This window comes from Quercus robur, chromosome 3 (genome assembly GCF_932294415.1).
Source record: "Quercus robur chromosome 3, dhQueRobu3.1, whole genome shotgun sequence".
Classification (NCBI taxonomy): domain Eukaryota; kingdom Viridiplantae; phylum Streptophyta; class Magnoliopsida; order Fagales; family Fagaceae; genus Quercus; species Quercus robur.
The window spans coordinates 65,016,386-65,077,333 of record NC_065536.1 but is presented as its reverse complement, the minus strand read 5'-3'; the positions used below and the strand labels follow the sequence as shown (position 1 = coordinate 65,077,333).

The 60,948-nt window shown below is 33.8% G+C and overlaps 3 protein-coding genes across 6 annotated transcripts; 2 read left to right on the top strand and 1 right to left on the bottom strand.

Annotated features, from left to right (window-relative positions):
• The first annotated feature begins 23,343 nt into the window (after window positions 1-23,343).
• Window positions 23,344-31,973, top strand: LOC126718926 (protein GAMETOPHYTE DEFECTIVE 1). Its single transcript, XM_050421332.1, has 6 exons — window positions 23,344-23,800; window positions 23,880-23,957; window positions 24,058-24,138; window positions 29,434-29,588; window positions 29,678-30,798; window positions 31,595-31,973. Exons 1-6 carry the CDS (start codon window positions 23,387-23,389, stop codon window positions 31,717-31,719), a joined length of 1,974 nt encoding a protein of 657 aa, XP_050277289.1. The 5' UTR covers window positions 23,344-23,386; the 3' UTR covers window positions 31,720-31,973.
• A 15,243-nt stretch (window positions 31,974-47,216) lies between these two features.
• Window positions 47,217-54,972, top strand: LOC126718924 (probable protein S-acyltransferase 22). Its single transcript, XM_050421329.1, has 9 exons — window positions 47,217-48,042; window positions 48,152-48,265; window positions 50,559-50,960; window positions 51,302-51,370; window positions 51,456-51,527; window positions 52,144-52,272; window positions 52,495-52,575; window positions 52,922-53,110; window positions 53,815-54,972. The coding sequence occupies exons 1-9, from the start codon at window positions 48,001-48,003 to the stop codon at window positions 54,592-54,594; spliced, it is 1,878 nt and encodes a 625-aa protein (XP_050277286.1). The 5' UTR covers window positions 47,217-48,000; the 3' UTR covers window positions 54,595-54,972.
• A 2,419-nt stretch (window positions 54,973-57,391) lies between these two features.
• LOC126718925 (uncharacterized) lies at window positions 57,392-60,693 on the bottom strand. Of its 4 annotated transcripts, none has more exons than XR_007653148.1 (3): window positions 59,555-60,693; window positions 57,928-57,986; window positions 57,392-57,837 (listed from the first exon to the last, which is right to left on the bottom strand). XR_007653148.1 is itself a non-coding variant. In XM_050421330.1 (2 exons), the coding sequence occupies exon 1, from the start codon at window positions 60,547-60,549 to the stop codon at window positions 59,566-59,568; it is 984 nt and encodes a 327-aa protein (XP_050277287.1). In that variant the 5' UTR covers window positions 60,550-60,693; the 3' UTR covers window positions 57,392-57,986; window positions 59,555-59,565. The 4 variants fall into 4 exon arrangements, 2 of the variants coding, with proteins under 2 accessions (XP_050277287.1, XP_050277288.1); XR_007653149.1 differs by having other exon boundaries at window positions 57,928-57,973; XM_050421330.1 differs by having other exon boundaries at window positions 57,392-57,986.
• Between the last annotated feature and the right edge of the window lie 255 nt (window positions 60,694-60,948).

Genomic DNA, 60,948 nt, shown 5'->3' with positions numbered 1-60,948 from the left:
TACACAATAAATATTTTAAGAATCATAAGCTTTCATTAGAGTTTAACTAAGAGAATAACAATATGACATATTTATTATTTTCCAAAATATTAAGGGAAAAATTGCTTGATTTTAAAGTTTAAGTAGTAATGCTATGTCCATAACATTTTTATAATAATTTCACAACAAATTTTATGTGGCAAGGTATTTTTGATGGATAAAAAAGTGATATCAGTAGTGAACTCAATTTAAAACCAATAACAACTTGTTATTTGGAATTTGTTCTAAAAATATTATGGATATAGCATTTCTCTCAAAAAAAAATTAAAAAAAAAAAAATTCTATTCGGAGCCTAAACATGAAGGTATTGTGAAAATGTTGTGATATTTTGTTGTATTCTTAGACTTCTTTTTTAGTATTGTCAAATTGAATGAGCCAAAATTCACGGTTTCATACACAATTTTCTTGTGTTGTCTTTTTTTTTTTTTTTTTAATGCATAATTTTAAAACCAGTAATAATTTTTCATCGAAGATTTGCTCTGAAAATAATGTGAATGTAAAAAATAAAATAATAATATCAAACTGAAACATACCACAGTTGGAAATAAAAAAATATTGCGAAAATGTTGTGACATGTTGTTGTGTTCCTAGGATTCTTTTTTGTGTGACATTTTGTTGTGTTCCTAGGCTTCTTCTTTTTTTGTTTAGTCAAATTTGGTAAGCCAAAATTCATTGTTTTAGACACAATTTTCTTCAATTGGCTTTTTATTTGTTTTGTTTTTTGTTTTTTTTAACTACACGGTTAAAAGTGATTAGCCCAATTTAAAATCAATAACAATTTACTAGCTAAGATTTATTATGAAAATGTTGTTGATATAGCATTACTCTAAAATAAAATAATAAAATATCAGACCAGAACCCACTATAGCTAGAAATAAAGATATTGTAAAAATATTGTGATATTTTGTTGTGTTCCTAGACTTCTTTTTTGGTTTAGTCTTGTTGAAACAAAAGTCATTGTTTTATGCATAGTTTTATTAGGTTGATTTTTTTTAACACATTGTTTCAATTTAAAAAAAAAAAAACAAAAAAACAAAAAAAAAAAACACGTTGTTTTACACACACACACACACACACAAATTGACGAAGTAGCATTTTCCTCCTTTATGTTTGGGGTAGTTTCATTCCCCCCTAAACTAGAGTTGAATAATTTCCTCCTTTGTATTTTGTAAATGAGCATATATACTCCTGTGGGGACTATGGCCCAAAATAATATATTGGGCCTTGGGCCTTATTTGAGGACACTAACAAGTCCGACGAGAGAAACACGACTTAGATTATCTACGTTACAAGCTTCATCAGTGAGGGACAAAGAGAAGAAGGTCCGAGGAGGAACTCCTCCTCGGACACGAAGAACCCAGGCCAAGTGTATACTCAAGCAGTTGAAGTACGTCCTCTAAACACGTGAAAGGGAAGAAAACTCAAAATATCTAAGGAAAAGCTATCACCACCACATTAAATGCATTACAGCTACTTTTCTAGCCGCATTAATGTGGAAAAGACCCCTGAACAGTGTTGTCTTGACTGTCGCAACTCATAGAAGACTAAAAGGGGTGTCTAATGGGATGGGTGCTCAAATGGGGGTCCAGGTGATCAACAAGTGTAAAGTCCATATGATCAGGAAAAGCCTATATAATGTTGAAAAACCCCCCATGAAAGGGGGACAACAAAAAAAAGAGAAGAGGAGAATATTGTAGCATGTAAAAGAACCCTAATGTGGTGATCTGTATTTCTAAGTAAAACTATAGTCTCCTCGGACAGAAGGTCCTTTGATCATAATAGCTTTTATTCTTGTTTGATTGTTTCTTAACCCCATGCAAGCCGTTGATCAACTCATCTAAACCTAGTTCTTTGACCCGTACTCTACAAAATTCATTATATTGGGCCTTTTGGACTAAGATTCCATACAGTTCGGGCTTGGGCTCCAAACTTTGTCCCTACAATTGGCGCCATCTATGAGAAGAACTCGTGTGTTAGTGAGTGCGACAGTTAAACATGGTAGGGCCAGGTCCACACCAAGAAAACCCACGCCAAATCGATCCCCAGCGGACAGAACTCATTAGGCCTCAGCGGCAAAGTAATCCTCCTGACCCTAAGCAAAATCGGGTCAATGAAAGGAATCGAGAGGGGAGTGTGCATACTACCCAAACAAGCCAAAGCCATTCCCAAGTAGGTAGTCGCATATCCCAAAGACAAAACAACCGTCAAGCCATGCAGCGAGAGATCAACGACTTGAAAAGGAGATTGCACCATGCACAGCAAAGGCAATCCCTTTCTAGTTCCGATATATCCTCTAATGAGGAGGAGGACGTCAGTTACAGGCGGAAATCAAGAACTCCCCTAAGCGAAACCTTTTCTTATGAAAAAGAGCAACGTCATGGACGGAGACATAAGAGCCCATCTGGTAAGGGCCTGGGTAATGATGCCATGAATAAAGCTCTGGATCAGATCTCTAAGTCACCCTTCACGCATAAGATAGAAGGGGCTAGACTACCTCGGCGTTTCCACCAACCTACGTTCGCCATTTATAATGGCCGAACGAACCCTGTGGAGCATGTGAGCCAATTTAACCAAAGAATTGCCATCCATTCTCGAAACGAGGCTTTGATGTGCAAAATTTTCCCGTCCAATCTAGGACCCATGGCGATGAGGTGGTTCAACAGCTTGAAAACGAACTCCATAGATTCCTACAAGCAGCTCACCCAAGCCTTTGGCTCTCGCTTCATTACGAACAGTAGGGTTCCTCGGCTTCTGAGTTCATTGTTGTCATTGTCTATATGCGAAGAGGAAACTTTAAAAGCATACTCAGATAGATATTGGGAAATGTATAACGAGATGGATGGTAACTACGACAACGTCGCCATCAGCACGTTTAAAAGTGGTCTCCCCACCGAGCATTGTTTAACGAGATCCTTAACTGGTAAGCCTGTTACCAGCGTTCAACTTATGGACCGGATTGACAAATACAAAAGGGTGGAAGATGACCAACTACAAGGGAAAGGAAATGAGAAGATCATCCCTCACAAGAGGAATGATTTCAGGTCGAAACAATACAACAATAACCATTCGAGAAGAGATCATGCGGGACAATCTGGATTAGCCAACACGCAAATGGTTAACGTCGTATTCAGAGAACTGGTACAATAGATTTTGGAGAAAGTCAAGAATGAGCCATTCTTCAAGTGGTCGAATAAGATGGCCGGAGACTCCTTAAAATGCAACCAGAGTCTATATTGTCAGTACCACCAAGACCACGGACATACCACTGAAAACTGCAGGAACCTATGGAACCACCTAGATCAGTTGGTCCGAGAAGGAAAATCGCGGCACCTTTTACATCCTTCCAGTGGTCATTTGGGTCAGGCGAACCAAGAACCCCTGAGAGACATATCTTTAAGACCTCCCATGAGTATGATAAATGTCATCCTTGCCACTCCGGGAAGAACTGGCTCTTTTTCCTCCAGTGTAATGCTATTATGGATATAGCATTTCTCACAAAAAATAAATAAATAAATATATATATATATATATTGGGTGGGGGGCCGGGGGGTTGGAGAGTTGCTTTAGATGGTTTGATCATGCTTTAGATGGTTTATTGTACTTGTGATATGATTTTGTATGAGATGTGTGTGTTGTTCTTTAAGATGGTTGTGGAGTTGAGAACATGGGATGCCAATTGTGAGGATCTATTGTGTGACTCCGTACTTGGACACTATGTTTGTGGGAATTTGCGTCCTTATCATGCCAATGCGCACGTGTGGGAGGAGATCACAAACAATCTTAATGCCCGCATGGGGAAGGCCTTTACCCTAAGGCAGGTAATTACGAGGTGGAAGCGTATTCGACAGAATTATTGCAGAGCAATGGGGGTCCGTACCAGATCTCTTCGGCCTAACGTTTCCCCCATGGCCTCTCCAGACCGATTGCCTGATGATCCGCCTTAGTAAGAGGCAGATGCGTAGTCAAACCAATTTAGTGCATGTCCCTTTTGATTTACTATTGACATATTTCGTTCCCATTATGTTCAGTAGCGTACTTTCTTATGGATTATCATGTACTTAACCATGCACTAACCTAGTTGTATTTGTGACCTCTTATTCAATTTACTAACTCATTGCTTCGATCTTCCATCTTTTGTATATCTAGTCACATTGTATATGTGGTAAACCTCAATGAAGGATTTATATATTACCACTGTTTCTTATATATGGATGGCTTGTTTCTTACATTCCGTGCATGCTTTTTCTTTTCTATGTTGATTTAACTGTGGAATATTTTTCATTTTTTGGACTCTTTAAACCTACATGGCACATGAATCCTACAATCCTATTAATCAATTCTTAAAATTATTATCTGTCATGAGCTTACCACGTGAGATATTTTAAAGAGATGGCACATGAATCACAAGAGACGGATGAGAAAAAGTGGCCTCCCCATGTAGAACATATTTTTATTGAGATCATGTTGGAGGAACAACTTAAGGGTAACATGCCAAATGGTGTGTTCAAGGGTCCTACGTAGGCATCAATTACAGCTAAACTTAACGAAAGGACCGGGAAAGACTTTGTCTTTAAGCAAGTTCAACAGAAGCACAATAGGCTCTAACTCAAACCACGCAAGTGGAGCCAATTGCTAAGACACACAGGGTTGGGGTGGGACGAGCAGGCCCAAACAGTGACTTGTTCTGACGAAGTGTGGCAGAATGTAATTGTGGTATGTTTACTGTTGTTTATTAATTATATAAGTTATTGCAATTATTTATTTCTGCAATTTCCCTCCAAGTTGGTAATATATGAATTGCTGTGTTTAGTGTGCTAATGTTTCGAAGGACATTGCAGAGCAATCGTGGTGTAGCTAATTTAAGGAAACAGGGATGCCCAGACTACCCATCACTATAGTAATTGTTTGCCCCTAGTACTGCGACTAGGAACCTGCAGATCTCCTCAAACACTCCTCCCCTGAATAGTGACGAGGAGCGTGCCCTAGAAGAAGAGTTTGCCAATGCCCATGCCAATGCCAATGCAAGTGCACCCACCCATCTGGACAATGACTATTACACCTCTAACTTTGACAGTTTCCCGCAAACTGTGGAGGATGCTGAGGTTGAGGAGGTAACCCAATGGGTGGGAAAACGTCCTGTGTAAGATGCAAGTGGCAAAGGTAAGAAGGTTTCAAAGAGGTCGGATAGGGTAAGTGAAATAACTATTGCCCTAAAGGAGTACACCGCAATGTCTGAACGTAGGTATAGTGGTAAACTTGGCAGGTCTAGCGGTTCATCCGACCAATTCGCTCAATCCGTTGTAGGGGGTGATCCTTGTTCACTTGCCAAGGTAATGGAGGTGTTGAATTCGTATGCAGATCTGAGTAACAAGGCCTATATCAAGATGTTAAAGGTTTTGCAGCAGAAGGATAATAGAGTAGTGTTTATGTGTATGCCGGAGCATAGGAGGAAGTCTTAGATTGAGGACATTCTAAACCCGGAGGAGGATTGAGGGAGAATTGTATTGCATTAAGTCTAAGCTATTTGGTTTTTATGCATTAAGGATAATAGGGTTGTGAACGTTTCCTTGTTTTTGTTTTGAATGGATAATACGAAGGTTTATGTTATTTATGAACTTAGGATGTTTGTATGGTTTATGTTATATTATGTGACGGATTTGGATTTTGGGTTCGTTGATTTTTAGGTGTTTATTATGGTGACTGTTGAATTAGGTGTTTATATTATACATTTATATTATGCGATGTACTTGTTTTATTTATTTTTTATTGTCTTATTATAATCTATGCTTGATGTTATTAGTATGACTATTTGATAGGTTTCTATTTCCTATGTTGATAGTCTCATCACTTTGTTGGATTACAGGCTGAGGTGTAGACTATTAAGAATAACATATTTACTTTTATATCTCTCTTTACATAACCTACCTGAATAGTGTATTTGTGCTAATGTGTAGGTGACTTATGGCGTCTGGAAATGACTGGTGGCAGGCGATCTAAGAGTATGACTTTGATGATGCATACTTCAACGACGTTGGTTCCAGCAATGACGATGATGCTAATGATGATGACTGAACTGATTCGAAGTTCAAACGTAAAGAAGAAGCAGAATTTAATTTAGTGAATCCTATAGTCGGGGAGATGTATGCGTACATGCAACGACATTATGATAAACAACCAATGCGAACAAGTGTGTTAACCGGCAAAGCTTATATGGACGAGGTCACTGAAGGTAATCCAGCTAAATGTTACGAGATGTTCCGCATGACACCTGAATTACAGTTACATTTAGTGGACGAGTTGGCTCAACATGGTTACTTGAGGGACGGACTTGGTGAGGTGAATGTCACTCAGGCCGTGGCCATGTTATTGTACATACTTGGACACAACACCCGTTTTAGACGTGTTGCAGACAGGTTTCAGCACTCAACAGAAACCGTGTGCCGACATTTTCTTAAGGCGTTGCGGGCTGTCCACCACTACGCAGAGCATTTAATTAAACCTAATCAAAATGTCACAGGCCTCCCTGAACATTTTCAAGTGAACAAGTACTGGCCATGGTTTGAGGTACAAAACATTCCCTTACTTAACTAACTTCGTATAACAGTAAAATAATATAATATTTGATATGTGCTTGCTAAGATTAATGAAAACTTTCATTTGTAGAGATGTATAGGAGCAATTGATGAAACGCACGTGAGTGCTCGACCTCCTAAAAATGAGACTCAAGCACACAAGGACCGCAAGAGCCTTATAACAACTAATGTGCTGTGTGTATGGACATACAGTTCACATTTGTCCATGGTGGGTGGGAGGGCAGTGCGATGACTCAAGGGTTTTCGAGGAACCGATTAGTGACCGGAAGCATGGATTCCCATGGCCACCAATAGGTACTATACATTACTATGACTTTAACTAAAATTATTTTATCCTGCATGTCTAAGTAGTATATTTATGAACAACTTAATTACGTGCTTGCTGGTTGTGTGTGTGTGTAGGGTCGTACTACTTGGTGGATTCGAGTCTACCAATTGGCACTAATTTTCTCCCCCCTCACAAGTCAACTAGGTACCATGCGCAGGAATTCTACTCAAGCGGTAGACGGATAACATCAAAGAAAGAGTTGTACAACTACAGGCACTAGTCCTTACAAATGGTTATTGAGCGGTCTTTTGGAGTGCTGAAGGCCCGTTTCCCTATTCTGAATTTAATGCCAAACTTAAAGCCAATTAGGCAGCAGTACATGGTTATTGTGTGTTGTGCTCTACACAATTTCATACGCATGAACAATCGGAGTGATGAATTGTTCAGAACAATAGGGGAGAGTGTTGGCGAAGGTAGTGCGACCAATAGCGAAGGCAGTGGCGATGATGGAGCATCAACAAGCTCAGCGACCTAAAGGCATGTGCTAGAAATGTCAAGTGCATCAAAGAGAGTGATGGGCCAATTTAGGGACAATATCACTGACACAACGTGGGATGATTATGTTGCCCATGGCAATGTGAGATGATTATATGTTGAAAATGGCAATTGACCATTTACTTTGCTGCAATGTAGATGCTATAGGTTTGTAGCTTAATTGTTTTGGCACTATAATATGTGACGGAAATATTATTTACGTAGGTGGATGTATAACTTAGTTCAACTTGTAACGCTACTACACTATTTTGGAATGACATGACAACGTGCAGATATGTTCTCCGCATAATTATGTAACGTAATTCAAATGTATCAATTATTATAAAATATATTTTTGGAAGGCATGGTATACCCACAGCATGTGTTCACATATATTTGATATGTGGTATAAAAAATATTGTTGGACAATCAGACATAAAAAAATATTGCCACTACTATGAGATGATATTGTATGGTGCTGTGGAATTTGAAGAGCGTAAAAGAGGGATAGATGAGGTCTACAATGAGGCTCTTACAATATATCACGTCACTTATGATTATGCTAATCACCGAAGAGATGCCAAATATTCTTTTTTTGGTACGTCGCCCAAAGAAAATTAGAACTGGTTAAAATTGTCTAGGTTCCACGTAGTGGAAATGACAAATGTATTATAAGTACATAATATGTTATATCTAGCTCCTCAAATTACCTAAAAAAAATTATAATTCACCAAAAAAAAAAAAACAAAAAAAAAATTAAATGCATAACTAAATATGAAAGATATTTACATTACACACGTGACTATCAATGGGTCATGGCAGACACAGTTGCGTATGGCCATGGCCCCCAAAAGCAGTAGAGAATACAAAATAAACCCCAAGTACAGTCCAAAACAAAAATAAAGCTAGCCTATACTTGTAGACCTTGTCTTCAGCAATCCGGAGTGTGAGCTTAGTTTTTTCAACCTTGCGCTTTGCTATCCTTAAGAGCTCCCGTGCTTCTACTTCCCTTGCATGAGCCTCATCCCTTTCATTTCTTGCAGCTACGGCCTCAACCTTATATTGGGTAAACCTTTCATGGACAAGTAGTGCTGTTGCATGGCCACGTGGGCATGTGTTATTGTCCAACCATTGAAGAACTTACATGCCTAATCGGTGTCCTACATACAACATTGAAGGCATATAAAAGATGGTCAGCAAAGATAGTAAGAAAATGACAAGTCAAATATGTAACGACAATAAAATCATGTAATACTAACCGGCGACCACTGCTGACATCCATAAAACCTCCTACCGAAATTACGGATTGATAGGGAGGTCCTTTCCATACACCTATCCATATCGCACATATGGCCGCTAGAAGTGGACTCATTAGTAGTGGCAGAAGACATTACAGACTGAAAATATGAAACTCATGCAATAAGTCCAATAAGGAAAATGGAACTCATCCAAAAAGCAACCTAACAGTTTATGATGTCAATCAAAGATACATGCTAAATGGAGTGAGAACATAACTACATGCTACTCCCTGTTTCTGAATAATAATTTTTACATTTTCTTAACCCCTTCAAATGAATCTAATACTGGTAAAAAAAAAAATTGAGTTATCAAGCTTAAAAAGTCATATCTTGCAATTAAAAACAATAAATTATACGAATAACTTCACTATTAAATCTGCTTGAGACACCTTGACAGGGTGTTAATGATTTATCAAGCATCAGTACAAATGAGAGATTGTTGAAGTTCTAGCTCAACAAGGACTGCATGTGCACTGAGCTAGTTGCAGACCTTTTGTTTTAATGTATTAATATTTAATACATCTTTTATGTGTTGGGATCCCACAAGTAGTATAGGAGGATAGTATTGGTTTCTTTAGTGACTCAGACCTTTTGTTTTTGTTTTCGTTTTCTATTCCACAGAGTTTAAACCAGCCAAACAAATGCAGTTAAAAATTGAATTGAAACCAGGCTGGCCGTGTGGTAATACAGGGCGCTATAACAATAATAAGCTTTGAATGTCTCTGTTCTAAGTTCAAGAATTAGAAACCTTAGGTGTAGTGTTGTTCGGAATTAGTGTGTGTCTTTTACTCAAAATCCCATTGTGGGTCTGAATTTATCAATCCCCATGTATGTGTGACCGGCCTTTTAAAACAAAACAAAAGCCTATGAACTCATGTTACATGTGTGAATAGGCTGTTTTTTTTTTTTTTTTTTTTTTTTTTTAACCAAGAAGTTTGACATATAAAAAAGATAATAAACTTGGAGTTTCAACAGTAAATACATATAGGAAAGGAAAGGAAAAAGCTCAATGCACATACTAATATGGAAAACAAACATGAGCTAGTTGCAGCTGGTTAATTTGTTGCTGTTCCAGTTCTATATCAGGTCTGTGTGTGTGTAGTGTGCACTTAGCTTAATGAAAACATGTTGCAACTATGTGTTATTTTCTTATCATGTTGGGTCAACAAATTGATTGTTTTAGCATCTTTATTCATCAGATAAGAACAAAATGGAGAAAAGGGGGGAATTTGTGTGAGCAGGTCAGAAACAATGAGATTGGTAAAGTTAACTGGTTTTAAATGCAGTTCCGAATGATTGGTAAACAGAAACTATTTGCAAGATCCTAAAATCCTAGACTTCTTAAGTTTCTATCATTACTCATCCAACTTATTTCCTCGTCTATAAATCTTAATTTGATGAAGTTACCTAATTCAATACCACAAATATCCAGTTTTGTCGACTCTTATCCATTTAAATGAAACATAACTCATTTAAGAATCAATATGTACTGAGAACTAGTTTCAAATAACAGACATATTGAAGCTGGAACCTGTTAGACATTACATCCTTCTAAATAATCAGTTAAGCATTTGTGTCTTAAATAACTTCTAATTATCAAACATATCCAAAATTCTGATTCTTGTTTCTAACCTTTTATAAAAAAATAAAAAAAAATTCTAGCATTCCTTTCTACAAAGCATATTCCTCAATTAGATCATTTCCCACAGTGAAATTTAATTGACATCATCCATTATCTTATCTTCTACTTATAATAAGTCTTTCACTTCAATGTATTTTGGAAAATCAAACTTGATGAGTCAAATTAAGAGAACCTGACTCACAGTCTCACAAGGCAGTGAAAATGCTGAAACATTTTTTTTGGGTTCCCCAATGCCATAGCACCCAAAGATAAGCAAGCTTGAAGGTCACTTGAGTTTTTTCAGAGAAAAAAATTGGCAACTGTAAATGAAATAATTAGCAATATAGCTACCCACCACAATTTCAAAGGCAACCATCGTCAAACACACTTGTAATCTACAACTCCCCCCCCCCCCTCAAATCACTCGTAAGCAACAATTGATGCATAAGAAAAAGCATATTACTCGTATTAAACAACAAATTTTTATTTAAACTTTTCCTATAGTTTCTCAGGAACCAAGCAAAAAAGAGAGCGAGAGAGAGCAGAAAAGAAAGACAGTGGGAAAATGGGTTATTTAGAGTAAAACCCATTTGCATACTTTCAAACCATTGAAGCAAACCAGCAATGGGTAAGCATAATAATATCATATAAACAAAAAAAAACAAAAAAACAAAAAAACATGTCCCTTTATTATTTTCTCACCAACCAAACAACGGGGAAAAACAAAGGCAAACAGAGTTCAAGCTAAAACTGTTCATTTTTCTCAAAACCCAAATGCAAATCACACAAATCAGATAAATAATCAAGGTGAGAGAGTACGTTCAAGGGATGAAGTAGCACCGTCTTGGGTCGGAGGAGATCGTCCGTGACAAAATGGGGAAATGGGTCACATTTCTTTATGCTCGTCGGCATCGCTAGGAAATGGGTCACGACGGAGGAGATCGCGCCGCCGTACACATTGAAGAGTTGGGTGTTGTTCACTGGTGACGGTCTTGACGAGGCGAGGGGGCTTGAGAAATTTTTATGGGTTTAGGTTTCTGCTTTGGGAGAGTGACAGGGCTGAAGGGGGAAGGGGAAATGAGAAAAGAGAAGGCTGATGGGATGAAAATGTTCCACGAGTAACAAAACATAAGTGCTCTGACCAAGTGACAGGTATGGGACCCATAAATAGTGTGAAAAATATTGAGTGATGGAAATTGGGTGATGGTGCCAAACGGATGTAAAAAATTGAGTGATGAGTGATGAGTTATGAGTGATGGAAATTGAATGACGGAAATTGAGTGATAAAATTTTTGCATCCAAACAGCCTCTAAACCTGCTTTATGCAAACGTATTTGGCATTAGCTTTTAATTTTTTTTAGCTTTTATGTACAACTTTTTAAAACCTCACATTTTCTTGCTTTTTCTTACTTTTTCAGGGTACAAATATACTTTAACATACTTTTAGTAAAAAGTTTTTAGTTAAAAAAACTAAATAAACCATTCTAAACAGACATATATATGTGTGTGTGTGTGTGTGTGAATATTTTTTTTTTTTTTTTTTGTTCCTGCTTTAACATTATACCCAAATAGGTTTTAATGTGCAGGACATCATTTTTTTTCTTTTTAAGAATGTGCAAGCCTTAGGATCTGTTTGGATACCGTTTATTTGCTGAAAACTGAAAACTTATTGCTAAATACACTGTAACAAAATAATTTTTAAATGTATGAATAGTACTGTGGAACCCAAAAATGCATGGGTATGCGCATGAACAATGCCGTGGGACCCCAAAAAAACACGAAACGCCAAACACCCAACGCATCAATGCTATCCAAACTCACACTTGATGTTACCCTTCTTTTATATGCCTAGTGTCATGTCAAATAAAAATACTCCCTCATTTTTGATTACTTCACTCATCACAATTAGCTATAAATTTATGTTTTTATGTCTGATAAAATAACTAAAATTTAAAGTAAAATAAAAATTAGATAGATAGCATATCATAACTAATGAAACATAAAATGAAATACTGTAAGACAGGATTAATATTTGTCATGACATGCCCATTTGTTTCACTTGTTATTACAATTTTTTTATTATTAACACTTGGCACCTTGAGAGATTGAGAACACTGAATGAGGCGGTGCTGTTTTCCTTCTCATGTATGTATTAGGTTTTTTAATTTTCAACTCCTATTCCGAAAGGCATGCAAACCTATATATATATATATATATATATATAAAGCACACATGCATACATATTTACCTCCTCACAAATAAGGTGGCCGTCACTCATAGCGAAGGTAATATATTGCTGCTTCTTCTTTTTATCCCCTCTTGGTTTTCCTCTGTATCTGCTTTTTGCTGCATGCAAGTAGGGCATGCACAAAGTACAATATATCATACTGTAGCTGCTGGGTTTTTTTTTTTTTCAATAACTGCTCCTCACGTATGTGCTTATATAGTATAGACTATACTATAGATCTAGACCTTATTTCATATATTTTATAATTCTGATCTTCTTGTGTTCCTGAGTGTAGGTGTTTCTTGAAGATTATTGCTGTCAGCAAGAGAATCCTAAACACGAATTAGTAATTGGCTAAGAGTAAGTAGGTACATATATATCTATATATAAATTTCTCTTCTTGGATTAGGTCATGTGTGGCTGGCTTTATAATTATTCTTTTTGTTTGTTAATTTTGTTTCATTCTTCTTTTTTCACCAATGTACCAGTTTAACCATGGCTGATTTAAACTTGAGATTGATGTTTTTATTGTTGTACTGATGCACCAATTTTGTTTGATTTGAAGATATCACCAGTTCCTTTAACTTGCTTTTCACCTTCACGTTGCTCATGCATTTAATAAATCTTCCTTGCTATCACATATTAAAGCTTTAATTATTATTATTATTATTTTCCCTCTCTGGTGCATGGAACATATATTTCAAGAGAAGTTCCTAAGTGAACTTTTTCTTACTAAGTAGTAAAAAAACACACCCCATTGCTTTTTCTTGTTTTTTTCTTCATGGCTTGTGTTGTCTTATTATTATTATTATTATTATTTATGGTAATAAAGTGTGTTGTCTAATTTGCACTTTTATTTTTTTATTTTTTTAAAAATATATAAATTAAGTAGTTGAAGAACTTCGTAAGGTCTAATATGAGAAACTACTAGCATGAGTCCCAGTCGCGTAAAAAAAAAAAAAAAAAAAAAAAAAAAAAAAAAAAAAAAAAACAGAACGCCTTAAATAGTTGGAATCGGCCCTTACGGACCCAAAGGATCCGGAGCCCATGTGGGCAGCCCACAAAATGGGAAAAACCCTAACTCTTATTAGGGATTGCATGATTGTAAATATATATATATATATATATATATGTTGCTTTTACGTGAAAAACACATAGCTCGTGCCTCCTAGAGTCCTAGGGTTTGAAAATAACTTAGGTTTGTTTTGTTTTGTTTTTTTATTACAGATTTCATTGAATTTCCAATAAAACAACTTGGAGCGATCCTATTTCACTATCTAAGAGGTATTTGGCTATTCTAGAACCGAAGTTTAAACTGAAACTCTTAGTCAGATACTTGGTGGCAACCATGCCTATATATTGTCTTCTTTAATTTACTTATGCATGTGTTTATTGTGAGTCTTTTTTTTTCTTTGCTTTTGGTACCACTTAGATAGTTAGATGGCCAAGCTCACAAATCCTGTTTAGGATTCCATATGAGTATTTTCATTATTTTCAAGCACTTTTAAATTTATTATATATTTGGAATTATTACATGGATTATGTTTGAATATGATTCTGTGTGGATATTTGATTAATTAGAAGATGTTTCGTAGCAAAGAATGATCAATTCTTCTATATTCTTTATGGGAGCTTTGGGTTGTGTGTCAGAACTTAGGAGCCCAATTTAATTTGTTCTAGCTAGCTAGATTGTACTAAAAAAAAAATAGTGCTTATACATAAAAGTGTAATTTTTTAAAAAATAACTCTGCTTTGCATTTTAAGATTTTGATATATTGTACCCTTTAATTGGAATGATGACGGATTCAACAAGCATAAATGGTCGCCAAATAACTTGGTTAGATGGCTGGAATGTGGAAAAGATATCACGAATCCTATACGATTATAGGGTCACATAGTGAGAGAGGAGATACATATACATCAGATTCATTAAATAATTATTGTTGAATGAGAATGTGTGCACTTATGTGATGACAAATATATAATATATTGTAGTAAATAAATCTCTCATATTCCTAATGAACCTATTCACATTGTTTCAGGTTATTTGTAGCTGTCCCCAATGGCCGATTATCCAATCAAAGAATGGTTTACCCAAGATCCAAAGCCATACCCAGTGATTATAGCTATAGGAGTGGTGCTAATCTTAGCAATCATCAAGCCATGGTGCATGGTTTTTGATTATTTCACTATATATGCTCCAGCTGAGTTCAAGCTTGCTGCCTTGGGCATCTTACTCATTGGGGGATTTCTTGCATGGCATATGGATAGCTTGCTTAGCTTCTTTTCGAGCTGTCCAACCAGTGGTGTCAATCGGGCAAGCCAATACCTTGACAAAGATTCTATCATGAAATTTGTGCTTTTCGTGGTTGTTTCTATTATGCTGGTTTTCATTGGACAACATCAGCAGAGCGTTCATAGTGATTGGTATTAGGTAATAGTTTTTTGATGAACAAAAAAAAAAGAAAAAAAAAACTATTATCTAATAGTATACTATTAACATTGCTCCTTTAGATAATAGTATACTATATTAACATTGCTCCTTTATTAATCAGGATAGGTTTTGTTAGATACTCTTTTAGTATTCTGTTGTCGTAATTAAGGCGCAAAGGCTCAATAAATTTTGGAATTGATGAAGTAGTTTTTCCTATATTATATATTTTAAATTTTTTACTTGATTAGCTATGTGTGATTACTAAAATCTGGTCATTAATTTAAGAAAGTAGATGATAATTCGTGGAAATACATTATTGGATTCCGAAAGATTACATGTTGAGTGTTTTTAGAGCTCTGTTTCTCACCAAAAAAGTAAAAATAAAATTGAGTGCTTTTAGTGATATTTGAAGTTGATGAGTGTTTTTAGTGCTTAAAGTTTAAAAAATAAACAATATTAGTCTTTCCATCTATTTCCATTAATTTTCTAGTATATGTGTGATGTGTCCAACGAAACAATAATGTGACATTTTTCTAATGATGTATAAATTTTTATTATTATTAAAATAAACAAGTTAAGCATCCACCTCATCCAAATCCTCCATAGCACATTAATTAGCACCCTTCAAAGCCTCCTGCAACTTCTCCAACTTCACAGCTATCTCCATCTCCACAGTCCTACTCATCTAAACCTCAATCTCTTGGCTTAAAAATGCAATCATTTTCTATTTTATCACTAGGCTAACCATGGGTGGAGGAATTTCTTTATTATGTGCACTAGAAAAGCTACCTTGCTAAGGTGTGTATATAGGCCAGCTAGAATCAACAAGGTGATAATTTCTAGTGCACATTGATGAAAGAAAACACACATGATGGTTAGTCTAGCTACTGAATTTCTAGTACTAAAAGAAAGCACACATGAAGCTCTCCTTGATGGAATAGAAACTAAATTGTTAGTTTTTAGTAGTAAACCTATAATCCACAAGAGGTTCATTGAATTCACAATGTGATATTTTTCTAGAATCGACCAAAGAAATAAATTTAAAAAAAAAAAAAAAAAAGTCTTAACCTTTATTAATAATAATCTCTATTGCCATCGGAGGCTATAATGCATTTAAATAGTAAAAGTAAAACTTAGAGTGGTTAGAAAAACCTTCAAAACCCTTATTTGACTAAACAACATTAAAAACAAAGAAATAATAACCCTAAACCTAAAATAATGAAAATTACATAAAAATACTAAAATTAATAAATTACAAAAATTAAAGAGTAGATTTTGTCCTACATCATTTAAGTGCTAATTAAGACTAGAGGATGGAGAGGATGGTCAATTCTATTTAGCATTTAGCAATATAAGTTGCTCATTTTGACTCCAATCCAATCTCAAAAATCTTAAACTTCTTTATTTTACAGTTTTTTGATTAGTTTGGTCCGAGTTTGATAACCATAATAGAGAGGTCAACAATTAAAACCGACTACATTGTCGGTACCCTTTATTTGAAAATTGGTATTAATATTTCATGATTTATTTACTTACAAAAAAAAATAAATAAATAATAGTAACATGAAACAAGGTCGTTTAGACCCAATAGAACAAGTGTAATTATGTCTATATATAAAAAGTGCATTACAGTAATTTTGTAAAGTGCATTTGGTTTGTTCAACTTGCATTACTTGTTCATCGGGCTTTTTTTTTTTTTTTCTTCGCCAGTTTTGTTTGTGCTTATTTGTCTTTCCTTTAAATTTTTATTATTTATATGTGCATATATAGTTACACCAACTAAACAAATTCTTACAATATTTTCACAATTATTTGACAATCTGCACTATTCATTGGCCTTTTTTTTTTTCTTTTTTCCACAGTACGTCAGTTTTGCTTGTGCTCTTTTTGTCTTTTCTTTTAAATATTTATATATGCATACATAGTTATACTGACACAACACATTCTTACAATATTTTTACAATTTTTGAGGTGTCAATTTTTTAAAGGTCAAAATAAAATAATAAAATAAGAAATTGAGAATTACTACCATCTAAAACTCAAAATACGTGAAGAAAATTTTTGAGATGTTAAAATTTAGTGAGAGTATTTTAGACATTACACAATAAATATTTTAAGAATCATAAGCTTTCATTAGAGTTTAACTAAGAGAATAACAATATAACATATTTATTATTTTTCAAAATATTTAGGGAAAAATTGCTTGATTTTAAAGTTTAAGTAGTAATGCTATGTCCATAACATTTTCATAATAATTTCACAACAAATTTTATGTGGCAAGGTATTTTTGATGGATAAAAAAGTGATATCAATAGTGAACTCAATTTAAAACCAATAACAACTTGTTATTTAGAATTTGTTCTAAAAATATTATGGATATAGCATTTCTCTCAAATAAAATAAAATAAAATATCTATTCGGAGCCTAAAAATGAAGGTATTGTGAAAATGTTGTGATATTTTATTGTATTCTTAGACTTCTTTTTAAGTATAATCAAATTGGGTGAGCTAAAATTCACGGTTTCATACACAATTTTCTTGTGTTGTCTTTTTTTTTTTTTAATGCATAATTTTAAAACTAGTAATAATTTTTCATCTAAGATTTGCTGTGAAAATAATGTGAACGTAAAATATAAAATATAAAATAATAATATCAAACTGAAACATAACATAGATGGAAATAAAAAAATATTGCGAAAATGTTGTGACATTTTATTGTGTTCCTAGGATTCTTTTTTGTGTGACATTTTGTTGTGTTCCTAGGCTTCTTCTTTTTTTGTTTAGTCAAATTTGGTAAGCCAAAATTCATTGTTTTAGGCATAATTTTCTTCAATTGGTTTTTTTTTTTTTTTTAAATACACGGTTAAAAGTGATTAGCCCAATTTAAAATCAATAGTAATTTACTAGCTAAGATTTATTATGAAAAATTTGTTGATATAGCATTACTCTAAAATAAAATAATAAAATATCAAACTAGAACCCACTATAGCTAGAAATAAAGGTATTGTAAAAATATCGTGATATTTTGTTGTGTTCCTAGACTTCTTTTTTGGTTTAGTCAATTTGTTGAAACAAAATTCATTGTTTTATGCATAGGTTTTTTAGGTTTGTTTTTTTTAACACATTGTTTCAAGTTATAAAAAATAAATAAAAAAGTTGTTTACACACACACACACAAATTGACGAAGTAGCATTTTCCTCCTTTATGTTTGGGGTAGTTTCATTCCCCCCTAAACTAGAGTTGAATAATTTCCTCCTTTGTATTTTGTAAATGAGCATATACTCCCATTGTTATTCTCTTAGTTAAACTCTAATGAAATCTTATAATTCCTAAAATATTCCATTATTCAATATCTAAAATACTCCTACTAAATTTTAATGTCTCAAAAAATTTCTTCATGTATTTTGAAAATTATGTGGTAGATTGGTAGTCATACTTGGAAAGTTAGAATGATGATATATGATGTTCTATTTGTTACCTAAAGAACACTAATTTATTAGGTTCAAATCCTCTAGACTTATAATTTTATCTAATAGAAACTTTGATGACAGATGTCTTTTGTTTTTTTGTTCTTTTTTTTTTTTTTAATTTCTTTTCCTACTTAAAAGGTGTTCATTAAAAATAAGTAAGCTAAACATCATAATTAGACTCATAAAATAAAATGATAAATAATGAAGTATGAATAACAAAATCTTCATTGTAGATGGTTACAAGTATTTAATTTGATAAAAATCTTCAAAAAAAATTGCAACATATATCATCATTCATTGCGAAAATTTAAATATTGTGGAAAGATAATGACATTCATTATTATTTTTTGTAGCATTTTTGGTGAGTAGATATAGTGGCAGCACCACGTTCAGTCTAGGGTGTTCCCAGGAACACCCTGACCTAAAAAAAAAATTTATTTGTTTACCCTTTAAAAAAAATTAGGAACACCCTCAAATAAAATAAAATAAAAATTATTTGTTCTACTTTCAAGCCAACAAAAAAAAAATGTAATAGAGCAAGCCCACCAGGGAAAAAAAGCCCAACATCAATCAATAAATCAAATTCACGGATTCTTAAAAAAAAAAAAAAAAAAAAAAAAAAAAAAAAAAAAAAAACCTAACCCAATATACTGAAAGCTCCAAAATGGCAGAACCAACGGATCGGAGAAGGAGGTCGCCAAATCGGGCCTCAAACTCGAGCTCTAGAATGGCAAAACACATCGGATCGGAGATCGGTCTTCCTCGCCTCAACGTGCTGCCCGACGGCGCTGCCCCTCAGCCTCAGGCCTCCCTACTCCCTCAACCTCAAAATATTTCATCTCCATCTCAGTCTCTCTCAGTCTCAGTCTCTCTTTCTTTATCTGAAGAAAGAAAGTCAAATGAAATTATGAAATGAGACTTTCTCTCTCTCTCTCTCTCTCTCTCTTTAAGACTTTATCTGATTCTCTATTTCTCACTGTGATTGTCTATTACTTTTGCTTAGCTTTATTTATAACTTTATTAATATTTTCCCTTGTTTTTGGCTTTATCCGTTGGTGTTGGTGAGATACAATTAATTGTCTTTTAGAGTTGGTGTCTTTTGGTGAGATATAATTAATTGGCTTTATCTGATTGGCTCTAGTCTTGTGATTGGGGGCCATGGGGCATTAGGGCTTGTTTGTTGAATTGGGGGGAGAATGGGGGCATGGGGCCGGGGTAAATGCACATGGGGTGTGTGGCTATGTGCTAGTGCAGTAGCATAACTAATATACAATTATTTAATTAACTAATAATTAATTGGGGGAAGCAACTAATAAACAATAATTAATAATTTAATTAACAAATATATTATAAAAGACAAAAAAAATTAAATTATGTTACTATGTTAGGCTAAACAACAATTAATAATTTTATAATTAATGAAACAACAATATAACAAATTTTAGTTTATAAAAAACAAACAATTAATGAAACAACTAAACAACAATAATTAATAATTTTATTAATATTTCAAATGAACTTATAGTTTATTGTTTATTCTTTTGCTAGAATTATGGACAAATATTTGATAAGAAAACCACGTACCTAAGATTCATCTCCTGTGCAAAATTCATCTTCATCTTCTAAGCGAATTCGTGTTGACTTTAACTTAGAAAATCTTCCTTCAGATCCTAGGCTACGAGAAAAGACATCATCTCATCATCCTAATAATCATGATGAAATAAGAAGATATTATTTACAAAAAGACCCTTGTCAACCTAGTTTCCAAAACCATGATGATTACCCTCTATCATATTTTTCTAGAAAGCCCCGTCAATTTAGATCTAAATAGTATGTAAATAGAAAGTGGTTGGAATATAATATAGACAAGGATGCAGTATTTTATTTATATTACTACCTATTTGGGCAAGATGTTGATAAGCAAGGAGGAAGTGAGACTTTTGTAACGAAGGGATTCAAACTTTGGAATCAGAAAGAGATGTTAAATTCCCATGTTTGAGGAGTTAATAGTGCTCATAACCAAGCTGTCAAGAAGAGTGAAGATCTAATGAAGGAAAAGTAACACATTCAAAGTGTTTTGGTTAAGCAATCAAATCAAGATAAAATTGAATATCGGGTTCAATTAAATGCAATAGTTGGTTGCATAAGATTCCTTTTACGCCGAGGATTAGCTTTTTGTGGTCACGATGAATCTCAAGGTTCAAGTGATAAAGGAAATTTCCTTGAGTTTCTATAATTTTTAGGGGATCACAATGAATCTATTAATGAAGTGTTGCAAAAAGCTCCGAAAAATTGCAAGCTTACCCACCATGATATTCAAAACGACATTATGAATGCAATAGCACGTGAAACATCCAAAGTCATCATCAAGGATCTTGACAATGAGTTCTTTTCAATATTAGTTGATGAGTCACATGATATCTCAATGAAAGAGCAAATGGTCATCGTTCTTCGTTATGTAAACAAAAAATGAATTATTATAGAACGGTTTCTTGGTATTGTACATGTAGCAAGTACCACCACTTTGTCACTAAAATATGCTATTGAATGTTTACTTTGTGAAAATAATTTGAGTTTATCGAAACTACGTGGGCAAGGTTATGACGGAACCAGTAATATGTAAGGTGATATCAATGGTCTCAAAACTTTAATTTTGAAAGAGAATAAGTCAGCATTTTATATCTATTGTTTTGCTCATCAACTTCAATTGACACTTGTTGCCGTTGCTAAAAATCACATTAACATTGCTGAATTTTTTTATGTGGTTAGTAATTTTGTAACTATTGTTGGAGGCTCTTGTAAGAGACGAGATGCTCTTCAAGATGCACAATTTGCCAAAACTAAAAAAGATTTAGAGAATGGTATACGTAGGAGTGGGAAAGGTTTGAATTAGGAGACAAATCTTAAACGTCCTGGTGATATACGTTGAGATCATATTATGGGACTATTCTCAACTTGATTTTGATGTTCTCTGTTGTTGTTGATGTACTTGAGATTATTGAAGAAAATGGCATTTCCGACTAAAAAGTTGAATCTCAATTTATTATGCGGTCAATTCTATGTTTTGAATTTGTTTTTGCTCTACATTTGATGAAAAACATTTTAGGGATCACAAATGAGTTGTCAATAGAATTGCAAAAAAAAAAAAAAAAAAAATTCAAGATATAGTAAATGCTATGGATCTTGTTAAAGTGTCTAAGTAATGATTGTAAGTGATGAGAGATGATAAATGGATATCTTAATTAACTAAAGTGTCTTCATTTTGTACCACACATGATATTCCTATCTTGAACATAAATGAAATATTTGTAGTTAGCGGGAGGCCGCGGCGCAACACCCAACAAAATACAAATTTACATCATTATCGTGTTGAGCTATTTTACACAGTCATAGATATGCAACTTCAAGAGTTTAACAACCATTTTTCAGAGGTAAATACCGATTTGCAACTTTGTATGGCTTGCTTGAATCCAAGTGATTCATTTGTGACTTTTGATAAGGAAAAATTGATACGTCTAACAAAGTTCTATCCATCTAATTTTCTTGGAACAAATATCTTGGCACTTGACTCTTAACTTCAGAATTATATTTTTGATATGTGCAACAATGACTTGTTTTTAGAGCTTCAAGGAGTTAGTGAACTTGCTGAAAAATTAATGAACACTAGGAAGCATAAGACTTATCCATTAGTCTATTTGCTTGTGAAGTTAGTTTTGACCCTTCTTGTTGCTACTGCAACAGTAAAAAGAAGTTTTTCAGTAATGAAATATATAAAGAATGAACTACGCAATCGAATGAGAGATCAATGGATGAATGATTGCTTGATTGCATATATTGAAAGAGATGTACCTTGTAACATTGAAAATGAGACTATCATGCAACGATTTCAAAATATTTGATAAATTAAACAACGATTTCAAAATATGAAAACTCGTAGAAGGCAATTGTAAACTTTATGTATTTGCTTGTTTTTTTATTGTTGTTGTTGTTATCAATATATGAATTTCTTTTTTTATTAAATTGTGTAATTTATACTTCTTAAGGAACACCCTGAAAAAAATTCCTGAAACCACCACTAAGTAAATATTACATTTAGTAAATAGATTCTAAGAAATTGTCATAGTAAATAGATATTCAAATAACTATTTTAAATTTAAGTACATATGATCATTCTTCTTCAACCAAAAAAAAAAATTTATATTAATTTTCTCACTAAAGGCAGCTCGTGCCTTGCACGTGCAACCTACACTAGTAACATGAGGTATTGTGCATAACATCATCCATCAGCCATTCAAAATAGTAAGTTAGGAACGTTTTCAAAGAATTAAGGAAACTAACATCTCGAGTTTTAGAAACTCGAGATCCATATTATAACTCGAGTCCAAAAGACTCGTTTTGGGAGTGTGAAAATGCCACATAGATCTCGAGTCTTTAAAACTCGATTTCCATGCAAAAAAATTTCACCTATAGTGGCGTTTTTAAGCCTTACAGTGACGTTTTAAAGTCCTATAGCGGCGTTTTCCTGCAAAAAAAAATTTTAAAGTACAGGTTTTGGGGGGTCCTATAGTGGCGTTTTTAATCCATATAGTGACGTTTTATATACCTATAGCGGCGTTTTTACTCAATTAATGGAGATCGAGTTTTTAAAACTCGATTTTCAGCCTGATTTTTTCATTAATCCACTTACAAATCGAGACTTAAAAACTCGAGTTTTATCTTGAAACTCGAGTTTTAAACACTCGAGATGCTAGTTTTCAAATTTGTTTTGAAATGTGACAATTAACTAAATTTTTTAATATTTATTGTTATTTAGAAAAAAAATTCCTAGTAACATATACAAACCTCAATTTATTTGTAAAGCCCTAAACCCTCTGTCAGTGACTGTGTCTCAGTTCTGTAACCATGGGTTTCTTCGACCTGAACATACCGTACCTCGATTCTTCACAATCCCACAAAACCACGCGCACAAAGCTCGTAGTCAAAGCCATGGAGCTGGGCTACACTGGGATCGCTTACAACCGTACGATCAAAGGCGTAATGTCCGATCACGACCGTTGCTCCATCTCTCCCCTCACTCTCTCCTCTCTCCTCAACCTCGTACCTTCTCTCTCTCTCTCCGTCAACCTCCACCGCGACCTCCTCGGCGTCCCACGCGCCACCCCTTTCCGCCAGTACACGCGTCTCACTGTTGTCGCCGAAAATCACTCCCAGAGCTTAGCTCTCAACTCCGGTAACCCTGTTTTGAAAACCTACGACTTGGTCGCTGTCAAGCCCATGGACCAGACCGTGTTCGATGATGCTTGTGATAAATCCGAGGTGAGTTCGTTCGTGGTTTCCTAAGTTTTGATTTGTGTTTTGTTTTGAGGTTTGGTTTTAATGTTTGTGTTGTTTTTAGGTAGATATAATTGCGATTGATTTTTCGGAGAGGTTGCCTTTTCGATTGAAGCAGGCTAAGGTTAAAGCTGCCATTGAGGTTTGTTTGTTTGTTTGTTCTTCAGTGATTTGAATTTTCGTTTTCTCTGTTTATTGGTTTTGTTCATAATAAATTTTTGTGGGCTTTTTTGGATTTCCAGCGTGGAGTTTATTTTGAGATCACGTATTCGGATCTTATCGTGGATGTACAAACAAGGAGGCAAATGATATCCAATGCTAAGGTGAGAATTGCTAAATTTCTCTGTTGATAATTTGTTGGGACATTTTGTTTGGGCTTAAATGTGGGGTTGGTTCCTAATGTTTAGTGCATGACCGAGTTTAGTCTCTGAAGTTCAAAGCTTTAACCTCCAGTCCCGATACCAAACTAAAAACTCACATGTCATCACTAAGTAGGGGCTAAAAGTGATCACTTTAAGCTTATTAGAGACTAAGATTGATCAGTTTAATTTTATTGGGACTAGAATCAATTACTTTAAGTTTTGTAAGGACTAAAAGCGATTGCTTTAAGTTTTGTAGGGACTAAAATCAGTTACTTTAAGTTTTTAAGGGCTAAAAGCGATTACTTTAAGTTTTGTAGGGACTAAAAGCAATGACTTTAAGTATGTTAGGGATTTGAAGCAATCAATTTAAGTTTATTAGGACTAGAAACGGTCACTGTAAACTTCAAGAACTAAAATCACGCATAAGTTGAAGTTTAGGGACAACAGGGCCTTTCGTATATCTCATTGTTATTTGATGCATAATAAGTTTCTCATCATTGGAGAGAGAGAGAGAAAGAGAGAGAGAGAGAGAGTTACCATAGTACATGGGAATTCATTTTGTATATCTCCTTCTTACGACAATACTTGATTTCTGCAAAGGACCACCCCATACGTTCTTCCTAACTTTTGTGTTTCATATTTGATTGCCTTTGAGGAAAACTTAGCGGCCCCTCACATTGTTATGGCACTCATTTTCCATTTTGGGAACATAGAAATCCTAATTGCTTTCATCACTCTTTGCAAGTAGACCTTGTTTTCATCTCTTTCAATAATAAGAGTTTTGTATTTCCAAAATTTTTATGTTAGTTTTCATATTTATTTTACACAAAAATGTTAAAGTAAGAGCATCTGTCTCAAAAAGAGACGTTTTTTAATATTTGTTATTGAACTAGTTTGGCATGTTTCTGATTAGGTGCCATAGTGTGTGTTATTCTTGGATGATGATGATGCATGTGTGTGCATTTTACAATAAAATTTGAGTTATTGATATGTGGGTGTACAGTAGCTTTGAAGAAAAACGTTATGGTTGAACACATATAGACAAATTCACAGCTAGGCATGATATGTTATATGATGAAGAGTATGATTTGCAAAGCGCAAAGAAATATTTATTTGCAAAGAAACATACAATTCTTGCTTAGATTCAGAACAGTCATAGCATTAGGCTGAAGGTCCTCATATATAACTTCATTTCTATGAGTCCATAGTGTGCAAAGGGTGGCTACAAAAGTGTTCATGATTTGGATAATGTCTTATTTAACCCTAGAAATTTTATCCAATTAGCTGGTGATCCAAGAGCAGATCAAAGGAGGTTCTAGGAACTCGGTAGGCAGAGTGAAATCTGAGCCAAACCATGCTGCACTGGCCACTTCACAGCCAAGGAAAAGATGATCAATGAACTCTTCATCTTTCAAGCATATGGATATAACTATATGTCTCTTTGCCAATTCACGTAACTAGAAGTCTATTAATTAAGACTTAGAGTTTCCTAATGAAAATAATTAATTTGAAGGGAAGTTTGAGTTTCCAGAGCAAGTGCCAAATACAGTTACTCTCTCCATTCATAAGCTGGTTCGTAGCAGCATATGAATTGCAGCTGTTATGACATTGCCAATATGCTTTCTTCACTTCAAAAGATCCTGACTTGGAGTGTGGCCCAAATTTATCTATCAGGATTTCCAATCTTAGAAATGGTTAAACTAAGAATCTTTTTAGCCACCTCCTGAACTGAGGTGCATAAAGCCTCCTGATCAAAGCTGAATTACACCTGGCCAAATATTGGTCTATCAGATTGCTTGCTCTTGAAATATTGATTGGGCCAGATCTAGTAGTTTTTGGCTTAAAGTTTGGCCAATAATGGTTATTTGGAATAGGTTTCCCATATCCAATTTGTTATATTGCATCTAGTTCCTACATGACAGAATACTCCTCCATGCCCACAAGGCATTATAAATCAGCTTGCAATTAAAGGGAGAAGAGTGTTTTATATATTTTGTGCCAAGATATAGCAAGAAGAGAGGGTAGGATTTTGAACCACAGGACAGATCTAATAGCTTGAGGCTTTGTCTTTCCTGTTATATGCAGTTAAGACATGTCTGGTATTTTGATAGACTTTTATGTTTTGTAGCAAATGATGCAATAGCATCCTAACAGCACTTCATGCATTCATTTATTCCTATTCATTTATTAACTAAACTTTGCATTTATGTCAAAGTATTACTTCATTATTGTATATTAAATAATAGATTCATTTCTTCCATATATTAATTTGAGAAAATTACACTTTTTCCAAATGCATCATCTACTCATTTGACATACAAAAATGAATTAAGGCACTTGCATTAATGCAGTGATTAGATAATAAATACATATGGATAAATGCATGCGCTAATTAATGTGTGATAATAAATTATGAATTTGACATAAATGCATGAGGCCATTACAAACATCTTTAAATAGCACTCTAAACTAGTAACAAGCATCATCTTCTACTTAATTAGTTTAAGAAAACCTCTTCTTTCCACCCAGTTTCATGGCAAACAAAACTTTTATGATAACCATTTTCATGGTTATCCTTCTTCTTCAACAAAACCTTAGCCCCATAACAGCATCAAGACCAACTGATTTTTATCCACCAACATTTTCCAAAGGCTCCTTAACCAAGCCAAAACCTCCGTCTACATGGTTCACTATAAATCATTATAAAATGGCCGAGATTGAAGACTTTCGCCCAACAACTCCTGGTCATAGCCCCGGTGCAGGACATGACCATCCACCAGTTGCAATACAATTGTAAACCTATCAGAAAATGATAATGTGCTGTTATTATGAAATAAGGATTTAAATTTTAGTTCATTGACAAATTGTCATATTGCTATCCCACACCCTAACATCACATCACATATAGCATCGAAGCCCTAACATACATCTAATCATCCATACATATCAAATCATATCTAAGGCCGCAAACAAACAAGATATCACAAGGGCAGAAACTTAAGCATGTTAAGATCAAGCAATCATGTTATCATATCCAAAGCAAAGCATTTGCAAATATACGTTCATGTTTATCAAAATAAGATTAAGATCATAACTTAAACAAATGCATGTCCATGTAAGTGCATATCTTACCTTGTTGCATCATAGCACCTAGGGCTGTAAACGAGCCGAGCTTTATCGAGTAGTGCATGTTCAAGCTTGACTTGTCAGAAAAAATAAAAAAAGCTTAAGCTTGGCTTGAGCTTGTGGCAAGCCTAAAAATAGTGTTTGAGTTTGAGCTCGAGCTCGAGCTCGTGGGAAAGCCAAAAAGCTTGAGCTTGGCTTGGTTTGGTTTGGCTTGATTAATTAGTCAAGCCAAACTCAAGTTCAATTTCAAGTTCAAACTCAAGCTCAAGTCAAGTTTTTGAGCTTGAGATCTAAAAAAATTACATTATTAAATGCTTAAATTTCTAAAATTAAGAAAAAAGAAAAAGAAAATAGTATACTCATTTTATCATGCATCTAGTTTTACTTATGATTAGCCATTATTCAAATTAATAATTTACATAATTAAATTCATTCGTTCATCATTCCTTGTCTACAGCTTCAGCAGTTGTTCAAAATACAATTTTTACATTCACGTTAGATGGCGAAGGACTAGAAAAATACATGTTTGTAACTATTATGAATGAGAAAATACTAACATGTTTCATAACTTTACTTCAAATGATTGATAGGGAAGGATCATATGTGGCCTACTTAATTATTTATTTATTTTTAAATGTAACTATAGTCTAAAGTGGTTCTTGATTAGTTCAAAGAGAAGGAAAAAATTAAGGTAATATCGGCAGTGGTCTCATATTGGTCATGTTATTATTAAAATATGTGTAATGAGTATATTTAGCTAATACATATAAACTTATAAATGAATCTATGCTTGAATTGTTGTGTATCAAGCTTAAGCTTGGCTTGAGCTTGTGATAAGCCTAAAAATAGTGTTTGAGCTTGAGCTTGAGCTCATGGGAAAGCCAAAAAGCTTGAGCTTGGTTTGATTAATTAGTCAAGCCAAACTCAAGTTTAATATCAAGCTCAAACTTGAGCTTAGGTCAAGTTTTTGAGCTTGAGATCTAAAAAAATTACATTATTAAATGCTTAAATCTCTAAAATTAAGAAAAAATAAACAGAAAATTGCATACTCATTTTATCATGCATCTAGTTTTACTTATGATTAGCCATTATTCAAATTAATAATTTACATAATTAAATTCATTCATTCATCATTTCTTGTCTACAGCTTCAGCAATTGTTCAAAATACAATTTTTACATTTACGTTAAATGGTGAAGGACTAGAAAAATACCTGTTTGTAACTATTATGAATGAGAAAATACTAACATGTTTCATAACTTTGTTTTAGATGATTGATAGGGAAGGATCATATGTGGCCTACTTAATTATTTATTTATTTTTAAATGTAGCTATAGTCTAAAGTGGTTTTTGATTTGTTTAAAGGGAAGGAAAAAATTAAAGTAATATAGATAGTGGTCTCATGTTAGTCATGTTATTATTAAGAAATGTAACTATAGTCTATGCTTGAATTGTTGTGTATCAAGCCTAATAGCTCAAGAGCTTGTTTGTGAACAATTTTTTTTTGTTAGGGCTCGGCTTGTTTATTAAACGAGCCTAAAACTAAGGCTCAAGCTTGGCTTATTTATAAACTAACAAACATGAACAAGCTTTTTATCAAGCCGAGCCTAAGTTGTTCATGATTGGCTTGATTCATTTACAACCCTGTCAACACCTATGCATTAATGCATGTTCATATCATATGCATGTCCATGGCAAACAATGGAAATATTAAAGAGAAACCCTAATTTAGCATGTGGAGAGCAAATAAACAAACAAACAGAGAAACAGAGAACTAAGAAACATAAAATCAGATAAAACAGAAGCATATTATACAAACAGAATAAAGAAACAAAAACAAAAAGGTTGAATTAGGGTTTCTAGGCTTGAGTATGCGTATGCATACATAGGGCCTGCGTACGCAGCCCAGCTGTATGCATACGCTTACTTCAAGTATGTGTACGCATGCGTAAATTAATCATGTTGGAAAAATTCTTCATGATTTTATAGGTTCCAAGGCCTGTGGATGAGTTTCTAAGATCTAAATGTACCTTATTTTCTTTTATAAACATTATGTGTTGATTTATTCTTGTATCTAAGTTATTGATGGATCTGCCAATTAATTAAGTTGGACTATTGGTCATATTTTCAGTTGCTGGTGGATTGGACTCGAGGAAAAAATCTCATTTTCTCAAGTGCTGCCCCTTCTGTAAATGAACTTAGAGGGCCGTATGATGTTGCAAATTTGTCATCATTGCTTGGGCTCTCTATGGAACGAGCTAAAGCGGCTATTTCCAAAAATTGTAGGTATGAACACTTTTTGAAACCTCACAGCATTCAGTGACACTTAGATGATGTTTATAAATGTCAGAAAATCTTTTCACCAATGTTTGCAGGACTCTTATAGCCAATGCTTTAAGGAAAAAACAATTTTTCAAGGATGCAATTAGAGTCGAAGCAATACCTTCAGGTGTACAATTAGATTTCAACAAAACTTTGGCTAGCGATTGGTTTAAATGGGATCCCATCTCTAGTGGTGAAGGTGATTTGCTATTAGAGGACATGGTGAAGTCTTTTTCTGCCTCCAGTAAAGTATCAAAAACCATTAAAGCCATTGATTTTGCTTCAGTTATTGAGAGCATGCCATCACATGGTTTTCAAGTAAAGCCTTTGATATCTCAAACTGAGGCTGTGCCCCAACCTCCAGATAATGGAACAATCTCTTTGTCTGCTCCTGAAATAGTTGAGGTACCTGCCACAGCTAGTGGACAACCTGAACAGCTTGGCAGTCTTGATCTTCCAAAATCAGATCAAAATTTAGCGTATGATACTGCATTAATACATCAAGCCTCTGGCTGTGAAAATTCTCAAAACTTATACCCACCAGGTGATACTGCAAAAGCTTTGACAAACTCTGAGGAAATTAAAACCCCTACAACCACCAACAAAGTAGAAAAGGATAATACAAATGGGTCAGATGTTAATCTTCCCTTGGATGTAGCAGAAAAGCATGATTTGAAATTACAAAAATGTTTCTCTAGTTGTGAATCACAAATTGCTCTACCAAATGAAAATGTAATATTTCATGCATTGACTCGCAACTTGGAGTTAGATGTTCCTTGTGATGTTGATGCTAAACGAGAAATTTTGACACTGACCGAGGATGTTGGTCTTCCTGCTACTACAAATGAAGAGCCTAAGAATACAAAAAGTTTGGATGTAGTATTAGGTATTTCAATGGAGGTAGATACGACAAATCAAGAAAACACATGTTTGGCCTTAAATGGTCCGCCTTTGCCAGAGCATTTTTTGGAGGGAGAACAAATTAGGGAGCCAGGGAATGAGGTGGCTATTCTTGCTGATCCCATTCCTATTCCAGAGTCTCAAATTGAGATGACAATTGTAGATGATTCCCCAGTTGCAAATCATGAGTCAACAGAGGTCACAATGGAAGAGCAAAGGCATGGAGAAGCGGATACCTGTGTTCACGATCCAACCAGCAGTCAATCTATATCAGGTAACACTTTTAATTACTGTTTAGTATTGACCACATACCACCCATATTTATGCTTAGTTTTGCATTATGATAATTTTATGAATAGCAAACATATTTAAACCATGCCGTTCTTAAATTTAATCCGTTCTGAACTATTTTCTTTCGTTCTTTTTCTTTTAAACAAAACTCTAGAAGCATCTATTCTTTGGGAGATTTATTAATCTGCTAGCATAGCCATGGACAGTGATGATATTGTGAGTTTGTAAAACTTTCTTGTATATTGTGACTGCTTTGAATTTTTGGCATAACATTTTGAAAGAATTTTACTGAAGACTGTCATGGGCTGTCATTGCTGTTCTACCAACTTTGAAGCTTGTATAAGACTTTTTAAGTCACAGGTAGTAGATCCATTTTTAAAGAATGAGACCTATGTGCACAGCTATAATTTGGCATGAAATTGTGATTGTATTGTAAGCTGTACTGGTCTTGTTTCTTTAGGTTTTTCATGTCTCTTAATTATTTTTATTGCTCATAGGATGTCATTGCCAAGAGCCTTATAAGCATAGTTACATTGCCTGGTCTCCTTTGTAAGGAGAATCAGGATTCGAATCCCCACTTCCCCCACTTGTTGTAACAAATTGAATTATCAAAAACTTTGTAGGTTGTCACGGTCCTTGGTTGTTTGGCTGAGACTCATTATTGGGGTTTCTTGATGCTTGTATAAAATGCGCAATCTAGCTCTCTTTCAGTACTTTTTTTGGGGGTTTGTAAATCTAGCCATACCAATAATTTACTGATGAACTCTAACTGAGTGCAGGGAAATCAAGGCCAAAACGGAGAATATCTCACCGAGCAGCTTTATTTCCTTTCAAGCGTTTGTTGACTCCTGTAACTTTCAAGAAAAGAACTAACAAAATGAAAAGCAGGGTTCAGATGCCGTAACTGTGCAATGATTTTTTTATTTCTCTAATTATAATTGTTGATCGGCAGGCATGTGTAAAATAGTTGAGTGTTGTTTGGTACCAATGTTTTCTAGCCATCATTCTTAACCATTCATGCTAATGTTGGTAAATTCTGTCAACAACCTTTTATTGATATCCAATTTTTGATACTGGAAACAATTTTGGGCATGATTAGAAAGCAGATGAAAGTAGTGAAATTTCTCCAAAATATGCCATTGTTCTGGATTCAGTTAAGACTCAAAGTTGATTTGTGTATCACTTTGCACTCTACCGTTAGTTGGGCTGTTAACTTGAATGAAAAAGCATGTCACGTGTGACTCACGTAACCTCTACATACATGGCATCACATGAAAAGACCGAATTACTTGTAACGTCATGTAATTTTAAGAGTTAATTCTCCTAAAAAAGAGGAAATTTTACAATGATCTATGCTGCTGCTGCTGCTTCTTCTTCTTCTTTTAAAATTTAAATGGCATAAGAAGCATATGTGGGAGTCTTGGCAGTTTTTTTTTATTCTTTTTAAATGTCATTTGGGAAATATTTTTTTTTATTTGTAGTTTCAAAGCACTATTTTTTTTTTTTTTTATACAAGATAAAAATTCTACTCTACTCTAATCTAATCTAAATATATATGTGTGTGAAGCTCCCTCCTAGAAATTTAAACCCTAACCCTTGTCTTTCACACTCCATAAACACTAAATACTTATAAAGTAATCATCACACCAAAGATGTGCAGTTGTAAATTTCAACACACTTTGAAGCAATCTTTTTTCTGCTGCACTTTGTGATTTAATTTTAGGACAATTTATGTACAATACTTTAGGTGTTATTCCTTAAGTTTCCTTTTTAAAATTCTGTCACGTGGTTAGTTAACTAAAAAAATACACTTCTATCCTATGAAAAAAAAAAAAAAAAAGAAAGCCACGTGATAGTATTTTCAAAGATGAACTTAAGGAAAAGCACCGTTCTTTAAGTCTTGTCCGTAATTTTATCACTTGAGATTACATGCATGCGAATCGAATATTCTTGGGCCTAAAAAGCTGCTTTTTTGTTGGGCCATTTGGGAGGTACTGTTCCTTTCAATACAAAAGTCACTTTTTTTTTCTGACCAAAAAAAGTGTTTCTAAATTTTGTTGTCTATAAGAGGCAAGAATGATCTGTTTAGCCCATGCCTGTGATATAAATGAGGTTTCAGATTGGTCTGCCCACTCTTCTATGATCTTTAGGCTTTTGAAATGAGTAATTGGCATTAGAAAAAATCACACTTTCAGATTGCAAATGCTGAGAAATTTACAAATATTTAAACAATATTTCACGTACTTTTTCATTTACACATATTTTTTAAAAATACAAATACATTTACTAAAATAATATTACCAAACGAACTTGAGTTTTTGGCTCCAAAATCATCTGTGTATTTGAATTCTTTACTCATTTGAACCCACCAAAAAAAAGAAATACAGTGTAAACTTCCATATTGCTCAAAATAAATTAGGTATTAAATGTTGAGAAACTTAGTACGCAGCATGAGGCACTGTAAGCAAAGCTATTAGAAATGCTGGGGACCGTGGGGCACTTGAGAGTTTTAGGTATAATTAAATGCATCACATGTTTGTCTAAAGTAACATAATGAATGACACCCACCCATTCCTTCTTTTATATTTCCCATCATGTAAAAAAGTAAAGAGTGACCCAGGGCTTTTAATTTCTGATGACCCCACAGCACTACTTAATGAGTGAGACTCTGGGAGAGAGACACACAGAGCAATAACAAATTGTAATGAAACAGTACAATTGTACAATTCTAAATCGTAACATGTTTTCTACGTTGTAGTAAATATGCTCATGATTATTATAGTTTGAACTATAAATACCTATTTGATTCGCTTTTTTATTCAATATTTATAGTGGGTCAATCAAACTACAAAATTATATAGTGTTATAAGCCCCTCCAAACACATCCTGTGCATGCTCAGAAAATGGAAAAGAAGATTAAAGATAATCACTTGATTCATTGCAAGTTAGCAAAGATTTAGAGTTATTTGTGGGAAGTTAATAAATAAATAAATAAAAATCTAGCAACAGTGTAAAAGATTAATAAATTATTTTTGCTTTCTAAATTTTAGTGTGCGTTTGGCATTGGCTTAAAAAAGTCAGTTTTTTTCTACTATTCAGCTTCTTTTTGCTACAATTTATGGGTCCTATTGCTATTTATGGGTCTCACCATACTATTTCAGCTATTTCAGCTACCTTTTATCTTTATCTACAGTACTTTCAGTTAAAAGTTTTCTATTTCAGCTAATTTCTTGTGATCTTGAAAAAACATTCATTTCAGGTAGCATATTTTGCTCAGAAATTATTTTTTAAAAAATACAATGCTAAAAAGTTATTCATAAGCAAATCAATATTCAATAATATATATATATATATATATATAAATATAAAAGGAGAAATCTTTTGTTGGAGAGCACGAGGTTATGTCATGATACATTCCTTAAAATTTGCTTTATTTAGGATTTCACTTCAACAAAATTTGTATTTATATCAAAGTATTAGTTCATTGAATTAGACAATACTATAAATGCATATATTAATTATTTATAGTTGTGCATTAATTATTTACATTAAATGAATTTATAAGATTATTTTTATAAACTCTATATATGCAATAATTTTTAGTTGGAATAATAATAATTATTATTATTATGATTATTATTATTATTATTATTATTATTATTATTATTTAGAATATGACATTCTTCCTCATGTTTAGTTGTTTTGACAACAATTGACAAAAAATCCATAAAAATTAAATATTTGTAAATTCATCAAAATTAATCTTAACTGTTAAATTTTCCTAACTCCTTTCAGCGACATGTGATATATATTCTGTATTCTATGTAATTAGAAAAATTACTAATATGTTTATTTTGTTATAATAATTATTTTAAGCAAAATGAAATTTTAATATCATTTTCCTAAATTTAGATGAGAAACAATTGATTTTTCTTTTAATGTAATCACACACACTATGGTACACCTTTCCTTAGGTCAAGTGCTTATAAGGCAAGGGTGGGAGGCGTCTCTCCCCGATATGGGATTGAGCAAATCCGTGCGGGTGGGAGCAAGGGTCGACCCTGCCATCCCAAAGCGGACAATACCTGATTGGGGTTTGAGACTAAGTTTCCTCCCACACAATTGATTTGAAATATAGTATTCTTGCTCAAATTTAGTTGCTTTTGCAACAATTGAAATAAATTCCAAGAAAAAGTAGAAAAATAAATAAATTTAGTAACACACAATCATGAATGTAAAAAAAAAAAAAAAAAAAAAGGAATGATATTTGCATTTTTGAGTTGATACAAAACATGTCTATCTATATTAGTCACTATATGATGTAATTTTCAACTTATAAATACATATAAATAGTATGATCATATCACTACACTACTAAATCTTTCTATTTTGTCTATAAAATAACTAAAGATTACAATTTTTTATAAGGAAAATTATTGATTTTTTTCTTCATATATTGATAGTTAAGAGTGAGGAATTTGAATATAGATGTTTCTATTGAAAACACAATGAGGTGCCAATTAGTTAAACTACAAAATTAACTACAAAATTCTTTACAAAAATGATTAAAATATTGGAGGAAACTATTAACAAGTTGCACCTCACATTGATGTAAACTCAACTAGTAAGCAAAATAGGAGAGTAAGTGTGTGTTTGTATTCAGCTTCTGCGTTTCGGAGCTGCGTTTTGTTCTTTTTTTTTTTTTTTTTTTGGTTTTCACGCGTTTTGGAGTATTGCGTTTATTGTTCAATGAACAGTAACCGCAAATGTTGACTTTCTGCAGTGAACAGTGCATATATGCACTGTTCACGGACCCACAAATTTCATTTTTTATCAATTTTTTCATTAAAAATGAGTCCCACAGCACTATTCACACATTTAAAAATTATTTTGCTACAGTGTTTTCAGTTTTCAGTTTCAGCAAAATAAGTTTTATCCAAACACACCCTAAGTAATCCAAGGATCTTGGCAAAATTAGGCGAATTTCAAATAGAAAAAAATATGTATTATATAAGTATTATAGAGAACTTTTTTTTTTTTTCTTTTTTAAGAATAATAGAGAACTACATTTTATGAAAAAATTTATGGCTTAGTCAATGGCCCTTCGACCTCCATCATTGTTGATGAAAAATGTATGGAATTCTATCACTTAACCTTCATTTTGCAACCAAATTTAAAAAATAAATAATAATAATAATTTCACCTAGTCATAACTTATATGAACTATACGACAAAAGAGTTTATATATATATATATATATATTTTTAAATATTCTTCTTTTAGTATAACTGAGATTTTATTTTATTTTATTTTATAATTTAATAATTACAAGGGGAATAAGGATTTAAGTAGTGGATGTCAAGAAAATACTAAAAGGTGTCACCCAAGCAAACTACAAGTCTCTTGCCAATATGATTGGAATTCAATTTTATGTATCTTGTATCTTTTCTTGATAAATACCAATATGAGTTGTATAAAATAACATGTGACAAATTTTGAAACTAACCAAAATTTTGAAACTAATTCTTGATTATTATGTTCATGATGTAACTTTATTGATCAAGTTCAATGTATTAACTATACCTGATTGACAGTTATTTGCATTCTTCCATCCTTAACTCACGTGTTTATGTTTTGTTATGAAGAAAACTAAACTCAACCCAATCTACCTAGTTTTAGTCAACACCAAACCAAAACCTAGTGGGATCAGCTAAACCTCTAAAATACAACATAGCACGCAAGACAACTTGACTAAAACTCTGAAAGTTGCGGTCGAAAGTCTCCAATATATGCATTATTTGCATTGTTGTTACTATGCAAGGGAATTCTTAGACCACATATCTCTTGAAAGTGATTCCCATTTATGACAAACTCACAAAGACTTGTTTGGTAAAGGCCGGTAATAACTCGGTTTGGCTTCCGTCTGGTGCACGACATAGACACAACACGTATCAAACTCGTATACCGACATACTATCTAGTACATAGAAGTCTTGGACAAAGGTTCAAAAAAGAAAAGTCTTGGACAAAAATCTTGCATACAAAATAAAGATTCTAATGTGGAAAAAAAAAAAAAATCTTTTTCGTATTTCTATTCCTCCAATTGCCATCTACTGCTTGTTTCTCACTTTTAGATCAACCAATTGTCAGTTAGGAAATTAATCGAAAATAGACATAAAAGTTTAAAAGGTGTAATCTCACTTTCGGTTTCACTTTCACATCCAAGAACTAATAACATTAATTTTGTATATTAAATGTTGTTCTAGAAATTGGATAAACTCAATGATTTGTGGCTTCCTTGTTCTTCAGTCTTTCTTTCTTTCTTTTCTCCCAATTAAAGCAACTTGTTTAAATTATGAGCCTTTTGGCCATGTTGACTTTTGCGTTAAAATCATGTCCTCCTCTTTCTCTAATTCTGGGTCCACCTTATCAGATTATATGGGTGTGAACCAAATTTAGATTAGGTATAAAATGAGAAAAAAGAAAAAAAAAAGTATAAAGCAAATTACCTATAGAAACAATTTTAGAAATCAATCAATCAAGTTTTTGATCCCTCAAGTTTGACATGAAGAAAGAAACAAGAGCCCGAAATATGGACACGTTAACATTGATCACAAAAAGGACTTCTTACAATACAGCAATATGTGTAAGAATTTAATGAATACAGACAAACAATAAAAGTAAAATGTTAGGTTTTAAGCATGTGTACTTCAAACATCACGAGCAAAACTGAACATTATTTACAACCCATAGTACATGCAAGTCTTTCGTCTGTTTAGAAAAAAAAAAAAGTTTTATTTTTTATTTTTTATTTTTTTAACAGACGACGGTGTCGGTGTATGCAGTCCTTCCATTTTATTCGCACTAAGTTATTACAAGGAAGAATTTCACGAGAGTGACCTTAAGATTAGGGCTGTCCATCCAATTCGACAAACCGACCCACCAGAAGATTCTGACCGGATCCGACTCGAAAACCAGCTGACCCGATCAAGTCACCGGTCGGCGGCGGGTCATTTGTTCCAAAAAACTGACTTCGGCGGGTCGGTCTCGGTTTTCCTCCCAAAACCCGATCCGACCGATGTACTAAGAATTTCAAGCAAAAAAATTCCAGAATCCGGCAGAAATTTCCACAATCCGGCGGGATTTTCCAGATTCCGACAAGATTTTCCAGATTCCGGCCTCAAATTTCCATATTTCGACTTCAAATTTTTAGATTCTGGCAACAAATTTTCATATTTCAGCGACTTATCAAGTAGATCTATTGATATTTCGTCCAAATCTAGTGAAATCTCACTGGATCTAGCGAGATCTCACTAGATCCAGTTAGATCTCCGCTGGATTTGTCGTTTTTTCGCCTGAAATCAACTATTTTGACTGGATTTTTCACCGTGGACGGTTCCGACCGAAACGACCGTGTTCCCGGCGTAAAACCGACCAAGCTGATCCGACTCCCTCGCCGGTCGGCAGCGGATTAGGATTTTTTCAACCCGATTCTATCGGGTCAGTCTCAAGTTAGGCACAAACCCAACCCGAACCGACCCTTGGACACCCCTACTTAAGATACTATCAAAAGGTTTCAAACTTAAGATTTTATAAATATCATGAAATTTTAGGAACCACTAATCCAACCTCTTGGGGTTTGGATTTAGGGTTCTAAATTTCTAATGTAACACTAAGTGTTAAAAAAAACTTAGTCTTAAACTTAGAATTTATAGTAAACATTTACTCATCATAGTTTAGGCTTAAAACTCTATTTTTTCTACCTCACATCATATTGGGGCACAAGCTCAATAGAAGCAATATGTATCAGGATTCACTATTGAATATCACCGCAACATATTATTGAGATATCAAAATATTAACTGAATCACATTCAACCTACTTTAAGAAGACAAGAGTTTTATAACTTAATGACATTAACTTATCTCATTTATAAGAAGTACCATTATTCAAATTCTCCCTCCCAATTTGTTGTAACAATTTACTTAAAAAATATACATAAAAACAGTCTTAAGAAAACAAAGATCTAGTTAAGCGAAGCTCAATTCTTACACTTTGTTCAAAGTTCTTCAGGTACATACTACAGCCCAAAAGAGATATATGTATATTTGTAACTCCATCTCTTAGTTTAATACATGGTGTGTTTTCTTGAGCACAAATGTAGCATTAGGATTTAAGAATCCAATAATATATAGTTTATGACATGTTCGGACTGAGAGCGCTGGAAAAGAGAGCAAAGAAAAGTAGAGTAGAGTTGGTCGAAACTTCTCTTTGCTCTCCTCTATCGAGATGGACCATTAGTGAATTTGTCCAATCTTATTTACGAGAACAACTTAAAATTGGAATCCCCATACATTGGAATAAGAAAATTAGCACAGCATTAGATTGAAAAATTAGTGTTTATGATTGGGTGAATGTGTGATTGGGTGAATGTGTCATTGGCGAACAAGGGCATTGAGTATAGGTCACGGGTATCAATATTGTGCCGCCAAAGAGTCATAAAAGAAAAGGGAAAAGAAAGAGGGCGTTCACGGGTCAAATCTCTTTTCTGGTGCGAAAGTGATATATTATAAACTATCCTTTATAACAAGACAGCCCAAAAAACAAAACATTAAAACTATATAATATAACTATACAATTTCTAGCTTCATTTTTAAGAAACTAAAGAGCATTCACGCTTCAAATGCCAAATGGCAAATGCAGGGACGGACCCAATAAGGGGCAGGGGGGCCATGCCCCCCCCCCCCCCCCCCCATTTCTTTGAAAAATTTAAGTAGTACATGTATATTGAATGACTCATATTTTAGAGTTTACAGTTGGTCCAAATTCCAAAAGAAACTAATCATCTAACTTTTTCTTTGGACTCGTGGCCCCTCCATAGTCTAAATACAACACAACAAAAAATCCACAAATCACCAATATCATAATTCAATAATTCATAACCAAAAAAATTTCATAGGAAAAAAAAATCCCTTACGGGGGTGACAATAATTTATATGACTTTTTAATTGATTTATAAATTATAGGAAAGTCAATTACAATATTTAAATTTTTTTCAAAAGATAAAATGCAAATTCTTTTAGAAGTCAATATTGATCATGTAGCATTGCCAACTCTTAATATTAATATCCCAATTTTTTAAAATCCTCAAACAAAATTTTGAAAACTTCATTAGTGTGATTTTCAGTTGCATCCAAAAGTATGAGTTTATCATATTGGTGAGTTGGTCAACGTGATAAAATCAACATATTAATTCCAATTACCCAAAATCTGGAGATTCGAAGTCCTCTTCTTTTTTTATTCTTCTTCTTCGAAAAGGTTAGAATATCATATTGTAACTTTCAACTTTTTCGGTTCATATTATTTCCTTCTTGACTTACATATTTATGGTGATAAAGTGCAATTGTTATGCCTACCATGCTTTTTTTTTTTTAATAAACCATGTTACTTGAAATTTTTTTGGTTCATGCTTTGGCCCCCCCTAGGTTCAAATCCTAGTTCCGTCCCTAGGCAAATGTAAGCATTTTTTAGCATTTAAGCCCAAAATCTCCATTCCATCAGAAATTGTAAAAGTCAAGTATTGTAAAAAAATTTGCAATACTGTTACAGTGCAATTCTACATGTAGAATTGCACTGTAGCTGAATGGTAGACTCTCATATTATTATTTAATTCTCTTTCTCTCCTACTTTTTATTAAATGCACCATAGCTAATGTGTTGTACTGTAGATGATGGTGATTTTAGGATATATTATTTTATTGTATAAAAATATTATTTTAATGTGTTGTATTGTAAAATAAAAGTTGGGATGCTAGAGTATTGTAAAATGATATTATATAATTGATAAAGTAGTTATTTTGGATAGTAAAGTAAAATAGGATAACATTTTGGGGTGTGAATGCCCTAAACAAATATATATATCAAATTTTAAGTTTTTTTTTTTTTTTTTTTTTGATAAAACTATCATTTTCTTTCTAGTCCCGAATCTTGGTTGTTCAAAGTTCAAAACCTACCGCAAATCAAAGAATTGGTTATTGTTGAAATTTGATACTACTTCTTCACCCACCCATATTTTATTCATCCCAATGTGTTTTCTTCTCTTCTGTTCCATTATGCAAACGTAATATTCCTCCTCTACTTAATTATTTAATTTGCAAAAGTAACAATTTTTTAAGCAATACGGATTGATTGTGACTTTATCCTTATTATTATAGCATTCATATTTCATATGCTGCTTATTGTTTATGAGAACAAACTTTAGAGTTTCAAACTTTTATTCTGACCGCCATTTAGAGTTTGATTTGTTTTTTAGCCCCTTTTTTTTTTTTTTTTTTTTTTTTTTACTAATTCGATAGTTGGGGACAAGAAAATTTGGACATGGACAATTCTATTGAAATTACCATGAAGTGTCAGTTGAGTTATAAGACTCATAAGTCATAACATTTGTTAGGTTATATAATTTAGTTTTGTTTTAACGCCTAAGTTGTGCTTTTGTTTAAATCAATCCTCCCAAGTCTCACATCTAGCTCATTTTAATTTTTTTTTTCAATCTTATATATATATATATATATAGAGAGAGAGAGAGAGAGAGAGAGAGAGAGACTTAGGTACAATGGTGTTGTTTCTTAGGTTTTCCTTTTAACATTCTGTCATATGAATTTTTTTTCATAGGATGGAAGTGTATTTTTTAGTTAAGTAGCAACATGACTGAATTTTAAGAGGAAAATCTAAGGAGCAGCACCTAAGATACTGTATCTAAGTTTTGTCTATACACACACACATATCAATAGTTGGGGTGAAGTGATTTAAATCATAGATGCCTTTGTTTTGAAAGCACCATGAGGTACCAATCAATTAAGCTACAATAAACTTAGCATATTAATTTTTTTTCAATCAAACTTGATTTTTAGGGTCTAAGTCTTTTCATGAGCATAAAAGTTAAACTTTTTTTTTTTTTTTTTGGCTGAATGAGCATAAAAGTTAAACTTGTTTTGCTTATTTTTTACTAATTGATAGCCTGTGTTTTAAGTGCTATGTATTAAGTTTCTTAATTAAATTCAAATACTTGGTGGTATTAATCAATAAATTATATATAAACAGTATTAAGAACTTAATATATTCTTCCTAAAATTTTACAATATTTTTATCTCAAACAAAAAATTGACAATATTTTATGTAAAATGCTACAAAATGTATTTGTTTGAAGTGATGTCTTATGTAATGTATGCACGTAACTCGCATGCTGGCAGAAACATGGGCATAGGTCCTATAGGAAAGTGACATTTCAATTTCTACGTAAAATCATTAAGTTTATTTGAAATTTGAGGCATCAATCCTCTAAACTATTAGCTTCCAATGTGAACTCCATTACTTTCTCAATTTTGTCTCTTAATTTCCACGAGCCCGTGGTTTGAGATCGAAGAAAAAATAAATAAATAAGAGAATAAAAATGAAACAATGTGGAAAATTAGAGACAATGATTCTTGTTGTCTATTCACATTGTGTGTCTGTGGAAATATGAAAGTGGATTTTTTTTCCCTTTGTTTTTTTTTTTTTCATTTTCTTAAATCATGAGACTATTACTTGCATTTTAGATAATAACCTTGTGTTTTGGAGAGAGTAATTTGAAATTTTTTAACAGTAAGAGACTAAGAGGACGACATAATCAACATAATTGACTCAATAGATTAATGAGCCGATTGCTCAAATTTTAAATTTAATGAGTTATTAGTCATTACAATAACCTAATAGTCTATGACTATGATAGGAAGAAAAAAAAAATACAGTCTATATCATAGCAAAAGGTGGGTTAGGGGCTTAGGGTTTTTATTTTCTTTAACTTGTCAATAAATAAATTTAAAGAATCTTTATGTGGGGCTTCCTCATTTAATGTATTTTGAAAAATTAAAGGTAAGAGATTCGATTGGATAAGTCTAACTTATATTTATAAAATAAAACTAAAATGAAATCGTATGACTTCATTCATTGTCACGTAAATATACACACACATGTATAATAGGATTTGAAATATTTGTGAGCCTGTTTGGTAATGTTGTTCTAATAACGTGATTTGTATTTTTTTGAAAATACGTATAAGTGAAAAAAGTGTATAAAAATACGTATAATGTTGTTTAAACACTGAAAACTGTTGTTTAAACATCGATAACAAACGGGATTATTATTCTTTTATCATCATGCAAAAATATCATTGTGTTTCTTTTTTAGTGTAGTATATATGGGATTAAACTCATGTCTCTTATTTAACGACCATAAATGCCACATTGGTATTTTGTTTTTGAAATTTCACATTTTTGAAAATTATAATTATAATATGTATTAATCAGGTTTTTTTAATTTTGAAAAGCTTTAAAAATACTAAATTATTAAATATCAGTTAAAAATAATTAGGACTTTGTTGTGCTATTAGACTAAAAACAACTCAATATTAAACGAATTATATTTAAATTATGTTTAGCATTTTTTAAATAAGCGTCTATTTTGGTATTCCATAATTTTCGGTAACTTCTTTGCATAATGTTTATCCAAAAATATAGTTTTTATGCTAAATGTGTGACAAAAAAAAAAACTAAAAGTAGTCTAATTAAAAATAATATAAAAACTAGGACAAAAATTAAAAAGTTATGGAAAATGGACAATAAACATGATGAAATGCGCTTTCATCATTTAAGTTTATAATTGCTTTTAAATAATATCATAACTATGAAATTTTGCAATTTATATCTCCGAGTGTCACAATATATATATATATATATATTTTTTTTAATACAAGATAAAAATTCTACTCTAATATAATTTAAGTGTATATATTTGCGAAGCTTCCTCCTAGAGATTTGAATCATAGCCCTTGCCCCCCACACTCCACAAACACTTATACTTGTAAAGTAATCATCGCACCAAACATCCATTATAATCTTACCATTAATTTACCTATGGATGACATTGTTTTAAGGCAAATTAATGACGAATATAACCAAAGTGCATTCACATTTTTGTAAATAATGCAGATTACAAGTTTTGAAAGTCAAGAGATAGATTTAGAAGTGATGCTAGGCATACAGAGGGGAAAGTTCATTTACTTTTAATTCTTTTTTTATATTATTTGATTTAAATGTTTATGAAATTCCAAGTTTATACATTTCCCTGCTTAACTACCCATTCTTAGTTAATTTATTTGGTTATTAGACAAGATAGTTAATTAGCACAAGATTTAAATAAAAAAAATAAACTATCATAATCATACATAAACATAGTCAAAAGCTTAATTAAAACAAAAACAAATAGAAAGATAGTTATTTGTTCATGAAGTGAAATCCCTTGTAGGAACATGTACCATGAATACACTTTGGGATTAGAGACTCCTAAAAGCAAATCTTGTAAAAGGTTGTTACAGTACAATTAACCCCTCCTCATAGAAAAAGAATACCCTGTTTCCATTGCATGCTTCTTCACCCTCACACGAGGGTGGACCCTACACTTATGGGGTCCACCCTCATGTGAGGATGAAGAAGCATACAACAAAAACACACAATACCATCTCCTCCTCATATGGCATTATTGTACATGTTGACACTCTATTGTACATAAGCTTCATGCTCTTGCTAACAATTGTAAACTCTTGTATTGTTCCTTTTATGCGACTTGTTTCTCAAATGATCTCCACTTAAAAACCAACCCATTGGTCACTTTAATAGTTTCTTGTTAGTATGTGTAACTGAAGACATCTTTATGTTTTCAATGATACTCATACGTGAGAGTTCAAGTTGTTTGACTTAATGACTTTTTAAAAAAATTCAATGGAGAGGTTTGGAAAAACAATAGAATTTTCTTTTAATAGTTCTCTCCATTATTGTAGTGTCCTTCATCTATGGAAGTAGGTTAAAGACTTAAAGTAATGTTTTTATATGGGAGGGGATTAGGGTTGCAGTGGTTACAATATTTCCCTTACAAGGCAAGTTCATAACCTTCTAAAAATAGTTTCACTCAGGCGAGGACAAAACTTTATGTATGATTTTTTATTTTGCTTGAGGGAGCTCTTCAGTCTTGCATAACAAACTAGATGAAGAGGCTACATTTCTCCTTTTTAAGGGTAAAGATGATTAGAGATGCTTAAATTTGATTTATTGAGGTGACATTAACAAATTAATCATTCTTTTTTTAGGATAATAATTAATCATTGCAAAAATATATTATGAGATATGTTGTGAGTTGTGACACTTGGATTTATTCAATTAAAAAAATACACATGTAGATAATCATAATCCTCATGAACATGGCAAGAAAGTTAGCTGCCACGTGTAACAAAGAAACTATCTACTACAGCATACAAAGCTGTACACCAACATGATGTGGATAAGTTCTAACCTTGTGATCCTATCATCAAACACACAAACAAGTGTACTTTCCATCAATATCAACGGTTGTACGAATATGTAGGGTCAACGTGACTGGTATAGTAGGGTTGGAATGCGTGAGATAATAGGAGCATACATACTGAAAGTCTTTTGAGGAACGAGACACAGAGAGATCCAAAGTTATTTAATGCAGTTCATCTACTCTGTCAGACTCTCTACGTAATCTGTACTACTATATATATATATATATATGTGTGTTTTTCAAAAATATATATATATTTTTTAACTTTATATAAAAAAATTACTCTTACTTATTTTTTTTCTGAAGAAAAAGTATCCAAATGGCCAAATCTCACATGTTTTTCTGTAAAATATTATTTTATTGTAGTGTTAAATTATGTGTAAATTATTAAATTTTTTCCAAAATAATAATAAGCTGTCAATGTGATGATATATATCTATATTTAAAAGCAATTTTTCACATAAAATAGCACCATTCATAAGCTTGTATACAATCCTTTCAAAAAAAAAAAAAAAAAAGCTTGTATATAATAATAATATTAAGACAAATAATACTACTAATGGGATTTTTGTGTATTTTTGTTTCTTAGTTATTTTGGGAGTGAGAAAGCATAAAATGTAACCTTGGTGCATGTATGGCTTTAAATTCTGGTTTCCAAATCTGTGGATTTCGAGGAGAATCTCAGTATGGTGAATTTAGACAAAAAGGTACACTTGTGGCTCAAGATATATGAAATCAAATGGTTGAAATGAGGGAGTTATTTTTTATTTTCACTTTCTCATCAAGTCCAATATCTGACAAGAAAATGCCAAATGCAATTTCACAATGTTTAAGAAACGAATTCTTGCTTGGAGTGGTCCCTACTACACACCATTCTTATAAGTTTGTACCCAATCTGTTCTCTTTGTTGTGTCCCTCTCCCTCGTTAATTTGTTGGGAGGGAATCCACATTGTCATAGATTAGACTCTCATAATCTTTGGCACATTTGATCGATCATTTTCTTTCTGTTTACCTAATTGGTTTACTTCAAAGAGTTTCTTCTACAAAGTAGCTAAACTAATCAGAAGTATTGGTGAGATTTATTTTCCCCATTTCCAGTAAACTGTCACCCATGTATGGTAACTCTTGTAATAATTTAAATGAAAGTGGTACTATTAGACATTAGTGAGTTAAAGTGAAAATAATATTATTTTAATTATAACTTTGAGACATCAACAATTGTGATAAATTTTGTGGCATTGATAGTCCTCTTTTGTTAATGACCTCTATGTCAAATGGTTTTTTTTTTTTTTTTCTTTTTTGGGTATTTTCAATAGAAATATTCAAAGTTCAAATTCATCTTTTTTTTTTTACTTGGAATTATGTTATTAACTAGAATTGATTTCTCATTAATGCAGTTAACAATTCAAATACAAGACTACATAATGTGCAATAATAGAAGAAGATGTGTCTATAAGCACCCAAAAAATGAAAAGGAGAAGAAGAAGAGGAAGACCCACTAGGCATATAATTGTCCAAACAATTTTGCTAGTTTGGTTAAAGAGTCACCCTTAAAATAGTTGCCCTTTTAAGCAATTGATCAAAAAGCCAATAGCTCTTTACCCTTGTAAAACAAACAGGGTGCAACCAAGCATTTATCCATACAAAGGAGAGATAAAAAGTTTTAGCTAAAAACCTATATCAACCTATGCAAATGGTCACATATAGGCATGGATTCAGAGACCATCTAAAAATTTCAGCTTCTTCTAGGTATCAATTACCCATTTAGATATTTCCCAAGAACTAACATTTAATATAGTAGGTATTTGTCCAATTCTTCCACGGGAGGTTTTGGCTCAAAAAGCATGCTTCATCAAGTAATGATAGCTACAGGAGCTTAAAAGGAGAAATGGCACTGGTGTGAGGGGTCATAAATTCACAATTGCCTCCAATTGTTCCTCACTCACTCACTGTGTTATTCCTTTCCAAACAAGAAAAGAGAGTATTCAATTGCGAAGCTTATAAACAACCGCACTAGTAGGCTAGGCTTGTCATTTCTTGTGTTAATACTTTCCCCCCATATACAAATACAAAGGATAAGAAGCAAGCAAAGCACAGAGAGAGAGAGAGAGAGAGAGAGAGCAATTTCAAAAAGGTTTTAAAGAAGGGTTGTTGGCAATTAACAAAAGCAGAACCAAACAACTGTCTGTTACACTGGCCTGTGACACATGATTTGCCAAGGGAAAAAGGTATCGCTAGAAACAAGAAAAAAGTAAAAGGAGGTTTGCCCAAGTAATTATAGGCATGAAAAGAAAACCAGACCAATATCTCTCTCTCTCTTCTCTCTCTATTACATTCACAGATCTCTGCCCAAGTAAAAGGTTTGTAAGAAACAAGAAAAACCAAAACCCAGTTCCCATCTTTCTTTGTTTTATATTTTTCTCCTTCCATGTCCTGAGGCTATGATTGAGTGAACCAGACAAAGTTTCCTTACTGTCCCATTTCTCTCTTACACCCACTAGCTCTACCCCTCCATTTATTCATATCTATCTCCAAGCTCCAAGCTTTTTCTCTCTTTTGATGACTTTTCTCCCACATTTTCCTCTTGCTTTAATTAGTGATTAGACCCCAAGGAAAATGCCCTTGTAAACCATTGTTTGGTTGGCTTCTACTGTGACTCATCTTTCCTGGAAACACGAGGGAAAGGGTCAGAAAATAAGTACAACCAAACAAGAAAAAGAGATACCCACCAAGTTACCATCTTTATTGCATTCATTTCTGGTTTCTTCAGCCTTCAGACTTCAGAGAGTAAAATGAGGAAGAATGGATGGCAACTTCCTTATCACCCTCTTCAGGTTCAGTTTAAAAATTGTTCCTTTATTTCCTTCTCTCTAAGCGGTGAGCATTTTGTTGTTGTTATTGTTCAAAGTTTCATTTTTGGAGTGTTTTTTACTCTTTGTGAAGGTGGTGGCTGTTGCTGTATTTTTGGCATTGGGGTTTGCTTTCTATGTGTTCTTTGCTCCATTTGTTGGGAAGAAACTCTTTCAGTATATTGTGATGGGACTCTACACTCCTCTTGTAAGCCCTCTCTCTCTTTCTATGAGTACTTTTTTTGGGTCGGTTGAAGAACTGAGATCTATTCTTTCTCTGCTGTTGGTTTCTCATTCATGTTTTGTTGTAAGATTTATTTTTTCCTGGATTCCTTTTACTTTCTGGGGTTTGTTATTGTCACAAAATATATTCTTTGTTGTCGGTCCTTCAAATTGTAAATTATTAGCTCTCAGTTGGTAATAGCAAATGCCTTGCTTTGTCTATGAGTTTCTTCCCGTATCTTTTAAGAGCTAATAGATGTCCATCACTCAAACAACTCGAGAATTTTTTATTGTATTGATTGTGGATTTGGAAATTTAGGTACCAATCAACTGTTCTGATTGCTTTTTTTTTTTTTTTCGCTTGAGATATTACTCTTGTCTTTCATGTGCTTGAGAATCCTGACTAACATGTTAATTTAGTGTTACTGTTGTAATCTGAGTGGTAAACTATTTAGAATCAACCATATTTTGCACAGTCAAAGCTATAAGCGAGCTAATAAGCTTTTATTATGGGATCATAGGAAAAGATGATAATAGGCCCTTTTTTTTGATAAGTAATAAGGATAATAGGCCCTTGAATACAGACTTTCATAATTTGATATGCAATCCAGTGGTTCCAAATGGTATTTTTAATGTGTTATGATCAACTGCTTAGTCATTAGGTACCATGTACCTTCTCTTCAAACAAGCACATACCCTGGTCATAAACTGTCTTACCTATTGCCAATTTACCATTGTTTCAGTTTGGTCTGAACCACTCTAGTAAATTGTCGGTACTAGTTATGAAAAGGTTGTCAAAATAATTCTTTGAAGCCTAAATATCAGTAATCCACAAGTTGTGCAGTTTGGATGCTAATTGGTGTCGCAAGTTCTTTTAATTTCTGCATATTGTTGATAGTTAATATTAGTAGGTAATGTAAAAAAGGTGGTTAAAAAATTCTTTGAAATCTTAATATCAGCAATCCAAGTGTTGTATAGTTTGGATGCTAATTGGTGAAGCAATTTCTTTTAAATTCTGTATCTTATCTTATGCATGCTTTTATAATAAGATACAAGTATGGTAGTAGCCTGTTATTTACATATTTTAGGTTTCTTTGTGGCGATGTTTAATTCTTTTAATTAAACATTCCTCAGTGTTGCTTTGTGTGGTCATTAGTACACACTCATGTGCTGTAGTTGCAAACTTGCACATAGTTGAATTTTTGTGAAATGGGAGATCTCTGATAGTTCATTCCTTAAACAATTTCCAAGGCAAAGCAAATCAAAATGGTTGTCACAAACGTATGCCACATTTATGGTAGGAGTTCATTGTATTGTACACTTTATTTTTGGTGATTATTTATAATAGGGTAAATTAACTTTAGTACCGAACTATATTACAAAACATATAAGAAAGGTCATAGCTAGTGCGCAAAGTTCTCACCTTTGTGGGGATCTGGAGAGGTGGTTGGTAGGCAGCCTCACCCTTAATTTTTGGATAGGCTGATTCCTGGAAAAACATATTATTGCCTTAAAATTGGAATCATACATAAATTCCTGGAGCTCTCCTTTTCAGGATTATAGTCCATATATCAAGAAATTGTTAATTGTGGCTGCAGTCTCTTACTAGAAAGCATTTTCTTTACAACCTAAAAGAAGGAAGCTGTTTCTTCTTCACTGCAAGATTCCATGCTGCCTGCATTAAACATTGTGACAGTCATTGCAAAAATTCAATGTCCATTCTATTCCTTTTTTTTTTCTTTTTTTCTTTTTTTTTTTAAGAAAAGAAAAGAACAGAAAAAAAAAATCTTGTAGAGACTAAATAATTATGTTCCCCCAAATTTTGGATAAATGAATGTTTAGTAAGAAACAATCTAAGAAGTGATAAGTTATCACTTGACAGATATGTCATCTGCCTATATTAACTTAGTTAATTGCCACAGCCCTATTCAATGGCTGAGTTACTAATTTTGAAAAAGTAAATTTCTGTGACTTAATTTTTTTGGTTTATAGTTTATGGTAGTACATTGTTTTCGTGAAACATTTTGTGGAGTAAATGTAATTTTTTCTTGAACTTTTTATTTTGAAATCATAATTACTGCTAGGTTGTCTATCTACCACAAGTACAAATCATAAGTGAAAAGTAATTAAACCTATCAAAAAAAAAAAGTGAAAAGTAATTAAGTTTGACTAAATATGACTTAGTGAGATAAGTTCTGTTGCCAGTAGTTGTGTTCTTATTTTATATTATTAGATACTCTCAAGTCTCAATGGAATTGAATAACATCTTTCATTTTTAGATCACATGTGTCTTCGGCCTATATGTTTGGTGTGCGGCAGCCGATCCTGCAGACCCAGGAGTTTTTAGGTCCAAAAAATATCTAAATATTCCAGACCATGAAAAGCATTCACGACCAAAGGATTCTAAATTGGGTGGGGAATCAACGTCTTCCATACTTGATGCTAATACCACAACAGTTGGGGGAAAACCTATGGATAAAGATGCATTAGGCAAAGATGCAACTATGAAAGACCATACTGCTGAAATTGAGAAGAATGCATCACCAAAGAATTCATCTTGTCTCCTATTGGTTTGCTCTCCTTGTGCTTTTATCTGCAACAGCTGTGGTTCAAGTGAGGAGTCTTCTGAACAACAAATGAGTGAAGAAGGCATGTTCTATTGCAGTTTGTGTGAAGTTGAGGTGAGTGGAAGCATTTGAAATTAACAAAGCTTACACTTCCATTCATAAATATGTTAGAAGCTGATCTAGAATGTGAATGTGAAAGGTCTAGCTGAATAGATCCTGACAATTATCATTTTAATGGAATAGCATGTACTAGTCAGGCATGCCTTTTTTGGTTTTCACCATGTAAACCTCCTACTTTAGAAAATGACATGTTGAGTGATCATTCCACACTAGACATGTTATCAAGCTCACATGGCTTGCATTCATCTGATTATCGCTTTAAAGGTTTTCTTTTATTTGACTTTTCATTTAATAGTCTATGAAGTTTTTGAATTCAAATTGTTCTTTGGATTTAGGTTTTCAAGTACAGCAAGCACTGTCGAGTTTGTGATAAATGTGTTGACCGTTTTGATCATCATTGCAGGGTATGGCAAAACTTAAGTTGTGAAAGTTTATTTTCCTTGTTCATTGATAATTCTTCTAATTCCCTTTTAATCTTGACTTTTGTAGTGGCTCAACAACTGTATAGGCAAAAAGAACTACCGGCAATTTTTCACCCTCATGGTTACTTCTCTCCTCTTGGTAAGCATGAGATTCCACACTTTGCCTTAGCTCTTTCTACTGTCTTACATTATTATCAACATAATATCTTTGTAAATTCTGATGAACCTTAACCAGCCCCTTCGGATTTAATTCACACCAGGTCATCTAGGTTCTAGAATACTCGGTATCCTTACTTCTATCCTTGTGCAAGCATCCTTGATCCTCCATATTGTGCTCAATAGAGTGAATAAAATTTCAGCCAGCATCCTGACACGCTTTATTGCCTATCATTTTGTGATTAATTAATTATCCTTACACAAAATATTTAGAAGTCCCTATGTAGCAAAAAGAACTTTACAGCAGCGAAAATCTCTTATACTTTCTAGAGGTCATCGCTCACTCAGCGAGTCCCTTGATAGCAGCCATATGGCTTCCTTAACTGTTTGCACAATGGTATTTGGATCAATCATTGAATTCTTGAACCATTCCCTATGTCATGTATTTATTCCTTTCTGAATTTGCTGCTACAAGTCCCACAAGCTACATGCCAGAACCTGAAGATCACCCCAGAGTAAGCATTTTATTTTCAAGTCATTTTCATTTTAATTGATTATTGACAGGTATATACATGGTTCCCTTGGGCTTGAGATTGCAGCTTATTCTACAATGGACGACTGGAATCGTTGTGCTTATCTGCTGTTTTCTTGAGAGGAAGCGGTTTTCTGCAGATATATCTACCAAGTTAGGAAGCAGTTTCTCTCTGGTGCCCTTCATTATTGTAGTGGTGAGTGTTCTGTGAACTTTTCTATGTTTTTAACTGTTTAGGTCTTTCTATTTCTGTTTTGATTCAACTTTTTCTTTGGTGTCTTTTTTAATTATTTTTCTTCCGTTGCAATTTTTGTTGGCTTAAAAGAGTTATTGGGGGACACAAAATTAATTCATTAGTTTGTGTCTGTTGTGTATTGTTTCTATCCTCTTAATTAACTATAAGCTGACTTTTTCATAGGCATTGTGCACCATCTTGGCTATGATTGCTACACTACCACTAGCTCAGCTATTCTTCTTTCACATCCTCCTCATAAAGAAGGTAAGATTGAGATCAGTCTTACATATCATCACGAGGTGTTATTGTTTTATAAGTAGCCCTATCTTTTAGTTATTTATTTGGACTGGATTTTTCTTTTGATGGTATAAGGGATTAGTATTTAATATTTCTCATTTGTTTTTCTTGTTTAATGTGAAAAAGGAGTTTTTTTTTTTTTTCTTGGGGGGGGTGGGGGGGGGGGGGGTTGGCATATGGGTTTAACTTTCTGGATACACAAAATCTGTTTATTGACTAGCATTTGTTATTTTTGTCATGCATTTTGTTATTGTACATGAATCAAACAAAAAAAGCTAATGAGCCATTAACATAATTCCTTTGTCTGACACAGGGAATTAGTACATATGATTACATCATAGCTCTAAGGGAACAGGAGCAAGAGCAACAAGGAATCGGAGTTCAGCAAAGCCCCCAAATGTCTCCTGCCAGCTCACTCACTGGATTAAGCAGTGCAAGCTCGTTTACAACTTTCCACCGTGGTGCATGGTGCACACCTCCACGCTTGTTTCTTGAAGATCAGGTAATTTTGACCAATCTACACTTCCTTTATTGGAGATACTAGTTGTTGTGGATCAACTAATAGTTCAAACACAAAAAATGGCTTGTCCTCACTAGTGACAAACTTTTCTCTTGTATTTCTTTGGTTTCCAACTGCCTAGCATGCTCTTTGACCATAGAAAGAAAAGTAGAAGCAAAACAGTTTGGGCTGGTTACAACAATCTAACTTGCTAAAACGTGCATATAGTTTTAAATCAACAGTTTTGGTATTTAGAAGCCTCAGATGGATTAAGTTATTCAATGTGGATTTCCTTTGAATGAGAAACTTTGTTTGTTAGGATGGTCATTGCAAATTAGTTAAGGTTTCCCGATTATTTTTCATTGGAGAAAAAAGGAATATCAAGGAGCCTTTTTTTAGTAGTGGACGGAAAAACAGCTATAGCTTGTTTGAATGGAATGTAATAACAACATAATTTCCCTTTGAATTCTGGTAAAAAAATGGTAGACATATTGAATTATATGTGATCCCTGAAGTCCCTTAATCTTCTAGAATAATGTGAAGTTAGGCATCATGCACTTTGTAGCTTGTCTCATATATTGGGTATGCAGCACTCTAATTGGAAACACATTGATTATCACAATGACTTTGAGAACATGATTTTATGATGCGCCTAAATCATATGGTTCTGTTTGTTGATGCTACTGTAATTAATGTATTTCTTGCAGTTTGATGTAGTTCCTCCAGAAACTGGATCTGTAAGTTCGTTAGGGAAAAGGATGGGGGGAGAGGAAATAATTAAGAAAAAAAATGCTGGAGCAGTAAAGATCAGTCCATGGACATTAGCTCGATTAAATGCAGAAGAGGTTTCAAAGGCTGCCGCAGAGGCAAGAAAAAAATCCAGAATTTTGCAGCCCGTAATAAGACGGGATGCCCCTTTTGGTCTAGAACCTGACAGTAGCTTTGGCAGCAGTGGTCGCCGGATGGTCCCAAGGCCTGACAATAATAGAAGGCGAGCTAATAAGCGGGTGCGCCTCCCAGCTGACCTGCCTGTGGAGCCCCTGCCAACAGTTTCTGCTAAAGCACTTGACAAAGGTTTCAGTGAGACATCAACTAGTTTGGCCCCTCTTCAGCTTGAAGCGCGTAGTGCTTTCCAAACAAGCCGAGCAATGTCAAGCTCTGCTGGGATTGTTGCTTCTTCACCTGAGAGCAGTTTAGACTCGCCTGATATTCACCCATTCCGGGTCTCTTCCTCAGGACCTGAAGAGGCAAGGCAGCTCACAAGTCTGTCAGCTGCTGCTGCAGTTGCTCAGAGAGGACTCCCACTGTCAAGGTCAACTAGTGATGGGTATGAAGCTTCTGGTGGGGAAGATAGTGACAGAGTTCCTTCTAGAATTATTCAAAGGTCAACAAACTGGAGTAACCTTCTCTTTGGTACAGATCATGATGAGAGGGTTATTAGACTGAATGCTTCATCTTCTAGCCAGGCTAACAATAGAAAGCTTTGACCAATTGTGAATTGATGACGTTTGGTTCATTTTCATCCATTAAAGGGAATAGTTCAACATTCTTTCATTTGTTGGCCAAGATGTTTCAGGCACCAAGTGACCGTCGTCTGGTATGCCAAATTGAACTGGTGGGATCCCCAAAACTGTGCTTAATGCAGAAGACATGTGTGAGGCTGTAGTTGTACAGAAAGTTTAGAATTTGGGTCCCACCTAGATGCATATATTTTGTACTCTGCATGAGCTTCATTGAAGCCTGTGGTGGGCTTCAGGAATTGACAAGATGGTAATTTTTGCTTTTTTACTGCATATGATACTGGATTTGTCATCCTCTTGTGGTTTTTATTAGAAATGAATTCCTCATGGATGGCTTCTGTTCAAGTTATTTGTTACTTCCAACTTTTAATTGTAGTCCATTGTCTTCCATCATGATCAAAGTCCATGCTGGGCCAAATCAAAGTTCGCCTAATTGAATGTTGTGAAACTTTTGTGCTACTACTTCTCTCTGAATCTGTTGGCAAGGATGGATTAGTTTTAGTAAAACAAGTGAGATGTGAGGTTCAAGAGCATTGAGACGAGTGCTGACTCTATGTGCATGTGTACTAACTACAAGCACAGCATAGAAGCATATAGCCAGCAATTACAATGCACATGCAGAGAGCCTTCTATTACTAGAATGACTTTTGTTTTAATGGGAAACTAGAATGAATTATTAGAAACCAAAATATGTAGTAGAGGAAATGACAATCACTGTAACCTCATAAAGATCAAGTTTCAGTTTGAATAACTGTAACAAGATGAAGCCGGTAAGTAATAAACTCATTGGCATTCTCATGTGCACTCCCTTCATGCACAGCATTGCAAATGCATATATGTATAAGAAACGATTCACAATGGAACTAGAAGCATCAGCATAATGTGGGGTGAAGTCACTACAGCTTGCAGAACAGATGCTCCCAACTTCTCCAACCATCACTGTCTAAGTAGGATTCAAACTCAGAAAATTTTAAGCTTCTGTTAAAGAAAAAAGAACTAATAGATCTTGTAGGATTCTCAAGAATTTTTAGACTTCTTCTAGAAGCAAACAATGAAACTGAAAATGATAACAAAGGAATGGTTCATCCCATCATTCCCTAATTAAACAAGAGTGTTGGTTCTGGAACCAAAATAGTAATAATTATCTTATGCATCCGATATGTTTATCACCTCTGTCTCATAACATGTGAGTCTCACACACTTGTAGGTCTCACATGTGAGAAAAAAATGATATATATACTTGATAAACAATATACATTTCGAAACACTTTTTTCAAATGTGTCATTCTCCCAAAATAGGGTCTTGGAAATTGTTTCACCCAAAGCCTTTTTTCACAATGTTTGCATGCTAGTGGTGATGGATAATAGTAAGAACTAAAAACCTCATAACTTCAAATTCTGCGATTAGGTTTTCTAAGCTTGATCAATGATAACATAACTCCAATCCTAGATAACACTTTAGTAGTTTTTCACACAACACAATGACCTCATTTCTGTGTTGTTTTTAGTCTCGTTATAAACGATAATGTATTTTCTATCATTCTCTATGTTTCCTCTAACCAAAAACATGATAATATTTTCAATTTCCATTTCTCCAAATAAACGACATCATTTCCCTTTGTCATTTGTAACCATGTCTGATTTATTACAATTGAGACAGGCCAAATTTTTAATTTCATTCCTTTCAGAAAAATAAAGATTTTATTGCACTGACAGGTTTTGAATTCTCAATCTCATCCTTTAATACTAAAAGAGTAAGAAGTGTCATTTCATTTTAGTTACAAGTCATTGATCATGTTTCACGGTTAAGCAATGGAGACATTGAATTCACCATCCAATCAGAAATCATGGTAGATTCATAGCTCATGGATGAGAATGAATCCAAAAATCAAGCCCATATTATTCTTCTTTATTTTTTTGGCTGACATGGTTTATGTCCACACCCCAAAAGTAAAGATGAAGCTCAATCCAAAGGTCTACATTAATGGTTACCTCCTAGCCAGCCTAACTTGGAGAACCCAAGCCCTATCCAATGAGAATCATGAGATAAATATAAAAGGAATCAGTGACAAGGTGCCCCTTAGATGAAGCTGACATCAAACCCCCTTAAAAAGAATGAAAAACATTAGCCTATAATTTATGTCAACATTATTATGTAACATTGTAAAACAGATACAGAGTTATGATTTCAAGCTCTAAGTGTGAGTACCAAACAGCTAATTCTTTTTTTTTTTTGGTAATTCTCAATCCATACTAAAGCTAAATTTCATCAAGCTTGTGAACAACTCATGGGCAATCTTCAATTGCAGCTGCTCAAAGCCTTAAAATTGTAGAGTATGAGGAGTGATCAAAAAGCTTAATGATTTAGTCTGGTGTAATTTAGGTAATGTAACAACATTCAGCTTATCTCATCGGAGTATGTAAGGAAGTCTAGCACCCCCCAGGTCAGAATGAAGGCATGGTTTAATTAACAAAGCTCAGAAAGACAAGACTAAAGCTTGCAATGCTAAGTCTTATATCAATGTTAGAATCAACAGTATTGAATCTACAAAATACTTACTTTCTGCTGCATGCCTACGCAAAATATATATTATAGATTACAAGGAAAGATGAATGGTAGCCAAGAGCCTTGTAACTCAACGGGCAACTCTTGGGGTTTCCAATGAAGATGTCCAAGGTTCGAGTCCCTCCTCCCCCATTGTATCTATTGAATTATCAAAAAATAGAAAAGAAAGAATGGTAATCTTCTTAAGCCAATAGAAAATGCAGGGCCAATGCTTACCCTTAAATTCATAGAATTTTGATGTTTGTGCTGCAATATGTAAATAGAATCATTTTTTTTTTTTTTTTTTTTTTTTTTTTTTTAAGACTAATTAAATTCACAAATTTACATGACACCAACTTCTTTTTCCATTACTTTCAGAATGTAGAAATAAACCCAGCAACCTATTCTTTAACTGTAATTTCAGCTCCGTCAAGCACAATGGAGTTGATGGCTTATCGTTCAAGACCGCAGAGCAATATGGAGTCGAGGACCACATGCAATAAAATAAAAATTAAAAAAAAGTTGGAACAATGAGCCACAAACAGAAAAATGTAGACAATGAACCAAATATTCCTTCTCTTTTCTTCAAAAGAACAAATAACTTGATCACCTATTCTGCCTCTGCCTAGTTATCAAGCCATACCTTGGACAGCACCCATACCAAACTGCAAAACTCCTTCAGCCTTAGTTACCCCATAAATCATTCCCAAGGCTCATACGAGGCAAGACCTCATGAATGACGTTTAGCTACTTACCACAAAGGAAAAGAAGGCTGTTTAGCTGAATCTGATTCCAAATCATCTGAATGACAATCCTAGAAAAAACCCATTCAACCAATATGATAGTGGAAGAAAACATATTGATTAATTAAATTAATATTGCTAATGCTAGTAACTAAAAGTTAATGGTAAAATACTCATCGATTTTTACTTATAACCAAAAAAAAAAAAAAAAAAAAAAAAAAAAAAAAAAAAGGAGTTGCTAACTCATTTTCTTCATACTATTTCACAGCATTCTGCATAGAATTATCAACAAAAAGATACGACCGTACACACACACTGTGCAGTCTAGGTTTGAGATGTGGTAAACAGTTGGTAAGTGCCAGCAAACTGTCTATCTAATAGTAATGCTAAGGAGTCACAGGGGACTAGAGACTTAGGAATTCAAAGGTATTGTAAATCATAACTGCCACTTGTGTGTGAAAGGGTTGTTTTGTTTATATATACTTAGTTCTTTTCTTTTTATAGGTATATATACTTGGTTCTTTAAATATCAAAGATGCGTAAACACTTTCAAAATGAAGAAGGCATCACATATGTAGTAGCAATCATTAAGAGCTAAATGCATATGTATCCACTAAACATAACTGCTTCCCCACCACAAAATCATCCTCAGGGTGTCCCAAACCGTGCTTAGGGTCTCTCCTGATACAAAGAATGTCTGGATCATCTGGCTTAAACTTCCTAAAGTTACTCTCTCAAGGAATCCATGCTTCCAACGCTTCACTGAGTTGGAGAATAAATTGATGTGCATGGAAGCACAAAACTGTAAAAGTTATGATTTTTTTTTATGTCTACGTGCTCAAGCTCGTTAAAAGCCAATATGGCACTGAACAATCTTTGCTATTTTGGAACACTAATTAAGTACAACTTAAGAATTGATTTTCTATTATCTGGTTCTTTATTTACTTATCTACTTCGAACTTTATTTTGAAGCCAGTATTGTTTGGACAGGGTCTTACAAAAAATGTGCAATTTGTGAAACCCTTTATCTTCAATTGTCAGTTTCATCTCACTATTTCCTATACTTTCCAGCAGGCAGAAGAGGACAATGCCATTCATTCTTTATGTGAGGGCTTAAGCCGATACTATAATGTTCAATTCAGTGCTTCATCTGCGGGCTAATCTAGGATTATATAATACAAGAGACCATCTACACACATGTAAGTCAACCAACCGTGTTAATCTGAAAGGGTCACAAGGTCTTTTATGGATTCAATCAGTAAATTAAACACTTTTGGTTAAAGCAGTGATTATTACTTCATCAGGAGAGATCACAATAATTACAAACTAAATTGAAATAAAATCTCATTTCAATCCTTAAATGCAGTTACTTTAAGCAAGTATTATGAAAGACGATGGAAAGAAAGTGGGACCAAACTCAAATCCCACTTCAAACACAATCAAGCCATTAATGCAACACACCATAATAGGAAACAAAATTGAACTACACTTTTGTCCAACAAATAACACCAAATTTAGAGAAAGGTATTGACAAGTTTCATAATTTTCCCAATTATTCACATGTCTTTGATGCTATATATACACAAAGTTTCATAAACTAGAAACAACTGCAGCAAGGAGAAAAGACACCCTCACTAACCTCATTCTAAATCAACCTATGACAACTGAAATAACATGAGGGACTTTCCCATCATCAAAGGGCAAGCTAACATACTCCCTTGCAAACTCCTCAGCTATCTCCACAGCTAACTCTCCATGAAGAGCCTTGCAATACATATACAGCACAGTGTTTGCCGCAGCATAGTAAAGCAACAAAAGCATAAGCAAAGTTGAAGTCACAACAATCTGCACAACAAAACCCCAACTTTTCCACCCATCACTATCTCCAATATCCAATTCAGAAACAGCACCACAAGTCCACACCAAAATCCCACCAAAAACCCCAAAAAACAAAAACAAAGAAAGCCCCAACTTTCTCATCCCTCTCATCAAACTTGCACTCCTCCTCAAAGGTTCAAAACCCCAACTTGATTCCACCACCGCAACCACACACGCCAAAGTCCAATTCACTTGCAAATACCCCAAGACCAAAACCAACAAAACCCCACCAGAAATCACAAGGTAATTTGAGTAAAGCTCAAAATTTTTCGTCACCAACAACAAGAACCCCCCAAAAGCAACAACAATCAGAGAAAACACGACCCGGGTTATGACCACCGTGACGAAAAGAGGCAAGAATGAAAGGAAAACGGACTTGATAGTTGAGATGAGCTTGACGGGTCGGCCATAGAAGCCATGGAAGACACTGAAAGTGATGGAACCAATGGCTAAGATAGAGAAAGCGAAAACGAAAAGAGAGTAGAGGATTGAGAGGAACTGGGTGTCAGAGAAAATGGGTTGGTCATGTTCTAGGGGATGAAAATCGAGGAAACTGCGGAGGAGGACTTTTGGGTTGTCAGGAGGTGGGTGAGTGATGAGGTTGAGAAGGGTTGGGTAGACAACGAGAGAGAAAGAGAGAGGGAGGAGGAAGAGGACACAAAGAGCGAGGAAATGGCGAGAGTGAGCGTTGAGGATGCGCTTTGATTCGGAGAGAATGGTAAAGAGGCTTAGGTTCGGTGAAGAGAGATTTGCCATGGTAGTAGAATTGAATTGAATCGTTTGTGTTTGATGAAATGTCAGAGAGAGAGACAATATCGAAGAAGATGAAGATGAAGAAGAGTAAAGTACTAGTTGTGAGTCTTTGGCTTGGCTTCCTGGTTTCTCTCTTGTTTTTTTAATTGATGTCAGATACGTCACGTTTTATTAGGTTGCGAAAACGAAAACGGCACGGATGTATAATATAATATAATATTTTGAGTTGGATGTGGACATATTTCTTTTTCGAAATCTAGGCTAGTGTTGTACAAAAAACAGAAAATTATTTACTTCCCATGCAATATATTATCGTGTAATGCCTACAAGTCCAATTCCAATCTATAAGCTTGACAATTGACCAAATCCAAAAAAAAAAAAAAAGCTTGACAATTGACATGT

Coding starts and splice junctions, on each gene's coding strand:
- LOC126718926 (XM_050421332.1), top strand. CDS start 23,387: ATGGGTTTCTTCGACCTGAACATACCGTACCTCGATTCTTCACAATCC. Junction 23,958..24,057: donor AGGTTAAAGCTGCCATTGAG/GTTTGTTTGTTT, acceptor TTGGATTTCCAG/CGTGGAGTTTATTTTGAGAT. Junction 24,139..29,433: donor AAATGATATCCAATGCTAAG/GTGAGAATTGCT, acceptor TCATATTTTCAG/TTGCTGGTGGATTGGACTCG.
- LOC126718924 (XM_050421329.1), top strand. CDS start 48,001: ATGAGGAAGAATGGATGGCAACTTCCTTATCACCCTCTTCAG. Junction 48,043..48,151: donor TTCCTTATCACCCTCTTCAG/GTTCAGTTTAAA, acceptor CTCTTTGTGAAG/GTGGTGGCTGTTGCTGTATT. Junction 50,961..51,301: donor GCAGTTTGTGTGAAGTTGAG/GTGAGTGGAAGC, acceptor CTTTGGATTTAG/GTTTTCAAGTACAGCAAGCA.
- LOC126718925 (XM_050421330.1), bottom strand. CDS start 60,549: ATGGCAAATCTCTCTTCACCGAACCTAAGCCTCTTTACCATTCTCTCC.